This window comes from Papaver somniferum, unplaced genomic scaffold (genome assembly GCF_003573695.1).
Source record: "Papaver somniferum cultivar HN1 unplaced genomic scaffold, ASM357369v1 unplaced-scaffold_139, whole genome shotgun sequence".
NCBI classification, from domain to species: domain Eukaryota; kingdom Viridiplantae; phylum Streptophyta; class Magnoliopsida; order Ranunculales; family Papaveraceae; genus Papaver; species Papaver somniferum.
The window spans coordinates 1,234,592-1,306,680 of NW_020623156.1; the positions used below are offsets into that span (position 1 = coordinate 1,234,592).

At 38.4% G+C, this 72,089-nt stretch overlaps 1 protein-coding gene and 1 non-coding gene across 2 annotated transcripts; one reads left to right on the forward strand and one right to left on the reverse strand.

Annotated features, from left to right (window-relative positions):
- The first annotated feature begins 20,828 nt into the window (after nt 1-20,828).
- On the forward strand, nt 20,829-22,690 carry LOC113335150 (aldehyde oxidase GLOX1-like). Its single transcript, XM_026581280.1, has one exon. It carries the CDS (start codon nt 20,839-20,841, stop codon nt 22,513-22,515), a length of 1,677 nt encoding a protein of 558 aa, XP_026437065.1. The 5' UTR covers nt 20,829-20,838; the 3' UTR covers nt 22,516-22,690.
- Nucleotides 22,691-26,958: 4,268 nt separating this feature from the next.
- On the reverse strand, nt 26,959-27,122 carry LOC113335345. Its single transcript, XR_003353291.1, has one exon. It is a non-coding gene; the product is annotated as a U1 spliceosomal RNA (small nuclear RNA).
- Nucleotides 27,123-72,089: the final 44,967 nt, after the last annotated feature.

Consider the following 72,089-nt stretch of genomic DNA (forward strand, 5'->3'; position numbering starts at 1 on the left):
AGAAGAGGAAAGATGTAGGATCAGAATCTCGCAACAATAATATCTTAGCGAAATTATCAACAACACAACACAACAGCGTCGCGGAACAATTTTAGAAATGATATAATAAAAGACGTCAGCTAAAATCATGAGAAAGATGTGATGGTTCTGCGAAAATTAGAGAGTTTGCGAGATTAAGATTTGTAAGGTTGCGAGAATATCGCAAGTCATTTCCGAAAATAAAGGACAGATTAGCTGTCATCCCCTATGTAATTTCCTATAAATAGTCGTTCAATTGTAAAGGAAAGGGAGAGATCTTTTTGAGTAAGAAACAAGAAAATAGGAGAGAGAAAGTCTAGAGCAGAGGTCATTCTTGATTCCTTTATCTTTTCTTGTAAGAATATTCAAAGATTGATCAATAAAATTAAGAGTGTAAATCTAAAAATGAGTTGAATAATAATGAAATCATATGAGGGTTGTAGTATAGGATTTCCTGTAACTACAAAGCTCTTAGCCCCAATGCGTTATAAGTAATAATTACCATTCACATACAAGATTAGCACGATTTCTCCTTCATAATTTCCTTATATTACATATTGTTTTCTACCAAATCTGTCTTCGAAATTATAAGTAACATGTACAGGAAGAAAATCTAAATAATATATCACGAGTACACTGATTACAAATGTTAACATTCATTTGATTTTGGTTTTATATATTTTCGTAGAATTATGTTTTTTTATTAAAAAAATAATTATCATGATTATGAAAATAATAATATTAGCATTACAATCAAACCTCGATATACGAATACCTTTGGGACTGGAAAAAATATTCGTTTAGCGAGGTTATTCATTTATCGATAAATGAATATATTATTCATTTATCAGTAAATGAATATTTATTTACAGAGAGTATTTTTAGTGTAATACGATTTTTCCGAACAAAAAATTGGTCAATTAGAAGAAGATACTCAAGAGTTAACTGACTCCATTTCTAACTTATACTATAGATATGTGAGGATGTCGAATAATTTTTGAACTACCCTAATGAGAATGACACACATACAAGGGGTTAGTCAATCGAGATTTATAGGGAATTTTAGGGACATTCTGAATCTCTTGTTAGTCGATAGAAGGGATTCTTTGAAAATCTTTCAGAGTTTATGTTATTTGATAGTGACTTTCTGAAAATTATTTATAATTTTCTGTTATTGGATATGGATTTTCAAATCAATGATTTAGGATTATGGGGAATTTTTAGAGACTTCTAAGTGAAAATATACCATAAAATGCTCAAACAAAGTGTCTCCAAAATAGGTGATATTTCGAGAGTCTTTTGGATATTTAAAAAATAAAAGAAATAAACAATAATAAATAATAATAAACCAATAAGCTATAATAGAGTCCATTCATATAAAAAAATATATTATCTTCCAAAAACTCCGCATTATGCGAGATCCCAACCCTGCATTATATTAGTGTTCAATTTTCTTTAATTTTTAGGCACGCGTAAATGTCTAATTTTTTTTTGATTATATTCTTCATTTTTTTTTATTAAATCTATAAATTAATTATCAAATATTAATTTTATAAAATGATTTTGATTTTTTTTTCTTCTTCTTATTTGATACATGTAATGTAAAATTCGTATATATTTTTGTCTCAATGATTCACTGAGATTTCTTAAAAATCACTGAGACAGTCCCCTATAATCAATAAACTTACAGACAGTCTCCCCAAATCTCTTACAAAAAAATTCTCTCGATATCTCTACAAATCTCGATTGACTAACCCCCTGTTGGAATCACTTACGGACAAAGAAATTTCAAGCCAGTAATAAATTGTGAGAGTCATGCTTAACCAGATGATGTAGGAATATACAAAATGTGTCAAAAGAGGCATGAGGTATTTCAAGCAGTAATCACCAAAATAATGACTTGCTACAACAAGAGCACAATATTCAGTAAGTTGTTCATGCATTACAAAATATTATGGACGATACGCATATTGGTTTAGGTAGAGGGAATAAAAAATAACCTTTAGATACATATTTTGAGAAGAAATGACTTTTTATAAGGACATTGTTGCTTAGGATAAAGTATTTCGGTTTATTGATATATATTTTTTTATATGAAATTTAGTGATTATTCATTTATATTTTCATAGGGCTTTTAAGATTCAAAATTTTTTATTCGTTAATGCATTCAGAGAGGTTATTCATTTAGCCTCTTTGCCTAAGTCGGGATGGAAAAAAATTGTTCATTCACGGAGATTATTCGTTTATCGAGGTTAGACTGCAATAATGATAAATTTGGAAAAACTACTTCATCAATTTCAAAAAGATAGGCAAACCTATTATATACAGACATGTTAAACGAAAGTTAAATGTCCTAAGACTACCACCTTGGCCGATGAGGAGGCCACACCTGTTTTTTTTTTCTTTCTTAACAAATTTGGGAGACTGTTTATCTCTCCTATTTTTCTATTTAATATATTAAGGGGACCACTTTTTTTTGGAGGACAATTTAAGAAAAACATTTTTAAAAAATGATCAAACCAGAGGTTTTCTTCAATTTCATGCAAAAGTAAACAAGCGTATCTTTTTAAAGGAGAAGGATCTCATAACATGGTTAGAATGGCATTATCATGACATGACGACGTCATTTTATTCTAAAAAATCTATACGACGATGAATTTGAAGCTAATGTTTTCGTGACATTTCCTCATATGAAGATCTATATTCCTACAAAAAAATGAGAGTATGCTGATATACGAAACGTCACCATTACCAAATTTTAATTTCAACCGTTAGTCTCCAATGGTTGATAATCAAAATTATAATTGATGGTCCTATACATTTCGGAATACACTCATATTTGGATAGAGTATGGAGTTTTAAGAAGATCATGTTATCAAAATATTATCTTCAAATTTATTATCAGTTGGGTTAGAGAAAAGAAATGGTGCGGAAATGTCACGATAATGTCAATATAACCATATCATTGGATCCTGAAGCCTTTTAAAGACGGATGAAGCATACATTAATTAAGAATTAAATATACTTTAAATAACCTAAAACAAAATTTATTAATTTTTAATTCCACTTCATCATTTATATTATAGTTTACTAAACGCTCAACTACTTCGTCCCTATTATTTTCTTTTTTAATGACATTTTGATTTACCCGGTAACTAATTTCAACATCTAAGATGGGGAAGTATAATATCATTAGTTGTTGTACTATACTTTTCTTGCTTTCAGCTCTCCATGTTGGGTAGTTGTTTTTCGTAACATGAATGCTAACTAAGCACATCTTTTTTGGGTGAGTTTTATCTTTTGTACAAGCAGATGCATATCCTAATTTATTCAAGCTTACTTCAGATTTGGTCTACATGCCACTTGGGATAGAAACTGGAAACCGGTTTTGAGAGAATATTAAACGGTGTTGAAGTTAATTTTCTTGCTAATTTTTTACTTCAGATTTGGTCTACAACACCTACCTTTGGTACCCTCACATACACTAGAAGATACTCCGTTCAGGTACTTTTTCAGTTTAAACTTTATATGCAAAACTGATGATGAAGATGGCGTTGCTGATTTTCCTTGCACCTTCATATTGAAACCTGTTACTTCTCATAAACAAAATAGTTACTAGAATATTCACAGAAATCATGGTAAGTTTAATTCTATTAATTTACATTTATTGCGGTATAAAGAAATAAATAATCTTAAGACTCATTCTTTGAAAAGTTGTACATAAAGTTTGGCCAAATTTGATACTTACTAGCTAGGCTTGGGTGGTTCCTCAATCGATATATGTATATGCTAGAAAAATCTTGGTTACCCTCAACTCCCAAGTAGTAATATGGGAATTGACTTTTCGGCTATTATTTAGACGCTCCGAGGAAAAAGAAATTGTCGAATTTTAAAAAGAAAATATAACTTCAAAATTGATTTTGAGTTAATTGTTAAGGCTAAGCCCTGCGCAGCTGCGAGTGGGAATCGTGTACATGAGAACTTTCATGCTTAGAGCATCCACAGTGGGCGAGTATAACCAAATTTATGGGATGAGATCCTAACACAGTGGGACGGAGTAAAGATCAAATTTGGACCAAAGATCAAATTCCAGATCAAATATGGTCGCGACCAAATCCCAAATTCTAATATTGTCGGGCGTAAATTTAAAGTACGCTTGATGCTGGGCGTAAATTTAAAGTACGCTTGTTAACGGGTGGAGATTTAAATTACGCCCGATGAAATTTTAATTAAATAAAAAAAAAAAAAGGAATGAGGCGGACTTTTAAAGTCCGCCTGTTAAAATTTACAAAGGATGGGGCGGACTTTTAAAGTCCGCCTGACGAAATTTTAATCATGTACCGTTGCGTCACACCACGGACTAAACCCAAATTTTGGTCTTTTTTTTGATCTTTGATCTTTGGTTTTGATCGCACCACTGCGGTTGCTCTTAGTACATAAATGATAACTTGTATTTTTTATTAATATTATTCTTTCTTAACTTAAAAGTTTAAAATTTTATATTAAATTGATAAAATAAAATAAAAAGAAATAAAAGGCAGAGGGTGAAATTCTGAGGCGATAAGAAATACATAGCTATAAGTACCTAACACAAACCTTGCAAGAGCAAGCAGCAACACCATAAAAACAAGAACAAAAACATAAAGCGGGCATACAAAAACCTACAAGGTGCCTCTTTTTTGTTTGGGATCTGTGGCCTCTTCCCAAGCTTTCTTGACAAGACCTTCCATATTTTCGCATTTCAACCTAACAAGTTCTCGTTGAGCCATTTTAAAAGTTGAACGAGAACTTGTATTTAAAAGGTTATTGTGGAAGAGTGTTCGAAAGATGAAGACTGTCCTGTGGGAAATTTTAAGACATTTCACACTTCTCTTAAAGAGGAACTTGTATTTTAGTGATATTCCTTCTTTCTTTTCTTTTATTCTCTGCCTATGGTACACTTTTTTGTGCATTCATTTGGTCTTAAAGCTTACCCAAAGAAAACACTTATTTTGGTCATATGTAGATTGCAGTTGGCATGAAATCAGATGTCCAATGATGGCGCTGCGCTGGCTCATCATAAATCTCCATTGTGTAACGGTTATGAACTGTTTTCTCTTGAACTTTAAATATTTTATTTTTATTATTTCGTTTACTCTCTTCTACCACGTTTATTTATTTTTGGTCTATTTCTCATTATTGTCATCATTATATGCAAATTCCTTCTCCCTAAACAAGTGGTTTCAATAGTGAGTTTTAACGTTTTTCCTGGAGAGATAATGCTTGAAATCATGTCTCGTTTACCAACTGATATGGAGAAATCTTGTTAAACATCCATGTTTTTCACAATTTAATTTGAATATTCATCCTAGTGATTTTGGTTCTGCTGATGATTTTGGTAAGTTGAGCTTCATATTTTTCGCATCTAGGCTTAAAGATACTGAATATGATAGTCACACTGTTTTTATAGCGAGTATGATAAGAAATTAAATTGTTTTAGTAAAACTACAATAATTAATTTAAGACTTCACTAAGTATTTTACATCCTTGATTCATGTGATGATTTTATTTGTTTCAATACATGTGATGATAATAACTGTATACGCTCCAAACAAGCTTATATTTGTAATCCCATGACCAAAGAATATGTTGTCCTTCCAACTACAGTCCTTTAACTGATGAATTGCTAGCATATGTAACTCAAAGGAGATTGGAAGACCCAAATGATGGAATTGTTCATGTATACACTAATAATATATCTGTTAGAATATGTGGTGAGTTTGCGGATGGATCTATTCATCGGGTAGGCCAAGAAAGAGGCATTGCTGCTTTCGATTTGGCTAATGAAGAGTTTTACAAACTTCCATCGTCACCAATAGTTTGCCACAATCCGGTAAAAAGTGTTGCATTTCAGTTTTAGGTGATTTTTTTTATGTGCATGTTATTATCACTATGACAGATCATGTTGTGACATCTGCGTTTTAAGCCCTGTTTCGGATTTTTTTTTCTTTCGCCAAAAGCAGTTTTTAACATCTTTTTAAAGAAAAATGTGTTCGACAACAAAGTGTTTTTTTTCAAAACCACTTCCATTTTAGGACAACTTGTAAAAGCTACAAAGAAATAGTTTTAAAAAGCAGTAAAAACAAAAGATGTCAACTCACTTCATTTGAGTTAATATATTTTTCCTATGTTATCCTTTTTTTATTATATTAAAACAAACGATATTTACCAATGAATACTTTTTTTTATGTATTTCTGTTTTCATTATTTGAAAGCTTTTTATTTTTTTGTATAAAGTTTAATAATAATAATAACAACAACAACTAAAAATTAGAATTAAAAAAAATTAAAAAAAAATGAGAAAAAGATGGCTCCGGCGACTGTAAACCAGCGTCGTCCGGTAGGGTTTTTCTTCGATTCATCATGATTTTCCATCATTTCACCTCGATTTTTCGTCTTTTCGTTTGCTTCTTCGCCCTTCTTTCGATTTCCTTTACCACGTCTCGTCAGTTTTGCAGCTTTCTTTCCACTTTTGCGTGTTGTTTTGTTGGTTTCGGGTTTATATTTTCCTCTATCGTTTTAGGGTTCGTTTGCATTTTTCATGGATTGTTCGACCAGGGCTTTTACCCGTAATCGGTGTTCTTCTACACCCTCTTCTCTGGTGCAGATATCACCATCTTCATCACCTCCCTTCACAGAAGAAACGTCTGATGGCGAGTTCTGTCATTGTCCAATGAAGAGCTTTGATAAGTTTCGCGATGGGGTCAACAACAGGGGTTATGCCAAAGGCTCGATCTTGCGGCATTTATACGACAGACACCTTTCTTCTGATGTGAAGAAAGCTTCTTGCAGACAGCTGATCGCCAATAATCATCATATTCGTAATGCTTGGGATAAGGTCCTTAACAGTCTACGGATGTAGCTTTGCTGTAGGTGTATGCATCTGCATGCATGGAAGATGCCGCGCAAAGGCAAGGAGGGGGTGATTCATGGTGATGTTGTTGCAGGGCCGCTCAACGAAGAAGGAGCAGATTTTCTTTTTCATGGTTTAGTGCAGCCTGTCGAGGTAAGTGCTGCCTGTTTGGGAACTTCTAGTGTTGTTGTTTGTGGTGTTTTGGAAGGGGTTGATGGAGTTGCTGGTGTAGAATTGCCTGGTACTCTCTCTACAGACCTGCTCAATTCTGTTTTTCAGAAGCAGTTCACAACTGTTACCTGTATTCCCCATCAGTGTCGTTTATCTTTTTCACGATCTTTGAAAGCCTGCCTCGACAAGGTCATCATTAATCCAACTAATCATACTTCTTGGCTACAACTAATTTTGCTCCCCATTTGCACTTTAGCTCTTTACAGGACAAGGAGTTCAGCGGAGGCGAAATCAGGCAAACGAAAGCGTCTACAAGTCGCTGATATTAACCAAGCCTTATCAGTTTGGAAAGAGCCTAATGGTTGCTTTGTTCTGGTTGACAAGATGCTGCAGCTCCCTGTTCGTACTGGGTCTAAGCAACATTATAAGAAGAAGCAGGGGTTAACTAACATGTCATCTTGCCGAAAGAAGATGGGATGTGTTCAATACGCTGCTGCAATTCGAGTGCTCTCTTCAAGTGGGATTGCGCCATGTAATGAAGAAACCTATTCTGAATTGTTAGTCAAACGCCCAGCGGCTCCTCCTCCGGATGTACCTTGTGATGATATTTTAGGAGACCCAATTACAGTGGATAGTCGAGCAGTTTTGGGAGTTATTAAGAGCTTCCCTAAGGGTACTTCATGTGGTCGAGATGGATTTCGGGCTCAGCATTTGGTTGATGCGATGAGTGGGGATGCAGATGCTGTTGCAGATAATTTGCTCGCTTCTATTAGGGTGTTGTCAACCTTTGGTTGGCTGGTAAATGCCCCGAAGTTTTAGGCGAGTTCATTGCTAGTGCACCCTTAACACCGCTACTTAAGCCTGGTGGTGGCCTTAGGCCCATTGCAGTTGGCACAATTTGGCGTAGATTGGTCTCCAAAATAGCGACTTTCTCTGTCGGCAAGGATGTGACTTCCTATTTAGGTGATTATCAATTTGGTGTTGGTGTGCCTGCTGGGGGAGAGAGTATTTTACATGCTGTTAATGGCTTATCGGAGTTGAAAGTCCACTCGGACTCGATGTCAATGTTACTCATTGACTTTTCGAACGCGTTCAACATGGTGAGCAGATCTCAGCTCATTAAAGAGGTTCGTCTTCATTGTCCAGGTATTTCTCGCTGGGTAGAATTTTGCTACTTGCGACCTGCTAAACTCTACTATGACCAATATATTTTCTCTTCTGCTCTTGGAGTCCAACAAGGTGACCCTTTCGGTCTCTTGTTGTTTGCCTTTACACTTCACCCTCTAGTTAAGACTATTTCCTCCAGCTGCAAGCTCGATCTACATTCTTGGTACCTTGATGATGGTATGATTATTGGTGATACACTTGTGGTTGCCAAGGCCTTACGCTTGATTGAAACTGAAGGACCGGGAAGAGGATTACATCTCAATATAAAGAAAACAGAAGTCTTTTGGCCTTCGATTGATCCCCGAAGTACTATTTATGGTGTTTTCCCTCCTGATATTGGTAGACTTTCTAATGGTGTTAAACTTTTGGGTGGTCATGTGAGTCTGGACTTGAACTTTATTAGTGATATGATGTTGAGCAGGGTGAACAAGACTGTTCAAATAATATCTTCCATTAAGAAACTCAAGGATCCTTAGAGTGAGATGTTATTACTTTGCAATTGTGCCGGTGTTTCCAGGTTATATTTTTCTATGCGTACTACCAATCCTGCAGCCCTTCATCAAGCCGTTGAGCTTTTCGATGATCATTTGCTCAAGTACCTGAGACTCCTTATCACTGGTGATGGTCCTGGTTTTGGTCTTTTACAGCAGAGATTGGATACCATGCCCATCAAAGATGGTGGATTGGGCATTTATACCATGGCAGACACCCCTACTTATTGTTATCTAGCTTCTCAGAGCCAGACTACTTCGGTGCAAAAGGTGATTCTTGGTAACTTTTTCTCAACAAACAAATTCTCTGCTTATCAGTTGGCTCTTCAGAAATTTATCCAGGTATGTGGATTACCTTCTTCTTATTGCGTCGATGATACTGCCCCCCCTTCCATGCATTCCTTGGCAGTCACTTATTTTGATGCAGTTAAGAAGAAAATCCCAGACCAATTTTCCATGTCTGTAAGAGATTCCATTTTGTGGAAGTGTAACCAAGTTAAGCATGCACAAGATTATTTATTAGCCGTACATATTAGTGGGCTTAACCAATGCCTCGGGCCTAGACAGTTCAGAGCTGTTCTTTGTTATCACCTTGGTATCCCGTTGTTTGTTGAGAATGGTTTATGCTCAAGTTGTAAGAAATCTATGGATATCTTTGGAGATCACACACTCCATTGTGCTAAGGATGTTGGGACTAAGTTTCGACATGACTTTGTTCGTGACATCGTTGCAGACATTTGTTACAAAGCTAGTGTGCCTGCCCGTAAGGAAGTTTCTCTTGGGTTTCTTTCTGATGACGACAAGAGCCTACGGCCTGCCGATCACTAGTGGATAATGGGTGTTTAGCAACCCACATCCGAGACCCTCACTAATAGTAGCTGGACCGCCGACCATAGATAACAGTCTCTGATATAATAAAAAACCGGACCACATCCGAGAGCTTAATAAGCAGTCTCAGAATAACAAAATTTATTTACCCTTTTATCCTTTTTGGAACTCCGATTCAGAGACACGTAGGCGTATGCTGTAGTTACTCTTTCAGATGTATGATGAACGGCTGGAGATGCTTAAGATTTGAGCCATTGATTGAGATGAGATGAATGGTTGGATCGTGAAGAAGAGACCTCGTTATTATCGAGGATAAAAATACCTTCGTTCTCCTTCTAGCTGCGCCTCATCTTTCTCCTCTTCACACTCACTACTCTTATCCATTTCTTCTCCAACTTCTTCATCTCCAAGTTCTTCATCAGAGATGAACTTGCTGCAACTTTTACTTTAGGTATCTCCATCTTCTAAACTACTTCTATTTCAACATCCCTTTATCTTCATCAACAACTACCAAAATCCTATCTTCGTTTTTTATCATCATAATCAGAAATCCCTAACTTTCTCTCTCGAAAATCAACAGGTATAAACCTTAATTTTTCTTATCTCACCTGTCTTTACTATCATTTTCTGATTATTTTTTCTGTAATATCTGTTTTTGGAGATCTGCACCTCACTGATTAATTTGTGGGTTTTCTTTGCAGATTGTTTAAGAGGTTAAACAAGATGTATCTTACAAGGTGAGAACAAAAAAACCCTTTATTTTTCAAATCTAGGATTTTAATAAATTCTGGTTATTTTCTACGATTTAATTTTTCTGAGGATTTCTTTCTCTGCTTGGTATTGAAATTTTTGATTTCAATTTTTGATCTTTGCAATTTTTGATTTCTTCATGAAAGTGAGTTTTGTATAACATTTTTTGGTTATTAACCCTAATTCATATTCTACTTTCCTGATATTTTTTCACAGCAGTTCAAAACTTGAGGGCTTTTGAGTACAGACCTATTTTACTCAAGTGCCAAGGAAAGGAGTCTAAATCGGGTACTATTTATTTGTACTTACATTTTTTTAATTTCTTAAGAAATTCAATACTTGTAGAGTGTTTTTACAGGGTTTAGGGAAAATGGGTATGTTGGGGGTATAATTCTGTGTTTATTTGTTGATTTTTGTTAGATAACAAGAAGAAGATGATATGGCATTTTGAGAGGGGTTAGGGGGGAAGTAGGAGGTCAGTGAAGTGGAAGTAAGGTTAAGGGAGCTGGACTATCCAGATGCTCCAGCAACGTCTAGCGGTCTGTGAAAGTTGGAGCGGAAATGAAAAGCTTGGGAACAGACGTCCATGTAGAAGAGGGAGAGATTAGAGAACTAGAAACCCTAATTTTTATTCCTCCTCCTGTACCTCCTCGGAAGGTATACATTTCATTTTTGATTTTTAATTTCAATTATTTTACTCAGTTTTTTTTGTTCAATATCATTTTGTAAGGATTCATTTTTGATTCATGTGTTTTACACTCTCTCAGTTGCAAATTTCTACAGGTTTTTTGATTATCTACTTTTTTTGTTGTTGAATCTTTTAACTTGATTGTTTGTTTGTAAAATGAAACCTTAAATTGGGGATTGGCAATCTATGTTTTACAAAATTAAGATCTTATTATTTTGATGAGTGATTGGATTTTGACAACTTTTCCAAATGATCAAGTTCTTGTTCATGTTTGACTGAACAACTCATCTTATTTCAGAATTTTGTTGTTTTGGTTGATGACTGAGTTTATAGTTCGATACCTTGATTTATCTTGATAAGGAGTTGTGATTTTTTCTAATATTGATGACTACTATTTTATTCATTTAGGCACTGCCTGCAATATATTGTGGGCAAGAGTTTATGCACGAACACGTTCGTTGGAACCATTTCCTGAAGAGATCAGTCAATCAGAACCACACTTGGTGTCTTTCCGTGATAGTGCTATTATTTTATCACCTTATCATGTTAAGGAACATCAATAAGGTTGAGTCTTTTACGAGAGTTGAATATCAATGTAGGACATTGATTAGTGGTATATCTTCATTTATGCAGCTAATTGCAAGACTTCCCCCTCGAGGTCACTCAGTCTACTATCGCGATGGGATTGGGAACATCTCAACATCACACTTGCTCACTAGTAATTCAAATTTTTTTTAAACAGCTTACATGTACTGCACAAATTTCTTACTAAGAAATTGTCTCATTGGATTCTTTAATAAATTACTCTTAACTGGAATTTTCTGCTACAGTCTGAGCTTGAAATTGAGCCACGTTATCCATTGTTTGGTGGATGGAAAGCCACTTTTGTTATTGGGTATGGACTACAATGGGAGGACTTCCTTTTCTTGTCAGCTGATGGCAAGGGTTACCTTAATTTCACTTTCGGATGTCCCCTTGTTAATACCGTGGTTGAAAATTTTACCATGAAGGTACAAAATAATATCATAGTTGTGTTAGACTCTTAATTTTATTATTATTGGTTCCTTTTGTCCATTATCTATTAAGTGATATGGAAATGAAAGATGTACAATTACATGTTTTATATACCAGTTGATTGTATTATACATTATGCATCAGGTGGTGCTTCCCAAGGGATCAAAAGATCTATCAGCTATGGTTCCTTTTCCTGTTGAGCAACATCTCGAGGTATTTCTTCTCTTGCATAGTATTACTGACTTATTGTTTAGAGCAGCTGGAACATTTGTGTATTTTTTTTGACAACACGAGAAATGTACTCACTCGATTACCCATATCTGAAACATTATATCTTTGTGGAATTCTAGCAGACAAGTAACTCGTACCTTGATGTTGTTGGAAAGACAGTGGTGGTTCTTGAGAAGAAAAATTTAGATCCTGGACAGGGTATTCCTTTTCAGGTAATTATCCAACTTATTAAATGGACCAAGGGTCAAAACCTTCAGCTTGTAAAGGTGATGTAGATGTGGTGCCAGTAAAAGTACAGCTTTCTTTTAATTGGTTGTTTGGTACTTTTCTGCGTCAGTTTCCCTAATATTATCCTAGCAAGGATATGTTGATGTTCATAGATTAGATGGTTATATCAATGGGATTCAGGTTGACATCAAGACTCACAATTCCAGATGATGGAACCCTTTGAAATGTGGAGTTCTACTTGTAACTCCGCATGAACCTCTCTCCCGAGGTTGCGTTTTGTACATTCTGGTTACCTTTTGTGGTGCTAGTTTGTGGTCACTTTCAACAATTTAGCGTTTTGCTAATATAATTGTGCCCCCCTGTTATGCAGTAATTATGTTGATCACCATGTCAGTACAAGAGAGCAGATTACTCTTCAAAACACAATGGAAGGTGTCGTCTACTCCACATCACAATTTGGACTGGATGTTTAATATCTAATTCTAATTGCAAGGCATGCCAGATTACATTCTTTAAGTTCCTGCTGTATGTAGACTAAATGCATGTGATTTTCTTTGTATAGAGATATTCGGAGATGGAGATACTTCTCAAATTTGCTCAAACTGAAAGTACTTCACTTTTTCTAACCCATTTGATGATTTTTCTTATCATTTCGTTGTAGTACATGCTTAGTGGAGTTTCTTCCTTCTTACACTTTTATGTTTTCAATTTGTAAGCGAAAGATTACCACCCTTTTCAATCTCAAAACATGGAGCTTGCGACGAATAGGTATGTTCGAGATACATATTTCATACTCTTTGGCCGTTTATCTACTAAATTAGTAAATTACCTAGTTGGTTGGTGCTAAATGCAGTATGAAGTCTACAATATCGAAAATGCAATCTCATCTGCTATAGGTACAGTGAGTGGTAAAGAGGATGATAATATGTCAAGACCTAAGAATCCCCTGTAAATGCTCTAAGTTCGGGTCTCTTTTATGGAATATGTTGTTATAGGTATTTAGATGAAGTATGAAGTTTGCAATGTTAATAAATCTCATTAGCTATTGTTACAATTAATGAATGATGGATGAAAATATGACGAGAACTAGGACTCCCTTGTCAATGCTCTAGTTCTGGTCACCGCTTAGAAGTCTTGTGAAATATGTTGCTGCTGAAATATGATGTATGCACGGAGTCTTCAACATGATGTCATATTTTTGTTTGAACCACTTACAATCTTTAATATGTATGCTAGTATTTGTATTCGTTTCATGGATGTTTGACTTCTCTCAGTTACATCAATTCAGGCTATATAAACTGATTGTATCTATTTGGAAATTGACTAGTCGATATTATGATTCAGATCAGGGATGAGTTCGACGTCGTCGTCGTTTTCCACAAGAAAAAATGTCCTGACAGTGTTTAGGTTCCCTTTCTTCTAAAACTGAAGGATCTTATGTCAAAATGCATGTGTTAAACTACTGAATTAGTCTCCCAGTCTCTTAAAAAAGACAATCTATGTGATTTTAGGTCTGCTAAATCGTGCTTGATCAGTCGAACAAGGATTTATTTTGACCCCCTAATGCTTTAAGGCTTTCACTAATGCATTTCCATCATTCCATTTTAATGCACTCAACTACCAAATTTATATCTAGGCACGCAGATGTCATGGAAGGAGTCCTTGCTGTCTCGGGAGAAAGGTATGGGTAGAATGTTCATTCACCTGTTTTAAGTAATGTCGTAGACTTCTTATTATTACTCTGGCATGCATGTCCATGATCGGAAGGCTGAAAATTAGTGTTTCTTTTTCGTGTGCAGGTCTTAAATATCTCTGGATAGGTTTCACCCACCTCGTTGTAAGTTTTCTAAACCTCAAATGCATATTTTATGTGAACTACTCAGTATGCATACAAGTCCATTTATATTCCTGATGGAAAAAATAGGCAGTACACACGAGTGGCTTGTATCAAGCACCTTGTATCTATATTACTATGTAGTTATAGTAAACATATGTTCTTAGTGCCTTGTGAGTAAAAATGTATTGTGTTGTTGTTGATTTGCACGTTCTTTGTCGTATGTGAACCAGGGACACAACACATGGATGCTCTACTTGATATCATTTATGAAGTATTGGTTAAGTTCATCGTCATCGGAGGAGCTTATCATTTTGTTGTTTAACATGTTGTTTTTAGCTTATTGTCTATTAGTTTAGCATCTTGTTGTTAGAACTTATTAGCTACCTAGCTTGGACATGTTTTGTATTGAGCCAAAATTTCATCTTTTTTGTGTAATTTTAAACCCAATGGATAAAGTGAATGAATGTGGAATTCTCAAGTTTGAGTTTAAATTTGGATTTCATTTGAGTTCCATTTGAATTGACTTTGACTTGACTTTTTTTGAGTTTCATTTGACTTAACTTTGAGTTCCAGTCAGATTATTTCAGATTTAGCCATTCAGGCATTTCAGCAAGTCTGAAGCTATATTTTTTTTATATTATAATTTAAATCTGAGACTCACTGCTAAGGGTCTGTACCTCGTAACCCTTAAAATCCGTCGTTATTTTGAGACCCACGGCTAATGGTCGTACAAAACAGCGGCGCTTTATCAGAGACCCCAACAGAGACGGTTGGAAATGGTCGTATAACTCGTATATATGACTTGTCCTGACGGTCGCGGAACTTCTGTTTTCCACTAGTGGATATCCTCGTTCTTAACTTGGAAAACGGTCAAGATGTGTGTATGGATGTTACAGGCGTCTCCCCCTTCACAGGTGAAGGTACTCGTTTTTCGTTCCAGTCAAAGCTATCTCTAGTGTTGTTTCACGAAAACGCACTAAATACTTGGACAAATGTGTCACACATGGTTATGGCATGGGTGTTCTTGCTTTTTCCACTCTAGGGGAACTTGGAGAGGATACTATATGTTTTTTCAAGCGTTTGAAAAATTGTTTAGTTAGCAACGATGCTAATAGTGGTTTTGGTAGTTTTATTTTTCATAGGCTAGGTATTGCTATTCAAAAAGGGATTGGTGCTCAGCTTGTTGCTATGATGTCAAACTAAGTTTTGCATTTTTATTTTGGATTTACTTAACAAATTCATGCAACTTTGAAGGAATATGGGTTTATTTGAGAAAAATAACAAGAAAAACTCTTCGGTGTAAAATACTCTTTTCTGTAAAAGACAAATCCTTAAAAAGAGACACCTAGAAAGGAAAAAAATTAAAAAAAAATGACTCTTTTCTGCAAGAGATTCTATTTTGTGGCAGTGTAATCGTATCAAGCATGCACAAGACTATTTATTGACTGTACCCATTAGTGGGCCTAATCAGTGCCTTGGACCTAGACAGTTCAGAGCCGTGCTTTGCTGTCGCCTTGGTATCCCACTGTTTGTTGAGAATGGCTTATGCCCTAGTTGCAACAAATCCATGGACATCTTCGGGATCACGCGCTTCATTGTGCTAAGGATGTAGGTCCTAAGTTTCGACATGATATTGCTCGTGATGTTATCGCTGACATTTGTTACAAAGCTGGTGTGCCTGCGGCAAGGAAGTTCCTCTTGGTTTCCTGTCAGATGACGACAAAGATTTGAAGCCTGCCGATATTCTCGTGCTCAACTGGGAGAATGGACAAGATGTTTTCATGGATGTCACATGTGTATCACCCTTCACCGGCGAAGGTATTAGATCTTTTGTTCCGGGAAAAACTATATTAATTTTTATTATTTATCATATTCTGCATTTACTATTTTTACCCTTCATTTGTTACATATTTATTTAAATATATTTGCACCCCTCTTAATCTCCTTTCCTTTCCCATTTTCTGTTCGATCTAAAACCAGAAAGTCAGAATCACTACCCGACCACCAATTAACCCTTTTGAAAGACATGTGCCAAAGACAATCCGCAAGATATCTTCTCTTAGAGAAATAACAAGTGCCTTTCTTTTGTTTTTTGTTATAGGGAAAGCCAAAAATACTATGGGGAAAGCTGACTTCAGGCTATGTAAATTAACTTGCAGTCAATAAGGGTGGAAATAAAGAAAATAACATTTAATCCCAGCCACCGTATCATTGTTGTTCTCTTCCACCACCACCTTCAACAAGATTAGCCTTCGTTACTCCAAGATCTCTCTGCAAAATAAAATTCAGCCTCAAAAAATTCATCATACCCCCTCCGTAATTGATTGAAACACTTATCTTCATTTATGATTCGAAATGAAAATAAACCAACAAGAAATCTCAATTCTACCGGGCAAAAGAAAAAGAAAAACAATCCCAAATCTACCGACCGGAATAAGATAGAAAAAAATGATACTCACAGACTTTTACCTCGAGACCAAAAGTCAGCTTTCCCCATTAAAATTCAGCTTTCCTATCATAAAAATCTTTCTTTTTGTTTTTGTTTTCTTTTCGTTTTCTATGGTATCCTTGGATCATTGGTAGTCACAGGGAATTAGCCAAGGTTGCTAATAGGGGAGATCGGTTTATTTGGGGTGTACCAAAATACAAATAAAATAAAACAACATTTTCCTTAGGATTGGTACACCCCCAAGAAAATTGGTACCCATTAGCATCCTTGGAATTAGCGACCTTGGGGGCGCTTGACTTAACTATGATGTTTAGGAGTGTATCCCACGACCTGCCTTTAGGGCGCTTGACTTAACTACGACGTTTAGGAGTGTATTCCAGGACCTGCCTCGAAGTTAATATGCCTCCGGAGGTACCGAATAGACCGACATTAGTTCGAAAGTACCGCACTTGATTTTTCAACGCTGGGGTAGTGCTGTTTCGAGTTTCACCCATTAGTCTACGCTAGCTTCATAAGTAAAGTGGAATTAGCAGTTTAATTGCAATAAAGCTAAGAATTGAAGCTGGCTCTTCAACTATCGATCAATACCGTATTTTCTTTTCAGTGTACTGATAAAAAGCTTAGCTAATTGGGGGCCATCGGAATTAATTGGGGGCCATGCATTAGAGGATAAAAAAGATCACCAGAACCTAATTTGGGTCATTCCTTATAAAAATATTTTTAAATGGCTAAAATGCCCATAAATGATTAGAGTTAAAATTTAATTAATTAGTGATAATCTTACTTAATTAGAGTTTAATTATTTTTTTTCAGATTTTTTGTCTGCAATTTTTAGTCTAACTTTTTTTTGCCCGGATAGTATGAAAAATCTTCAAGGTATTAAAAAATTTCATTGACGACCCTCAACAGTCGTTAATGTTTAGACTGTTTAAGTGACGACTCTAAACTGTCGAAGATTCATTAATGGCGGAAATGTATGACAGTTTTGGGTGGTCATAAAAATGATCAATTCCCTGAAGACCCTCTGGAAGGGTTGTTACTGTTTTGGTTACGCATTTGACGACTTAAACAGTCTTTAATGTTTTAGAAATGTCGTTATAGACTGTCGTTAATCTGTAAAAAGAGTCGTTAGTGTATGACAGTTTAGAATCGTTATTGTTTTGATCATGATGTATATGACGACCCTAAATTGTCGTTAATATCGGTGAAGGGTCGTTAATGAGGGTCGTTACTTGGAAAAAAACTATTAATCAAGGATAAAATAATATATTCATCTTCCAATTTTTACACCCCTGAAAAATTTGGGGGACAAATAAAATTCCATGGCCCCCAATTAGAAACCATGGCCCCCAATTAAGCTAGGATAAAAAGCCCTCTTTTTTCTACTGATCGCCGTGGGCCATATATAACAAACTGTTTGGGATACCCCAAAACGATGAATATTATTGCCCATGCATAATTAGCAGAGGGATAATCAAATTAAGCTTATGTTGGTTCAGTATTATGAAATGTTATTGTTAAAGTCTGCGGACATCCAACTCAAAACCAATTGACAATTTATGGAGCGTCCCTATCATATATTATATTTAAGTTGATTATGGGTATATTAACAATGCAGAACTATTTTATTTTTATTTTTGATCAGAAGAGAAGATTTTATTAAGGACGAGAGAATATATAGTAGTCTACAAAAGATAGACCAGAACAAAACAAAATAAAATCGAAAAAACATCAGGAGAGTCTCCCATTGTGAAACAGAGTTTGAGAAGTTCAGGTGAACTCTCTTACCACACGTTGTTGCCCAAGAAAGCACAAGGGACTTTACATCAGTTGCTAAGTCTTGATCTGTCTTAAACTGATAACGTTCTTCAAAGGTTATGGAATTTCTTTCTCTCCACGACACCCAAATAACGGCTGCCGGAATGAGATCCCACACCACCCTACCAGAGTTTGATAGCTTACTATGATGCCATGTATGCGCAAAAGATGACAGCTTCTCCGGAAACACCCACGCCCAATGATTGTTTGGAGTCATAGCATTCCAAATATAATTTGCAACCTTGCAGTGTAGCAATAAATACAGGAGTTAAAAATGTCCATACCTTTATGATTTAGCATCTCTATAGAATTCAATTTTTCGTGTACAACACACCAAAGTAGGAAACTGACATTAGGTGGAATACCATCTCCCCAAACAAATAGATGTGGGAAGTTTTCGATACCAGCAGCAACAGTGAAAGTCTTGTAAAGAGACTTGACTGTAAAGCAACCTGAGTGATGCAAAACCCATCTTCTCGTATCTGGCAGGTTGTCTGTTGTAGGAGGGTTGCTGCCTATGATGTTAAGCATGTCTGCAAACCGAGAAATCTCTACACTATTCATAGCCCTTTTGAAGTTAAATTTCCAAGACCCATCTTGAGAGATATGATCAGCCAAATTTCCAAACCTCAAATTATCCAACTTATAAAAAAGATTAAATTTTTTTGCAAGAGCAGTATTACCAACCCATTTGTCGTGCCAGAATGATATTAACTCCTCAGAATGAATGCACGGGGAAGAATTATTATTGACCAGCTCACTTGCCTCGGCAATTGCCCTCCAGCAACGCGGGGCTATTGTCCTTCCACAGTTACCATCAAAAGTTAATTTAGAGATATAGAATGATTTAACTAATAAAGCAGAGGGATACTCTAATTCGATCATGCATAATGAACTACTTATTAATAGATGATGAACCTAACAAAGAATCATCTAAGCTCATTCTCTAATAGAATTCGTATCCTAATGGCAGCAATACATTCATTCTCTAACAGTGAGTGTATGTCGCTGATAATCATAGCAATACTACTTGTTGGTAATATTGTATGCATAATATATGTCGCTTGTTTAAAGTTAATTCAATTCTTGGAAGTGAAAAACGATTTGTATAACGGGCATACACCTTAATATGGATCATACATTTAGGTGCCCGCAATGAATCCAATCTTAGCTCCCTAAAGAAATCTGAGTCAGAAAAATATTTTAAAGGTCCTTTTTTTACCCAACCGAATCAATATCTTGTAGGTTGTCTTCCACGTATTTGGACGGCAATAAAATCTTGTTTTATTTTTTGCTATCGTTGTTATGAAATGTTCAGAGATGAATAAAGAAATCACCTTATAAAAATGCCTTGTGATCAACATCTCCACAAGGACTAAGGATCAGCTTTGAATCTGATTAAGTTGACCACATAATTTAAGAGATACAAATTATTTATTTATACATTTAGTGATATATCATGCAAAACGAGCTTCTAGTTCTGACTAAGTGATCCCTACTAAACAAAAAATCCACAACGATTCTCTAATAGAATTCTTATTCGAATATTCGAAGGGTTAATACATTCCTTCTCTAACAGCCGGTAATACCTTCTTAATTAATGTTTTTGGATGATGATTCATTCGATCAACTCCAAATATGAATAAACAGTATATATATACATACGGAAGTCAATGGTATACGATCATCGATTTGATTAAAATAGCTAGCCATTCTACTTGAAAGATGCTCCTCAAGGAAAGTATGACGAATTATATTTATATGCTATTTGCCGTGTTTGACTTGACAAAACACTAGGTAAAAAAAGGGTTGAAAGACAACCAGCTAGCTCAGCAAGACGTGAAGTCCTGTCTTGTTTCTTAACCCTGGGCCAATCAGGCATGCATGATGGTATCGGTGTTGCATACCGCAAAGTACTTGCATATATATGATAACCAGATTCACTACAATTTTAGTCGAGAAAATATGCGCCAAATGCGACCAACAAAACGTTAGATGTTAATGCATGTCTTCATTATCTTAACTTGGAGAAGCCATGGAAATGAAAAAGAATAGGGACAATCAAAGTTAGTTGAGAAACATAAATCAGAAAATAGTTGAAAAACATAAACCAGAAAATAATTAAAAAAAAATCATATTATAAGTGATAGCTGGTGGAAGTATCTCTGATCGTGACAACCTTGACATTCATAAGCTCATAACATTCTCTGACATATATACGAAGAGACTCAAAACAACCAAATATACAAAAAGAGAATGTTGAGTTCTTCAAAATTAATAACCATGGAAGCAAAATATGTTATAGTTTTCTCGGCTTTAATCTTTTCTCTCTTCATCGGAGGTGAAACGGTTACTACAGGTAATTGGGAACTTTTGAAGGAAAGCATTGGAATTTCAGCAATGCATACTCAACTGTTGCCAAATGATCGAGTTATTATGTACGATAGAGTAGATTTTGGTCAATCAAGAATTTTATTACCAGCAGAAAAATGTAGCAATGCTACTAATCTTAAAGTCGACTGTACTGCTCACTCGGTCGAGTTAAACCTTTTGGATCGAAGTGTCCGTCCACTTACTGTTCTTACCGATACTTGGTGCTCTTCCGGTTCACTAGCATCTGATGGCATGCTAATTCAAAGCGGTGGATCCAACAATGGTGAGCATGCTGTTAGAACTTTTCGGCCGTGCGCTGACTGTGATTGGGTAGAGGATCAAAAATGGCTAGATGTTCCTCGATGGTATGCGTCTAATCAAATTTTGCCAAATGGGGAAGTCATTGTCGTTGGTGGTAGAGGTCAGTTTAATTATGAGTTCATCCCTAAGAGCTCCTTGCAGTCAGATTCTAAAGTCTTTGAACTTCCATTTCTTAAAGAAACCAGTGATGCCGTAGAGAACAATTTATACCCATTTACTCATCTCTCACCTGATGGAAACCTCTTCATCTTTGCAAATACTAAATCAATCTTGTTTGATTATATAAACAATCGAGTTGTTAGGGATGATTATCCAGTCATGCCAGGTGGAGTTTCACGCAATTATCCAAGCACAGGTTCATCTGTACTTCTTCCGCTGAAACTTGGCCTCATCAATAGTATTACCGGTACACCGGATGCTGAGGTCTTCATCTGTGGAGGGACACCACCAACTTCATACATCACTGCGATCAAAGGAACATTTTTACCAGCTGCCAAATCATGCGGACGTTTAGTGATCACAGCAAAACAACCGAACTGGGTTATGGAAGAAATGCCAATGGAAAGAGTCATGGGTGATATGATCCTATTACCAACAGGTGATGTCTTACTTATAAATGGTGCGAAAAAAGGCGCAGCTGGCTGGTATTTAGGTAGGGAACCGGTTCTAAACCCCGTACTTTACCAACCGGAATCGAGTAAATATGAGATTATGGAAGCATCAACGACTCCTCGAATGTATCATTCAACTGCTATTTTGATTACTGATGGTAGAGTATTAGTCGGTGGGAGTAACCCGAATAAGAATTACAACTTCACCGAGATGTTCCCTACTGAATTGAGTGTTGAGGTTTTTTCGCCACCTTACTTAAGTAGCGGTTCTCGACCGCAAATCAGTTGGGTGAAACAAGGAACTGAACTATCTTATAAGCAAGCAATTTCCATTGGTTTTACTTCGGAAAATAATGGGGACGTCCCTCTTTTGGATAAGCTTTTTAATGGAGAGTTAGAGAACGTTTCTGTAACCCTGGTTGCGCCATCATTCAACACACATTCTTTCTCCATGAATCAAAGGATGATGGTGCTGCAAATCAATAAAGTACGTGAACCCTCCAGCGGAAGTTACGTCATTGACTGTTTTGCTCCGGCGACACCTAATGTTGCACCACCCGGCTATTATCTTCTTTTTGTGGTACACAATGGGATTCCTAGTAAGGGAACGTGGATTCACATCAGTTAATACTTTTAAGCGTGAAATCTTGCTAGCTTGCTTTTTATTTTCCGTATATTCTTGATTAAAGTGAGGAATTGATGATTTGGTCGGTTCATCTAGCTGTGTGATCAACTGTTATGTTTATGTAAAAATTAGATCTGCTGTTTATAATGCTTCTTTATCATTTATTCATTTTCATGAACCCGTGTTGTTCGAAGAAAATTACTTGAATAACTTCTAGAATGAATACACGACAGTGCCAAATAAAGTTACACGATAAAGGTAGCCATCCCCTTTATGTACGTCTGCATTGTGGATGACAAATAACATTAAGTTCTGTTTCACTTTCAAAGGTTGTTTGATGAGCTCAGTAAAAATTCAAATTAACCTACTTCATGCGTGTTAAGTGAGCTCCACGACCGGTATTGGCTCACCTTGGTAGGCCATGAACGGAGCTCCAAAATCGATTGTGTAGCTGTACTATAGTAACACTGAAATCCCTCAATCTTGCAGAAAAACTTCCTGTCCCAGCACTGAAATCCAATCCAATCCTGATCTCCCCTGGCTTAATATTTAGCACTTTGGGTATGAGAAAATCCGCTGTTGTGTTCAATCTGGGGTCTAGATTACAAGGTTGAATCTATCTAGGCTTTCCATAGTGGGTGAGGTTGAAACAATCTTCGCATTTGAAAAATCTTTCTCTAGAAGTATTGCTGGCTAAGCAAGAAATTATAAGCATCAATAGTAACCTTATTAAAAGGATGCAGTATAGAATCAGTATGTGATATTTCCTCTCTTCAAAACATTGAAAAGACAGTGAAAGAGGAATCCCGACGCACTTGACATCGAAAGATGGCAACATAGTGAGTTATCTGTTCTTTCAAAACATTTGACAAACAATTATATTCACCCAATAAGACACAGACAGATAAACATAAGAACCTCTAAAGACAAGTCCTATGGACTTGGAAAATTTGTCAGTTTGAGTCCTCCATGGAGCAGGGCGGTAGAGTCCTTGCTGAAAGGCTAGCCAAATCTGCAGCTGCTAATCGGTAAATCATAATAGTGGATGCAGGAGAAAATATTTGATGGGGGTGTTTTTTGAAGGGGGCATGGGGACAAATGATATGTTGACACCTGCATTTGATATTAATGAATTATGTTTCCAAAAATATAAAAGAAGTGTAATTTTGGAAAGAAAATTTGTTTTCTTAATTGGTGCTGGTATTTTTGAAAACAAATTCATTAAAATCAAATGCACGTATCAACATATCATTTGTCCCCCAATGCTCCCTTCGAAAAACAAACACCCCAATCAAAAAATTTCTGGCGGATATAGCGTCTCTTTGCAGAGGCCCCACAAAAAGTGGGTAAAGTGAGCAAAGTTCACTCCAAAAAGTCGCCGCATTGTCCTAATTTTAGACAAAGAAACAGCTGACACTGGATCATTTCTCGGTTCCAAATCTATACTTCAAAAGGGAAACTTGGGGATACGTCCCAAAATCGACTGTCATCTTGGGATATGCCTCAAGATTCCAATTTTCGGTAATATGCCCCAAAATAACGGTTTTCTTCAGGGAACCGTTAAATAGTCAATTTATCGTAATGTGTATGAACTTTCTCTCTAATTTTTTTGATATTTTTTCTGTTTGAATATGTTCCTGAACCTTGTAAAGGTGTTAGTATATAGTATATCCGTTTTTTAGTTCGCATATATAATTCTAAATGTGTGCGATTATTGACTACTTAACAGTTTTGGATGGAATTTTCGATGGCTGGGATATATTACCGAAAACTGGAATCCCGAGGTATATCCCCAAGATGACAGTCATTTTTGGGACATATCCCCAATTATCCCAAAGGAAAACCCGGTCATTAAATGATAATCTCAGTGTATGACTTTATCTTCTTGCCACAGATAATCATCATGTGCCTTGGTGACAGATTTTATGGTATCTGCGGTCGGTTAGACAGTTTCTTCTTTCAGGAAAGCTCAACGATACAGAAAAAACGGTGCCACCGAGCACCCAGCACATAATAAAAACAGCAGAAATAGAAAAGACTGGACAAAACATAAAAAAGAATGGAATAAGGATACAAGGAACTATCTCATAACGAGTCCAATTAATAACAAGGGTTGTTCTATGCATCTGTAGCCCTTGATATTCACTACTGATCAATCCTAGTAAGTACCGAAAATTACTAGTCAGTATATCAACAGGCCACTGAACCAATGAAAAGTTAGAGCTAATGAACCTAAAGGATTTGCTCTTCTCACGTGAAAATGTGAAATTGACACATCGTGTAACACTACACAAGTGGGATATTAACCATTTAACAGTATTTTCCTCCAAAATAAATTTGTTAATTTTTTCCCATCCCCAATAAAGTTAATAAAGTTAGTGAAAATTGGACATCTTCCCAATTTTCCCTTTATTAACATTGTAATTCTACCTTTTTCCTTTATTCATTGAGTTGAGTTGATGTTTTCAATTGTTTTCCATTCTTTTAAATGTAAGTTACATGATAAAAATCGAAAATGATTAAGCTACCGCGGGTCCACTACCGCGATTTATCCCGTGTGAGGGGGGGAGTGGCCCCCATTTCCCAACCTTAGCCCGCTCCCACTATCGCGATTTATCCCGTGTGAGGAGGGGAGTGGCCCCCATTTCCCAACCTTAGCCCGCTACCAACCTAGTGTTAGAATCGTTTCCCTCTCCACCGTTGGATTTGATCCGCGGGATCAACCCTCGGTACGTGTATCATTTCCAGATAAAAATTGGCGAGATGAAGGTGTTGCTCAAAGAAAATTACCTCACATCCATGACACTACCAAATAGAATCATGTCTCCCTATTTTAGGTTGTGGAATGATGTTGATGACGATTATAGGCTCCAAATATAAGCATCCATAGGATGTTTTGATTTTATCACTGTTCAAACAAATGGTGCAAAAGCTTCTTTGTTCATGAATGCTAACCAGATCACCAGTTTGTTAGAGAGGTATCATATCTCATATAAGACAAACTAGAAAGACATATTTTATACGGACTTTAATATCCTCATCGGTAATCTAGCATCCCTCGTTAATAATGTTGTTCTTTGTTGCCAGCTTTGGAATCCATTTGTTTACATGGGAAGGAATATATAGATCTTGTGGGTTTTAATCATGATGTCAGCATGGAACTGAGTAAAACCAAGACTGCACAAAGTAGTTTAATAAATATATATTGATTTATCAACACTTTAATTGAGCAACAAAGTAGTTTAAGTAAGATTAGATATTGGAGTTGTATCTCTTTTTAAAAGAGAAGTTAACAGTGTGGCAGGTAAGTTGGCCAAGAGAGCTAGAGTTCTCAGAGCTAATTTTGATTTCTTAAATGACCTCCCTCAGGAAATTCAATCATGGGTAGATCATGATTATCATGTAAACACTACCTTGAATCAATATAATCCGATCTTTTTGAATCAAAAAAAAAAGACACGGGTAATTGGGGTATATCCAAAATAATTTGAGGATATGCTAATAATACAAAATTGGAATTTAATTAGTAATTCTCACAACACCAATCCATATAATTTATGTTATTCCTAATTTACCTCCATTAATCATACTTAATAGTTAATTTTGTTTAGTTAAGTTAATAGATTAGATAATAACTCACAGTTATAACTTTTTGTGGATCAAACACCCGTAAATCATGATATTTATGAGCATGAAGATTTGTGTGAAGAACCAACTCATGAAAGTAAACACGCTCACCATACAAGTACTCCAAATATTTAGGTATAGGTATTAATGTCATGAAATTTGATTATTTTTTTCATTGAATTCTCCATTGTTACGTCTGAAAAAACTTAGTGTCTGTATAGTGAGAGTATGAATACATGCTGGTATGTATCTAATCAGCATCGCATCCATACTCTTACCATACCAACAAACAATAACCCCCAAATTTAAATGTTTGGCTTGCGTTGTGTATAGAGAAATAACCAAGCCGGCAGTTCGGAAAATGTATAGAAAATTGGTATTTACAAATTATACTATAAACATTGAAATTTCTTTTTATCGAGCATGCAAGCATATGTTTCAAGTTGGCTAGGAACTTAATTTTTTCAGCTTGAATATCAGTATTGTTGTATCCATCTCGAGCATGTCGGCAAGTTTGTTTCGGCATAATTCTAAAAGAGCATAAACAATACCAACACAAAGTACTGGCATGGTCTTCAAACATGTTTCCATGCCGGCATATGTGCATATACGAAATTATAGAAACTACAGTCATGAACATCGGCATGGCGTTCATACTATTAGCAGTGCCTCTAGGAGATGCTGGAAGTGTATTCATCATGAATACAGTGTCGGTAGTAATTGGAATTAAAAAAATTCAGTTGCAATTTGTTTTTCTTATTTTAAAGCATTACCTTCTTGAATGACCAAAGAATGCAAGGTTAAGTTTTAGTGAAAATATTAAGGGTCGCGCGGACAGGTACCCTCAAGAACAAATTATGACGTAGAAACCTTCTATGGGAAGATCTTAAGTGAGCACCCCTCCTTAATTAATGTGCAATGGAGGTCGCTAAATTAGGCAATGGACCTTTTAAATTATCTATAGATCCCATCCAGGTAAGTAGCAAAAAAAAAAAAGAACACTTTAAATAAAGTTGCATGTCACTACCTTCTCAACGAAACCATGGGTTTTAATTAATTTAATGGGTAGTTTAGTATTTTCATTCCAAAAGCACCCATTACGAAGATTTTAAGGATGGGAATACTGATCCATATCCCCTAATAAATCTAAATATACCACAAGTGTGCGTCCCAAATAAAGTGGCTCAATTAATTTTGTTGTGGAATTCCTTGCCGACTCTTTAACTCTACGGACCAATAGGATCAAATTTTGGGGTGAAAACATGACCCGGGCATCAAATTTCATACTCTCTCTGTTCCATTTTAGGTGACGTTTTGAGAGTCTTCACACAGATTAAGAAATGGAGAAATATGAAAATTTTCCATCTATGTCCTCGAAAAAAGTATTCTAACATTAATTGATATTAGTGCATTTAAAAAAATAATTTATAATTCTAAGACAAAATATTAGGGTATTGTTGATAATTCTGGGTGAAAACATGAAAACTATCAAGAGTAACGTGGAACAAATGATAACCCAAATACTCATCGTAAATGTTATGGAGGGGGTATTAATTAAAAATTAGATTTTCTTTTCCTTTGTTTGACCACTCCTTTCACCCTTACTATTTTGCTTTGTGTGAGACTCAGAAACATAAAGAGGATGCTAAGTGTCCCTATGAATACAATTAAAAAGCAACCCCTTAACAAGTCTGGACGAACTATTTTGCTTCTCTCTTCTCTGTCGAGACGTGGGAACACACTATTTTTGTGTGGGACTCGGAAACATCAAGAGGATGCTAAGTGTCCCTACGAATACATTTAAAAAGCAACCCCTTAACAAGTCTGAACGAAAATCTGCTATGAACTTTCTTCGACCCATGCATGGAGGCTATCAGATTTGGGCAGTCCAGGAAAGCAGAAAAGTAAATCCAGAAAAGGTTCATAAAAGCCATTCACCCCAAAATCTACTACCCCTCGTTTTCAATTTAATTGATGTTTTAAAAAAAAATTGTGTTCCAAAATAGATGAGAGTTTAAGTATTTTTTCCAAATTCTTACGAATTTATCCTGCTTTGGAATCACAACATCATATTAATTCTCATTGTAATCATCAAATAAGGTAATTAATTCAATTTTTATATATATTCCATGGAGGATATGGGTGGTCGAGATCCCATGTCCCCTTCTTCCATGTGCCCTCGTGTCTCTCCTATAATGTATCGACACGTGTATCTTATTTACTTCCCATATTTTCTACAGTTTGAAGATTTTGTTATTTTAAGAAACAATAGCGGAAAAATAAAATACTTTCCTTTGTTGGCGCTAAGAGAATCAAATTCCTTCTCAATATTATTTTTTTTAACAAGTTCATCTTTTCTTAATTGTATGATATGGATCAGTGAGTTGCAGTACGTTAACAAAATAAACCCAAGCATAAAATAAAATTTGATTTGATTTTTGTATTTTGTCGAAGGTATTAGTAGTAGTCCATCATTCATGTAGAATAAAATTTTGATGATGTTGTTTTAGAAAATGATACGATTACCCCATCTACCTCAGCTTACTGGGCATGGAGTATTAAAACATGATCGTAACGAACATGGGATATTAAGAGATAATCCTTCAAACTCATGCTTGCGATCATCAACTAGCCTTCAAACCAAGTGGGATTGATATTCACTCCTTCCCTTATCCAAACATTACTGGAATTTGTGCTTTGCTTATTCTCGAGCGAATTGATTTATCACTGCATTTGACTCTTAATTAGAATTAGCATCTAAAGAAATTCTGAAATCTATGTTCTTACCAAAATCCAGCTTGCGTTGTGCTTGACGATCATTTGGCACATGAATAGTTTTTATTTTTAATCGTTCATGATTTATGAACTGTGTTGATTTTTCCTTTCAACAGAAAACATTGCTGATTAACAAGTAGATATTAGGTTCAGATTTGGTTTAACGCCAATAAAGGAAAGTGATTATCTTTCGGCTTTCATTTCTCAAAATAATGAGATTTTCTAACAGTAAGAATTATGGGAAGTAAAGAAGAGACGCGTGTCGATACATTATAGGAAGGTACATGAGGGCACAAGGAAGAAGGGGACATGGGATCTGGACCTGGAGGATATATACTCCATCTTTGTTAATTCTTTACTAAAAATTAGGTGTTTTAAACTTTTAAGAAGGTAATTAATATGGGTGAATTTGGAAAAAAAATTACTCTCTTTGATATTTCTTAATTTACTTGAAAAACTCTACAACATCAACTAAAACGGAGCGGAGAGAGTATTTAAAATCTACTTTTACAATTCATAAAGAGCATGATTGTGTGGGGATACTATTTAAAAATCTTTTAGAAATCCTGAAGAAGCTGATTGGGCAAAGAGCATGGATGTTACTGAAGTTTGCATCAATAGTGATTCCAAGAATGTTGTTAGATATTTGAAGAATAACCAATACCAGATTAGCTAGTTTTGTAATACAATCTTGGATGATTGTTTTTTTGTTTCACTTACAGTTCTATTAGGTATGTAGTAAGAGCAAGTCATATGGTGGAAGAGTTCCATCTTCTATCTTCCACGCCACCTCAGCATTTGGAATTGTAGATGGAAGTACAAGTGTAGTGGTGGAACAACAAAAACGCTAATCAAAATAACGTTTTATGCTAATAAGAATAGTGCTAGAAAAACGCAATTCAGAATAGCGCTTATTGCTATTAAGATTATTGTTTTTTTTTCTCGGCCATTAGATTTTCAAGGGCGCGTTTTAAATCTACGGATTAAAAATAAAGCGTTATTCTGAATAACGTTTTACGCTATTCAAATCAACATTGGACGCTAACAACTTTCACATGCGTAAGCCCACACATGTATAGTGAATTAACGTTATTCGGAATGACGTAGTTGTTGTTATGGGATAGATCCCCAAACCAATTAGTGAAAATGGGATAGATTTCCAATTTTTCCTTTCCTTGGGGAAATTGGGAATCTATCCCATTTTTACTAATTGGTTTGGGGATCAATCCCATAACGTAAAAAATTAAGGAATCTATCCTAGAGAGAGAAAAAAACTGTTAAGCGGTTAATATCCCACATGTGTGGGCTTACACATGCGACATATGAACGTTTTTGCCCTCACTGGTTCGATGATCGACACTTCACCTAGAATTACACGTGTTTGGGATCCGACGATTTTGAGTTAATGCTTTATGAAATGGGTTGTCTTCTCTGTAGAGAAAACAGATCGAGACAAACATTAGTAGGGGTTTAGTCCACTAGTGAGTTTGGGGGAGTTTAATGTATTTTGAATCTTGAGGATTTTGAGGGAGTGTAAGAGAGTGTGTGGAGTTTGAGAGAGTTTGGTGTTTTGAGTGTGGGGAGTTTGAGAGACTCTCCAGAAATCTCTACTTTTTTGAGAGATTTGGAGTGAGGAAAAAATACACTATAAACTCCCTAGAACTCCCCCAAAAACACCAACTCCCTAGCATTCTAATTTTAACAACTAACAGGGAGTTTGAGAGTTTCTTTAAAACTCCCCTACGACTAACAGGGTTTTCTAGGGAGTTTGGGAGACTCTTCTAAACTCTCCCACAACTAACAAAGATTTCGAGAGACTCCTTTGAACTCCCCCACGACTAATAGGAAAAAACCAAACTACACCCAACTCCCCCAACTCCCTTGAGGACTAACACCCCGTAGGTTTCAAATGAGAAAAAACTTTGCAGAGAGTAATCGAGAACCAGGAGAAAGAAAAAAGTAAATAGAGTGAAATAGTGATAGATCTAGTACAAGGATGTGTTTTTAGAGATGATTATGTGGTTTTAAAGGAAGAACAACTCTAATATACATACGTTGCCTTTGTTTTACTTCAAAGTTGCGAAGGCTTCTCAAATCCAGATTATAGTGCTTCAAAACATGTAAGTTCTTCAAACCCAGTTGTGGTTGTTGTTGTATCTCACATCTAGTAGGTTAATTTTTCTTTAATTGCAATTTTGAATTTAGGGTTTATGTAAAAATGGGTTTATCATAGTTCGATCCTTCAATTCTTAATTTGATGGACAGAACGTATATTAGATATCACTGGACATGTGTTGTCTTTTCTATTGGACCCAACTAGCTTTGTTGATGATCAATCAAGTAATTAGGAAAGATGTGATTCTTTTTATACGGAGATGGACACCACTGTCACTGTTCACTAATGTATCGAAATTAAGGTTTATTTAAAATACATTTTAGTTTATGATATTTGGGGATTTTTTTGTTGAAATAATCATTGAATTACTATTAATTTTTGTTTCAGGAAAGTGATTGAAAGGAATTTTAGGCTAACTGTTCTAAATCAGATTTCCGGGATTGAAGCTGGTAAAGCATTGTATGTGTTGAATGTATTTGCAAATGATATTAGCTTTGATGGGTTTATTGAACACGTAAGGAGTAGGTTGAATTTTTCTACGGACTACAAAATTGAAATACTCTGGCACTGTAACTTACTACTTGATACATGCGATTTCTTTGAAATGCTTAAATGTGCTGAGCAAGATGAGGATGGATTTGTTATGTTAGATTTGTGTATAAATGGTGGTGAAGATGCTGATATGGATGGTGGTGGTGGGGTTCATATGGAAACAAGTTGTGTAACTGATCCTAGATTTAGAAAGAAGATGACACCAAAGAAGAAATGTGTCTCTAAGCCAAATATGACACCTAGAAGAAGTCCAAGACTGCAAAAGAAGTCGAAGAAGCAAGAGAAGTTAAAGAAAAAGCTACCTACAAGACTGGATTTTGAAGATGGAACTATGAATGAAGTTGAAGTTCAAGTCTGTAAGCTAAATATGATACCTAGAAGGAGTCCAAGACTGCAAGAGAAGTTAACGAAAAAGAGACCTACAAGACTGCATTTTGAAGATGAAGCTCTGAATGAAGTTGAAGTTCAAGTTACGCAGGCTAGTATGGCTGATAACCAAGGAGTAGTAGATGTGAATGAAAGTGAAGCATCCACACATGCAGATAAATTGGAAGTCACACGTGATGACGAAGAAGATCAACCAGTAAAACTCCCAAATATAGCTGTAGATGAGTGTAACCCGGATGATAATTTTGAATTTGAGTATGAATCAAGTGATGATGAAATTAAAGGGAGGGAGAAAAATGTTGAAGGGTATGAGACTGATGATGATGGGAATTTTCCTTATGATTATGCAGATGCAGATGTAGAAGTTGAAGAAGATGATGAGGGAAATAGAACTGATGATGGTGAGTCCAATGGTGATGTTCTTGGAAATGATGATGTGTCTGCAAGTAATGATGTTCCTGCAAACGGTGATGTACCTTCAAATGGTAATATGCCTGCAAATGTTGATATACCTGCAAATGGTGATATTCCTGCAAATGGTTATGTGCCTACAGATGGAGATACCCCTGAAGTGCCTTGGACTGAAGATATGGAAGCTGAGTGGCAATTTTATTTTGGTGGTACAAATGCTGAGGACCGGTAGATTTGTCTATGCTTGAAGAAGCAATTCCTGAACCTACTCCTGGTGTGTTGATGAAGGGGATGATTTTTCCAGATAGAGATGCTTTCACATATCATCTTAGGTACTATGAAGTGAAGACGAAGAACAGTTTTAAGTACAAGAAGCTTGACTTTGAAAGAGTTGTCGCTGAATGTATGAATAAAGACAATCAAGGTTGTAAGTGGGAAGTTACTACAAGGAAAATACCAGAAGAGGCCACCTTCAGCATCAGAAAAGTTGGTGAAGTGATGAGTGCCAAATAATGTATATATTTATCCCTTTTTGTTGGCATTTAACTCATCTTTTGTGCAGTAATTCTACATTTTATCCCATATTCTGTATTTTCATTGTTTTCAAGAATAAATATTTTTCTTACTTAATTTTGCATTTTTAGGTAATAAATAAAGTCTGGATGACTTGCGGAGAGGAATAGAGCAGAAAAGTGGTGGAAGCCAAAAGGAATCACACAAGGATGCCGCGAAGAATGTTGCGCACAAGACCAAAAGGCTAGAAATGGGCTCAAGAAGGAAGAATTTGTTCTTAAAGAAGACATGGGCTCAGAATTATCCCAAGCCCAATCTCCAACCCAAGCCTGTTTCCACTCTTAGCCGTCAGATCAACCCACAGATGCATCCAATGGTCGCTTCAACGCCGGTACATCAAGCTGGAAGGTCCTACTTCACACCACAACACCTAGTTCTAATCTGAGACATTGGTTTAGATGTATTATGCATCTAACGGTCTCTCAATACATGCCCCCATACCACCGTTGGATCCACCTACCATCTTCACATCCAACGCATCTCCTCGCTAGACATCAAAGTTCGATGAACCCGCCTCACACCGAAATAACCCTAGGATATATAAGCCAAAAACAAGAGAAACCCTAACATTTTCTTTCCTTCTTCTCTTTCATTCCCACCAACTCCACCGTACCACCTTCTCCTTCACCTGCAACCGCCGTACTTCCACCATCTCCACCATGTCCGCCACCACCTACTCTGCCACCACCAAACCACCAACTCCACCGAACATCACCATCACTTACCCCTTCCTTCTAGCTACTTATTCCATCAATCCCTCACGTTTCTTTCTTGAAACCCTAGGCGTGAGAAATTGGTGAATTAGGTAAGCCTAGAGAGAAATTGAAGGCATGGGAAGGAGCACAGAGATAAAAAGAAGGATGGGTCGACATCAATTTGAAGATTAGGTGAGTAATTTTAGGATTTTCAAAACCCTAATTTCAAAATTAGGGTTCATAAAAATTGGGTATTTTCTGCTATAAATAGAGAGTGAGGTGTGTGTATGGAGGGGTGTTCTTGGACTAGCCAAGTAACCACCCAATTTGGGTTAGGTTCACTTCTAATTTCTAATTTCAAATTCCAAGTCCAATTTCTATTTCAGTTACAATTAAGTTTGTTTTAATGTCAATTTCAATTCCAACAGTTCAATTTAGGTTTTAATTTTGTGTTTAGAAAGTTTAATTTTGATTTAATTTTCAACTGTTAGTGCAATTAGGTTTATGTTAGTTTAATTTTAATGTTTGGTAATTTCTAGTTCCATGCTTGGTTATGTTTAATTCCAGTTCATGTTTCATTTCAGTCCATGTGATTTTGTTTTAAATGTCTAGTCCATGTTCTATTGTCTTGTGTAATTCATGTTAAGTATGTTCACTGTTAGTGGTGGAAGTTTAGGTTATAATTCTTGTAAATCGAGCTAATTGAGAAATGGAGGAATTTAGTGCTCATTAGCAAGCTTCTTCTCCTTCTATTCCATTTATGTATGCCCTGGAACAAGGCAGGCTAGAACCTCCACCTAGCTCCATTAGGGACAAGGATTTAACCAAAAACAGCCACTGCCTAACATTTTTTCCTGCTCTTCTTTGTTATCTATCTGTTTTTGTGGCTTCTTATCACTGTTTTTATAGCTGTTTTGTGTGAATGTTAGGCTAAAGCCTTTGAAGCATTGTGTTGATTGAGCAGTGGGGAGAAACTAGTGCTCACTAGTGACTGTGAGCAAACTGGTTCTCTTCCCACTCTAGTAGTATGCCTAGGCTCACCTTCACCATTTCACCTTCACCATCTCCACCGCCCTTGGCTAAAACAGCCTTGGTTTGTTCCATTTCCTCCATTGTTTCCTTGTTACTTTTGTTTTCCTCCACTGTCATTGATGTTCTTTGTTTTGTTTTCTTTGCTATTTTGTTAGTCTTCTTTACTTCATTGTCTTTGCTTCTTTACATTTTATTTATTGCATTGTCTTTGCTCCTGCTACTTCAACTACTCCTTGTTCTGCTGCTGCTACTACTTGCATTGTTGTGTTGCTGCTGTGCATTGCTTGTGCTGCTGCTGTGCACTGCTTTCTTTCCCCTGCTGTGCAGTACTGCTGCTGCTGCTGCTTTCTTTTCCCTGCTGCTGCTGCTGCTTTGTTTCAACTTCTCCTGCTGCTGCTCCAGCTTGCTTCTCTTGTCCTGTGCTACAGCCACTGCTGCTGCTGCAACTGAGTTTGGCTCACAGCACAAGCCAGTTCAGCCCACAGTTAACTCAAAAGGTTTAGTTATTCTTAGAACCAAAGGCTAAAAGCCCAGGTTCAAAGCCTAGCTCAAGCTAAAGGCTCAAGGCCCAGCTCATCATTAGGTTACCAAGCCCAGTTCTCAGTCATTACAAAGGCCCAGGTCACTTTTAAAGTAAGAGCCTGATTCAATCAAAGCCTGAACTCAATTAAAGGCCCAGTCCAATTCAGGTTTAAGGCAAAAGCCTAATTCAGAGACCAAAGCCCAAGTTCACAGTTCATCATTCAAAGGCCCAAGTCCTAAAGCACTTCATCATTACAAACAAACCCACTAAGCCCAAAGCACAATTAGAAGCCCAATAGAAATTTAGAGCCCAAATAGCTAGAAACTCCAAACACTCCCAATCTCTGTGGATCGACCCGTACTTGCACGAGCTACAACCGACGACCGTGCACTTGCGGTATTACTGTAGGCCCGTTTTCATTACGCTCATATTTTCACACTCCTTCGGGCCCACCAAGTTTTTGGCGCCGTTGCCGGGGACCATTTTGCATTTAAATATAATATCTTTGGACCTACCAAGTTTTTGGCGCCGTTGCCGGGGATTGGTGCTGTGTTTTTCTTGTAGTTTTATTAGCTATTTTTGCATTTCACTGCATAGCATTTGCATCTGCATCTGCTTCACTTCATTTGCTGTTGGACCTGCTGTTCTGAACCTGTTTTTCCTCTGCTGGGACGCCACCAAGGAAAAGAACCAAAGCCCAACTGGGTTTTTGCAACAATATCAGAGCAGCTGGGCTGTGCTTAAAAGGTAACCCATTTAAGAGAACCCGAATTGTGGGCTTCCATTTTTAATTGTGGGCTTGTAATAATTAACCCAATTTTTGGGCTTTTTATTTTCTGTTGGGTTTGTAATTAATTTTTGTGGGCTTGTTTGTTTAATTTGTGGGCTTGTATTTAATTTTTGTGAGCTTGTTTAAATTGGACTTGTATCTTGTATTCTGGGTTTAAACCCAGCTGAGCTTGTAACCGATCACGCTAGTTGAACTCGTTAGTGGGCCGAGTACCCAAATTCTAGGCCGAGATTTTGGACTCAGTTCCACTAAAAGTTTTCAACCTAGCTGGGCCAAAGCAAACACAAAACCAACAGTGGGCGTGCTCCCATTTCAAAAACCAAATTTTATTTTCTTCATTTTATTATTCTTAAAAAAAAAAAACCAAAAAAAAAACCAAAAAAAAAAATTTTGCTCCCAATTTTAAAACCAAATTTCTACTTTGCTCCCATTTTAAACCAAATTTTCTTTTTCAAATGTCTCCCGACAAAACCAAATTTTTCCCAAAAAGTCCAATCCCATTAAAAACCAAATTTTCTTGTAGATAATGTGTTAGTTAAATTTCCTTTTGTATATATTTTGTGCTCATCCATTGTGACTCCGAATATGTTGGAGTTTTGCCTTGGATAACGGAGTTTTAATTCTGCTTTCGCCGAAATCGGGTATTCTCTCTCTCCTTTTACTCTACTCAGCATGTCCCTTTCCATATGTTGCATTTTAATTCTTTCCATATTTTGAAACATTGAGGACAATGTTTAGTTTAGGTTTGGGGGTATAGAGTAGATACCACGATAATATGCCATAATTGAAAACAAAACTCCATCTTTTTGAAAAAATTGAAAAATTCCAAAAAAATTAGAAAAATGATAAAAACATAAAAATGGAGCTCATTTACCTTGAAATGTTGACTCTTGTGCAAATATGTAATTATTAGGAGTCTTAGTCTAGATATTTAGGCACCCTGATTCTAGCACAATTCACATAGTGATAAGAAATTTGCACGCGCACGATCTACCAATACATGTATAGCCTCGATCTTCAAGGTGTTTGATAGGAAGTTAGATTGCCAATCACTTTAGAATACTGAATGAGACTTGACTAGCTTGTTCTTTGGTTAGCTGGGATAGAAGTTGGAGGATACGTTAAGAAAAGCAACCATAGAATTTGACCGGATGCATTCGATAAGGGCCACCTCTTGCTAAGAGTCATGTAATTATGTTTTTCTTTTTGTTCATGTATCAAAAGTGTCACTATGTTGTAAAGTTCAAAGTTATTTCTTACAAAAAAAAAAAAAAAAGTATTTATTTATTCCATGTTTTGTCATGTTAAAGACAATAGTTCTCTCTTGTTCCAAAAATAAAAGAGAGTAATCAATGTAAATAAGACTCATGTAAAGAGTCATCTTTTTGTTGTAAATAGTCTTGTAATAAGCAAGGAGGGTGCAGCCATCGATGTATAACGCGGGTAAACTGAAATATCACCAACTCATTGGGTGAACATTCACAATTCTCGTAAAGCCGGACAGCTAGCTTGGCTTAGAATTCGGTTCTTAGCCTAAAAACTATCTCTTGGTGATTAGTAGTCATAACTTCAGGTCATTCTAGACACATGTGTAGATACACTTTACACTCTTATCACATGTCTTTTTTTGTTATCAGTGCTAGGATTGTGCCTTTGATAGCTAGATTGACATCTCCATTTTGCTGTGAGCTTAAACTGACTTGCACATGTCACATTTGATGGAATCTGAGCTTATATTTTGACCTAGAACTTTGTAGGTACGTTCTAAGCAAACCTTCACGAGACTTAAATCGTCCACTAGGGACACTTAGTGGTTTAAAAGGCTTAGTGCATACGCTAAATGCATTCGAGAGACCAGCGACAGTGGTATAGTTAGGATTTCCTTAGTTTTGTTTTACTTGAGGACAAGTAAAATTCAGGTTTGGGGGTATTTGATGAGTGCCAAATATTGTATATTTTTATCCCTTTTTGTTGGCAATTAACTCATCTTTTGTGCAGTAATTCTACATTTTATCCCATATTCTGTATTTTCATTGTTTTCAAGAATAAATATTTTTCTTACTTAATTTTGCATTTTTAGGTAATAAATAAAGTCTGGATGACTTGCGGAGAGGAATAGAGCAGAAAAGTGGTGGAAGCCAAAAGGAATCACACAAGGATGCCGCGAAGAATGTTGCGCACAAGACCAAAGGGCTAGAAATGGGCTCAAGAAGGAAGAATTTGTTCTTAAAGAAGACATGGGCTCAGAATTATCCCAAGCCCAATCTCCAACCCAAGCCTGTTTCCACTCTTAGCCGTCAGATCAACCCACAGATGCATCCAATGGTCGCTTCAACGCCGGTACATCAAGCTGGAAGGTCCTACTTCACACCACAACACCTAATTCAAATCTGAGACATTGGTTTAGATGTATTATGCATCTAACGGTCTCTCAATACATGCCCCCATACCACCGTTGGATCCACCTACCATCTTCACATCCAACGCATCTCCTCGCTAGACATCAAAGTTCGATGAACCCGCCTCACACCGAAATAACCCTAGGATATATAAGCCAAAAACAAGAGAAACCCTAACATTTTCTTTCCTTCTTCTCTTTCATTCCCACCAACTCCACCGTACCACCTTCTCCTTCACCTGCAACCGCCGTACTTCCACCATCTCCACCATGTCCGCCACCACCTACTCTGCCACCACCAAACCACCAACTCCACCGAACATCACCATCACTTACCCCTTCCTTCTAGCTACTTATTCCATCAATCCCTCACGTTTCTTTCTTGAAACCCTAGGCGTGAGAAATTGGTGAATTAGGTAAGCCTAGAGAGAAATTGAAGGCATGGGAAGGAGCACAGAGATAAAAAGAAGGATGGGTCGACGTCAATTTGAAGATTAGGTGAGTAATTTTAGGATTTTCAAAACCCTAATTTCAAAATTAGGGTTCATAAAAATTGGGTATTTTCTGCTATAAATAGAGAGTGAGGTGTGTGTATGGAGGGGTGTTCTTGGACTAGCCAAGTAACCACCCAATTTGGGTTAGGTTCACTTCTAATTTCTAATTTCAAATTCCAAGTCCAATTTCTATTTCAGTTACAATTAAGTTTGTTTTAATGTCAATTTCAATTCCAACAGTTCAATTTAGGTTTTAATTTTGTGTTTAGCAAGTTTAATTTTGATTTAATTTTCAACTGTTAGTGCAATTAGGTTTATGTTAGTTTAATTTTAATGTTTGGTAATTTCTAGTTCCATGCTTGGTTATGTTTAATTCCAGTTCATGTTTCATTTCAGTCCCTGTGATTTTGTTTTAAATGTCTAGTCCATGTTCTATTGTCTTGTGTAATTCATGTTAAGTATGTTCACTGTTAGTGGTGGAAGTTTAGGTTATAATTCTTGTAAATCGAGCTAATTGAGAAATGGAGGAATTTAGTGCTCATTAGCAAGCTTCTTCTCCTTCTATTCCATTTATGTATGCCCTGGAACATAGGCAGGCTAGAACCTCCACCTAGCTCCATTAGGGACAAGGATTTAACCAAAAACAGCCACTGCCTAACATTTTTTCCTGCTCTTCTTTGTTATCTATCTGTTTTTGTGGCTTCTTATCACTGTTTTTATAGCTGTTTTTATAACTGTTTTGTGTGAATGTTAGGCTAAAGCCTTTGAAGCATTGTGTTGATTGAGCAGTGGGGAAAAACTAGTGCTCACTAGTGACTGTGAGCAAACTGGTTCTCTTCCCACTCTAGTAGTATGCCTAGGCTCACCTTCACCATTTCACCTTCACCATCTCCACCGCCCTTGGCTAAAACAGCCTTGGTTTGTTCCATTTCCTCCATTGTTTCCTTGTTACTTTTGTTTTCCTCCACTGTCATTGATGTTCTTTGTTTTGTTTTCTTTGCTATTTTGTTAGTCTTCTTTACTTCATTGTCTTTGCTTCTTTACATTTTATTTATTGCATTGTCTTTGCTCCTGCTACTTCAACTACTCCTTGTTCTGCTGCTGCTACTACTTGCATTGTTGTGTTGCTGCTGTGCATTGCTTGTGCTGCTGTTGTGCACTGCTTTCTTTCCCCTGCTGTGCAGTACTGCTGCTGCTGCTGCTTTCTTTTCCCTGCTGCTACTGCTGCTTTGCTTCAACTTCTCCTGCTGCTGCTCCAGCTTGCTTCTCTTGTCCTTTGCTACAGCCACTGCTGCTGCTGCAACTGAGTTTGGCTCACAGCACAAGCCAGTTCAGCCCACAGTTAACTCAAAAGGTTTAGTTATTCTTAGAACCAAAGGCTAAAAGCCCAGGTTCAAAGCCTAGCTCAAGCTAAAGGCTCAAGGCCCAGCTCATCATTAGGTTACCAAGCCCAGTTCTCAGTCATTACAAAGGCCCAGGTCACTTTTAAAGTAAGAGCCTGATTCAATCAAAGCATGAACTCAATTAAAGGCCCAGTCCAATTCAGGTTTAAGGCAAAAGCCTAATTCAGAGACCAAAGCCCAAGTTCACAGTTCATCATTCAAAGGCCCAAGGCCTAAAGCACTTCATCATTACAAACAAACCCACTAAGCCCAAAGCACAATTAGAAGCCCAATAGAAATTTAGAGCCCAAATAGCTAGAAACTCCAAACACTCCCAATCTCTGTGGATCGACCCGTACTTGCACGAGCTACAACCGACGACCGTGCACTTGCGGTATTACTGTAGGCCCGTTTTCATTACGCTCATATTTTCACACTCCTTCGGGCCCACCATGAAGAACATAGTTGTGTTGGTCCTGGAGATCATACTAATCCTGCTTGCAATGCAAGGTTTGTAAGTGAGTATTTGAAGAAGAAACTAACAGCTACGTCAACAATTCTAAAGGCTTAGGAGATAGTTGATGACTGGATATGGCCATCTTTTGATACATATGTTCCATATTGGGTTGCAAATGATGCAAGGGTAAGATTTTCCGCATTTTTTTTAAAGTTCTGTTCAAGTTTGTAGTTAAATATGTCTTAAGTTTTTTTTGGAAAGTTCTATGCAAGTTTATAGTTAAATGCGTCTTACATGGTAGTTTTTTTGCTCATTTGTGCAGAATATGGTTTTACAACACATCAATGGTAATTATGAGGAATCTTTTGCAAAGATTCCAAATTTGTGTTCAGCAGTTACAACTCTCAATAATGATAGCATCGCCACATTTACATATGATGAGGCAGATGAGACATTTGAGACTGTAACTATCTGCTTTAATGCACAAATCCAAGGGTTCAACAATGGTTGTAGATCATCAATTGGATTGGATGCAGCTCATTTGAAGGGAAAGCATGGTGGTATGATGTGTGCCACTGCTTTGGATGCACAAAATTGTTTGTTCCCTATGGCCATTATTATTTGCAGGACTGAAGACTATCCAAACTGGTACAAATTTTTGAAAGATTTGAAGCCAAAAATTGCACCGGAGGGGCTTGACCTTTATGTCTGATAGACAAAGGGGTCTCAGAGAATCTGTTGAAGAGTTGTTCCTAGAGGCCAATCATAGATTCTGTATTAGGTATGTCTCTTTACACCTACTTCATTTTAGAAATTCTGTTTTTAGTATAGATTTATTTGACAACAACCTAACATATGAATTTTTTTCCAATGCTTGACATCAGACATCTGTATAAGAACTTTAAACTTAAGCATAAGGGTCCTAAGTTGCTGGACCTAGTTTGGAATGCAGCTAAAGCTTATAAGAAATCTCATTGGAAGGTCCATATATAAACTACTAAATCATTGTAAACTATTAAATGTCTTTTTATCTACTGACTATAGTACTAACATGTGTTGTCACCACTGACAGCAACACATGGATGCACTGAAGAAGATTGATAAAGATGCATGGGAGGACTTAATGAAGGAAGATCCATCATGTTGGGCTAGATCTCACTTCCCACATGATTGTGCTTTGAACACATCAATAACAACTTTTCTGAATCATTTAATGCGATGTGTAGCAAGATCAGGGACAAGCCAGTTTGCAAGTTTCTCACCATGTACACCCAGATGGTTATGTTGTTGTTTGCCAAGAGAAGTGCGGTAGCTGCCAAATGGAGAAGTGGTCAACTAGTCCCTGCTGCACTTGATCTAATTAAGAAGATGACAGATAACATAAGCCAGTTTAAGACTGGTCCTTTACAGATATTAAAACTGTATGAAGTTACTAATAGGGCCACATGAAAAGTGTTTACAGTTGACATTATTGAAAAAACTTGTTCTTGTATCCAATGGCAGCTCAGGGACTTCCCCTATCAGCATGCTGTGTGTGTGTTGATCACCATGAGACCAGATTGTCCTAAGTAAGATGTTTGGTTGAAAGATTTTATTTCATTGTTTGTATTTGATTGAAAGATTTGTTTCATTTTTTGTACTTGTCTGTTTGGTTGAAACTCTAAATTTTGTGCTTGTGTATTGATGTGGTATTGCTGGTATTGTAGTAAATACTACACAATAGATTTTTATAGGACCACATACTCTTGGGAAATTACACCACTAGGAAACATGGGATACTGGACCGAGGTTTGTTTATTGGGACACCTTTTACTTTAAGAATCTTTTTCATTTAATATTCTATCTTATTTTCATTGTTTTGTACTTTAGTAACTGTTTTGGTCTACTTTGGATTCCTTTTTTATAGATCTGTGAATGAGGCAAAAATCTATTTTCTAGTTTTCTTCTACACTTTCAAACTGCATCTCTTTGTCTTGCACACAGTGCGAAGGAGTAAAGATCAAACCTCCACATTTGCTTAGAGAATCAAGCAGGCCTTGTGTCAATAGGAAGAGGTCCTGGACAGAGATGAATCCCGAGAAGAAAGCGAGGCATTTCTGAGCACATAAATCACGAAGTCATCTACGTGTTCACAAACAATATTCGCACACGTTCTAATACTAAAATTGTGCGTCGTAAGCGTAAAGGGGATGCTTATATCGATTCATCAACTCAAAGCCTTCGAGCTTGTCATTGTCTAGTCGAGTATTATCATAAATAATGTTCGTATGAAGGAATAAACAGAGAATCAAGTATAAATGTAAAGCACATGAAGTTCAACGCTGAATGAAAAGTGCTGAAATGTAAATAAGACAAAGATTTACGTGGTTCGGCACCAAGACCTACATCCACGAGACTGGTGTTTCACTATGTATTGAATGATTACAAAGATAGTCGAATGATTTTAGAGTATCCATAAGTCTGCGGGAGTAGGGGGATTACTTACTCTTCTTATTCCTCTCTCCTATATTCTCCTATAATTGCTCTCGATTGGTCGACCCCTTCTCTCTTAGTGGAGAGGGGTATTTATAGGGTTGGAACGTGGGTCCTACTTCTGAGGTGCCGATGTAATCTTATCTTCTTGTGCTTTGTACCCATTACGCAGAGGTCTTCGACATATGCTGCGGCTTGAGCTTGAATACGAAGGGTTATCCTCGCCTCTTCCACGAGCTAATTGAAACGTGTAGAAGAAGAAAGGTCGTCCTACACGTTTTATCTCTCCTGAAATAACTTCCCCTATAGATACGGGCACATTTCCCACTTTGCATTAACTTTCCCCATAACTGCTCCTTGGTACGAGGGACAATTATTGTCTTCTCTAGCTTCATAAATAGGAAAGAGAATGTGAAAAAAACTTTTATCCTCTTCTTGTCAGTGTTCATCCTCTTCTTGTTTTTTATTCTTGTTCTTTAGTCATTTATTATCGTCATTCTTGTGAGGAAGATAACAGCATTCAATTTTTTGTTTCTTTCGCTCTCGATTGTTGTTGCCCCTGTATCGCAGACAACTAGCTTTTGATATCTCCGATCCCCCTTTCTTCGACTGTGGTGGGTGCTTGTCGTCCTCTTCTATATAGGTATGGGGTTTTTCATTAGCTGCTCATCATTGATTTATCTATGTATCTACCCGTTTGTTTCCTGCTGCTGTGTTATTGTCTTTGTGATGAAGAACGCACATGTCGAAGCATATATGCTTGCCCCTTGTTCTTTGTTACAAAGTCTGTGGGTCTGTATCTAAGTATTATCCCTGGAGTTTGATGGATTATTTCTGGTTATTTTTAGTTCTTAGAGTTTTTAATGTTTATCCGGATGAACCATCAATTATGGGTTTTTTGATCTTTAGTGATCTCCTCGAATTCTTCTCTAAACTGTTTTTTGTTTCCTTGTAGATATGTCTGATCTTCCGCAGGCTCCTTACCAAACCCCGCCGTCTAGTCCGCCAAGATGCCCTCCGCGTCGAGATTCTGACAGATCTTCACTTGGGGAAGGTCCTTACAAGTCTTCGAAATCGGATCCTCGGGGTCATAGGGTTTCATCTTCCTCTGGTGCGAAGGTTGTTCCTACTAAGAAAGGGGATGTGTCGAAGGGTCCTTCTGGGTCTAGGTGTGTTGTTAACCGTGCCCTTTCTCGTCCTCGTGAAGATTTGAGGAGTGCGCAGGCTCCCCCTCGTGATGACTCTAGGAGTACGCGGGTCCCCCCTCCTCTTAATGAAGCATTGGATGTTCCGCCTCTTCGTTCTATGGCTCCTCCTTCAGTGCCTCCGCAGAAATATTTGCCGCCTCCTCCCACGGTTTCTTTCAAAGGGAAGTACTCCAAGGGTACTATGTCGAGAGATGATCCGTCTAAAAATCTTCCTTCTAAAAGGAAAGCTTCGGAATTGAGTCCTACTTCTGATTCCGCAGACGAAGAAGAAAATGTCCCCGTGATACGCAGCATTTCAGTTGGTAAGAAGAAGGTCACTTTCAAGCATATTGATCTTGAGATTTTCAAGGAAAAACATGAGCTTCAAGCTTTTGAGGTTCGCTTCTATGCCCCTGACGATGATATCATTTACGAGCTCCTTGCTAAGTATCAGTTTGACGAGTTTCATTTATTGACTACGGTTGGAGCCTTCGAGGCGGGTCTCATGTTGCCCCTATATAAGTCGGGTGACTCCTTTTATTATGACGTGTTGCCTAGTCGCGAAGGCTCTTCCACAAACACTCATAATCGTTCCGTGTCACAACTATCTTGGAATTATCTTCGTTCACTGAAGGAATGTTACCTGTGAAGAAAGGGAGAAACTATGATGACCTGCTATGTTCCAAATCCTGCTAAGAGAGAGTGGTACAATCCTCAGAATTTTAACAGTTCCTTTGGGGATTATGTCAACAGAAGAAACCGTAAGCCATGGAGTGTTAGTCTTCGTAATATTGCTGCTCCCCGTGGTGAAATTCGTCTTTTGAGTGAGGTGAGTGATGCCAAGCTGAAGTATGTTCCTGGTACTGAGGGATCTGCTAAACGGAAACTCTTTCCTGCTCGTGAAAGGATTAAGCGTGACCATGATTATGAATGGCATGCTACTGTTATTGAGGTAGTTGGTCCTTGGGCTTATGGTTGGATTCCTGGTCCGCGCGGTTGGCGTCCTTCTGAAAACAGCAAGCCTCGTGAAACTCCTCCTGCTCGTTATGGAGATTTCTGTCCTTGGCGTCCGAATTTCGCGGGCATGAATTTTCCTTATGCTCTTGATGTCGTTGATGGAGATGAGGAGGAGGGCTCTGGTGCTACCCATCCACCGAAGAATGCTGTTGCTGCCAAGGTATAGTTTCTTCTTATATTCTCTATTCTATTTGCCCATTTTTCCTTGCTTGAAATAATTTTTCATTTTTGAAGTGAGGGAAAAAATGAGCCTTTGTAGGGATGTGTATTGGTTTGTAGGTGTCGAAGAAGAAGAAACTTGGGCCCAAACAATCTTCTACTGTGGTTACCGGTGAGGCTGAGGTTTATGAGGAGGTTACGAGCCCTGTAAACGAAAGGTATGCTGAGGATGAAGAAATGTCCGATGGAGAAGAGCGTTACGACACTTCTCACCCTGATGACGAAGGTGGTAATGGTTAGATTTTTGGTTAGATTCTATGGTTAAAAGAAACCAACATAGCTTATGATGTGTATAACTCAATTCATTTTTGGTTAGATTGGACTCCTAGATCTTTTAGTGAAACCAAACTGTTCATGTGCCGAATTGTTTGAAAAGATCTAAACTTCGTATCTTCACTCGCAATAGTCTGCTCGCTTTCAGTTTTGGGATCGAAACAACGCAAATCAAATATACCTACCCCGGATAACGAAAATAACACTTGGTTTCTGCTTGTCAGTGAAAATGGTTGATATTGAATAGCGGACTCTGGGCCATCCCACGGTATACTAAACTCTTTACTCCAACTAGCACTCTTCTTTTCAAATGACCAAAAGTCTACACTTTTACAACCCCTTAGATGAACAACATAGAGATCTCCTCCAAATACCTTGACTTCGCAGCAATTGTCGCAGTCCATAGGACCTAAACAGTCCCTAGAACCTAAACAAGGTGGTTGCAATAGTGGGAGGACTCGGAACTTTTCATCTGCTAAATCGAATGTCACGAGTTTCCGTTCCAAGTCATCCATGAAGTGAATGACTCCATCTCCGGCGACTCCATGGTAGCACAGCGCATAAGTAGTCTCCCCGATGTTTCTCCATCCCAAGTGTATAAACCTGGACCAATCCGCAGGTGATATTTTTTCCAGACCAATCCATGAACTCACCTGGATAGTGGACCCGAACAACCTTATACTCGTTTGTTTTGGAAAGATAACCGAATCCACTCCCTATCTTACCGATTTTGGCTGATAACTTTGGAAGATTAACGTATTCTCCAGTCAAAGGATTGCATATGTAAACAGGATCACTAAGATGATCAGAACAATCATCATCAGGAGGGTGTGGTATAGAAAAACAGACCAAACCGTTGCAGGAACCAAGCATGACAGGCGGGTCTTTCCACATCTTAATAGGAGGCAGATTGATCTTGGGAAGTGTCGTGTATGAGAATTGATCACCTTGATTACTTTGTGCAATATCATTGTAATATCCATAATAGTTGCAAAGAGTTTTCTTGGTCACTCGTTTCCTGCGAAATTGCAAAAAGAAGACCTGCCTTGACATTGACGTGAGAAAGGAGTCTTCGCCATGTCTTGGAAACTAATTTACAACTCAAGACGGACTCTGGAGGTACGTGATCGGAAAGAATTTTATACATGATATCAAAGGGAAGACTCTCCATCATTGAATAACAAGAATATAGAGTACTGATGTTGTTTTTACGGCTAGTGCCATGTATCCTATATATTTATAGGCATACAAATAAGCCTTGACCTTCTATAAAAAGGGAACGTATGTATATAGAATATTGAAGGTACATTCCTTATGGGGTACGACTTCTATTTTACGCTAGCTTCCAGGATGGATTGAAATGCCCATTGCCAGTGAACCTCAAGGCTCAAGTTTGCAAGTGTTGATTGATATTTTTAAGTGTGTACAAATTAAATCATATAAGAAACGTGATTGTCACTGCCAGAATAATCTTCTATTGTCAATCGGGTGCCCGTTTTATTCCATTAAAGATTCACAACTTTGTTGAATTTTGCTAGTTTAAAAGACGGAAAAGGGGAGATAATTGTAACATAGGCCCCCATCAGAAGTTTCTAGATATTTTTGGGAGTCAATTTTTTGATATCACATTTTGAATGATTAATTAGTACTGCTAAGCAGTGGGGGTGTGCAACGGACGGACGGATGCGGATTAGGAGTCACCCGCGTCCAAACCGTCAAAGTTGTGGATTTGAAAAATCCAACCGTGTCCGGCCCAATCACCCGTGGATTTGACATCCACGTATCAACGGGTGATACGAAACGGATGCGGATTAATCGTGGATTTAGTCCAAAAAAAAATTACACTTTGTATAATGCCTTCAAAAGCTTTCAGCTATACAAGCAACCTCAGGATAGTGATCGTATACTGTATACACCATCAAGTGGTCTTAAATGTATGAAATGAAAACCGTATTTAAAGTTGGATAATCAAGTTGAAGTTGATATTGTAAATTGATTATCTTGAATCCAACAACCATCTGAAGGTATAAAAATCAATATTTCCCACTATTTGTTGAACCTTCGGGTGATCGTAGTTAGCTAGAAATATGATAGTCAATTAGAATAGCATAACTTTACTTACTACTCATTGTACGTGTGCCTACCAACGGTAGGTAAATGGAATTCCCACCGTGCTCATTCATTCATGTCCGAAGTGAAATGGAAACCTGAATTATTCAACCAACTTACCATTTTCACGGACATATTCTATTAATTTTCCTTACTATCCTACGGTGCGGGTGAATCCGCGGATTTCAAAATCGAACCGCAACCAAACCGCTAAAAGTGCGGATTTGAGAATCTCACCCGTGTCCGGTCCATAGATCTTGCGGATTGGGTTTCACCCACAATTTTGCGGACGGATACGGATGAAATCCGCGATTATGGATTTTTTTCTCACCCCTACTAAGCAGGTACTCTCGGAGTATCAGGTCGACATTGGGCAACATTATTTGGTGCACGTTTTAGCTTTTTGAATCATTGCTTGGTAGTCTAATGTTTGTATCAAGATGTTGTGAATATGCGGCGTGTTTTCCCTTTATTTAACCTAGTTAAATTGGGGTTTATGCCACTTAATTGGGGCCTATAACTACATGATAAAATATGATCATTAAGAAGTAATTTGTAGAAACTCATTATCCACTATTTATATTAATGCCTAATATGCCCTTATTAAATTTGTAATGATTAATTAAGTTAATATTTGTTAAATTAATAAGTGTTTGAGTGGATTATAATTTTAGATTAGAGTAAAGATTCATTTTCTTTTTTAAGGTTTGGAGGGAAAAAAGGAAAAATTAGGGTTTGTGATTTTCTTAGCAAAAATTAAAGAATATAATGATGATGAAGACTCTAGTAGTGATGAAGAGGTGGGTGCATCGGATTATCATGATTTCGATCCTACCGAATTGGAAAATTTATTGAATGAAGAAGAGAAAGACAACCAAAGAATGCTTGAGGATATTATTCAAGCCCAAAAACAATTTCATCGAGAAGAAGAAGATGATAATGCACTTAATAAACAGGTATGGGTTGTAACGACCTACAAACATGTATTTGCATGTCCAAATCCCCAAAAAGGGAAAATTTTTCAAAACTTTAACTCGGAATCGGTTAATTCGATAACACTACATAAACCGATTGTGGGTAAAATCCCCGAATTGGGTAAAAAAATGGGTCTTTGTTCATCACCATATGAACCGAGTGTAGTAAATTTTTGGTGCGTCGTACGTGACTGGAATCGGTTTTTGTTGGTGATGTTCATAACCCGATTTCTTCATTTGAATAATCACGTAAGTGGACAATCAGTTTATTTTCGTGAATACGTAATCCTATTTTAAAGTTCCAGGAGAAATGTGAACAACAACCGGATTATATAACACGAGGCATGACCCGATTGTGGACTTTGAAATTGTTTAGACAAATCTTTAATCGGTCTTTATAGTTGCACATATAAACCGATTGTTGAAAATCGGTTTAATCGACTGTAACATATAAACCGAATTTGAATCATCAGCTTGTTGATATTTATTGTAGATTTTTTTGGCGTTTAAAGAAAATCAACCCAAAGTTGTATCACTGTTGGGTCCTGATACCTCTTCCCACTATTTCACCGATTTGGAATGGGAAGATAGAAACGATGCAAAGCCATGGTTTATAGACAAAGGAATAGAGATCAAATGCGCCTTAGTTTTAGGCCTTCATTCAAGTGAAGATCGTTTGGAAATTGTTTGTGAGAGAGGTGGAAAGCAAGAAAATCACCGGGCAAAGGAAAGACTGTACGTGAAGAAGACGATAAGAGAATACATTACTAAATCAAAGAAGTATGGTTACCCGTTTAAGAATATAGTTAATAGTCCAAGAGACTCGATGGTAGTATGGTATACAAGTTTCCTAAAGTGATGAATGGTTGTCACAATCATGATGATTCGGAATCTCTTATTAAACACGCGGCCGTTTGTGGGTTGAAATCACATCAATTGGAAGGGATACTACTTAACTGTTCTTACTCATTACTAAAATTTCTCGTATATTTTGCTAGAGAATCTGCTACATGGTTAATATCTATGTGTACTAAGTGTAAATCCAAGACTCTGAAAGAAACTAATTAATTAGACTATTAAACTTAATCAATATAAGAATTTAAGCTCATATTCATAATATCAGGGGTAACACCAAACTGTGTGCAATTGCACACCCTTAAATTTCCAGTATCCATACTAAGTATTAGTTTTGCAAGGCCAAATCAAGGGTCAATTGGTTTTTGCTTGCACCCCCTGAAATCCCAACCCAATCACAGTTAATATCTTCCCGAATGTAATAACTCCTGCTTCTTTCAAATTCATTTATTTGATCAAATGAAGCATACATCTGCATCCAAGACCTGTTCTTGGGTTGAGGTTAATGGGCAACAAAACTTTTAATACGCAGGAGAAATTTTATTTTGATAATCTTTGTATTTTATCGTATATTTATTTTTTTCTTGTAATCCTTCTCTTGAAATCCTGGCTCCGCTCCTGCAGGAAGGAAGTAAGATTATTAGATCGGATTCCTAGATCTTTTAGTGAAATCAAGCTGTTCATGTGCTGAATTGTTTGGAAAGATCTAAACTTCATTTCTTCAATCGCAATTGTCCCTACACTGTTAGTTTCGGGATCATAACAGCACAAACGAAAATCTCAGGACCCACGTAACGAAAATAACACTTGGTTGCTCCTTGTCACTGAAAATGGGTGAAAGCCTAAAGCGGAATCTTGGCCATTCCACGGTATACTATACTCTTTACTCCATTCCATACCCCTTTGGTTATCATCAATAATATTCTTTCTTATAAATGACCACAAGTGTACATGTTGACAGTTGATACATGAAAATAATTATCCTTAGAAAAGGAGTTCCCTTAACCTTTTAGAGATTCCTTTTAGGATAGACTGACTTGGGGACTAGACCTACCCCACAAGGTTCGGATAGTTCTAGTCCATAAAAGAGCATGTTAGTCTAGTTGGGCTTTGGTCCAAGGAAGAAACAAAACCTTTTAGGAATTATTAATAACTTAAAGGAAAGAAAATGGTAGTTTCGTAATATATTGAACTTATAGGTGTTTATCCATAAAGGAGGAGGAAGGATTATTATAAAAAGGAGAAAGGATATATTTAGGAATTCATTCATAACTCATCCATTCTCTCTCTTCACCTCTAAAGGGGTGAGCTTGCTGTGACTTGGATTTGCTTCTCCTGAACGATTTTTTAGGGACCATGGTTTTTTTTGAGGGGACCATGATTTTATTAGGCCACCTTCCCTATAGTTATAAGGGGTGTCCTAAAGCATTGAAATGACTAAGCTACCCTTAACCTAATTTAATTTAAAACCAACCCAATAACCACCTATATATATATATATATATATATATATATATATATATATACCACCACCTCCTCCCACCACCACCTCCCCCCATCGCCGATTACCACCACCACCACCTACCGATTACCACCACCACCGCCGCCCACCACCGCCGATTACCACCACCTCTGATTATCACCACCACCAACCACCGATTACCATCACCGCCTCTGATTACCACCACCACCAACCACCACCACCACTATATATATAGCTTAATTTAAAATATTAACAAAAATATTCTCACAAACCCATTACTTGTCATTCATTTTTGGTTGAATAAATGAGAAGTAATCATTAAAATGAGTTGAAAATTGAAGTTGCAGAGAGGTTTAATGGAGGTTTTTTTTTAGAAAAAGTTCGGTTATCGCGAATTAATTTTTTCTTAACCGAACTCAGAGTTCGGTTGATTCGCAAAAAAAAAACTTTTAACCGAACTCCTTGTATTAGAACAACACAAGTCCATAGGTTCGGTTCCTTCGCAAAATAAGGATATCACCGAACTTTAGTTTACGAAAATAATGAGAAGTCCACAAGTTCGGTTCGTTCGCAAAAATGTTAAGTTTTCTTTGTAACCGAACTCTACCTTTGAAACTTCGTAACCGAACTCTACCTAATTCGCCAAGAAATAAATTTCGTAGTAACCGAACATTTGTCTAATTGCATATATGCATATATAAACCCATTTCGGTTGATTCGCAAAATATGTTGAAGTTTGCGAACCAACCAAAAAAATCGTTCCTTCTCTTTCACACTCTTCACCTATCAACATTGCCACCACAATGGAAAAAATTTAGTTTCTCGCACAGCAAGACCCGTCCGCCCAAATTCGTGCAACATTTCTCATTTCTTACCGCATCCGGCTTTTGTTGTCCGCCTCTCAACTCATTATCCGCCGAAACAACTTACCTACGCGTCTCATTTTCCGAGCAGTTTAGTTCTGTCCGCTTGCTTACGCCGGATCACACTAGCAATCGCTTCATCATCCTCCAATTACATCCAACTCAATCAACATCGCCTGTCTCTTCTTCATGTTCCAACCAGATCCAAATAGGAAATTCCGATCGATAAAGCAAAGCTCCGCGCCAACCACCGCCGCTTCACCACATCACCGCTGCTGAGCTACATCAGCGTCGTCGTCGCTAAACAAGGCGACTTCTTCTTCCTTCCTCTCGGATCAACCATCACTCCTTCTTTGCCCTTTCTGAGGAACAATACCAACAACCGGATCAGAGATTCATCAAAAAAATCAATCGAACAGATAAGTTCAATTTACTTGTTGTCATTCACCGTATTAATTGATTTTTTTTTTATTTTTTTGGTATTTTAGGGTTTTCATAGACTCAAATTCGAGATTTCTTTCTAGTTTACGGTCTGATTTAAAACCTAAGACCCAATTTGCGATCATCATCCTAAAAAAAAAAAATTGGAACTGCTCGTCGTTGAGAGTTAGTATATCTCTCAAGCTTTCATCGTAATTCAAAATTAGAATTCAGTTTCGAAAACAGTGTATCTTAACTTGAAAACCCATTAATTTGTTTTGAATTTAATTCATTTTCGATTTTATGTAATCCGCACTTATGCTTCTATTTGAGATAAATTGCTTCAGTTCTTGTATGTAGATAAGTAATAAGGCAATTAACTGTTGAATTTCAGTGACTAATTAAAAATTATGGTTCCCTGTTCTCAGAATCATTATAAAGGCCTCTTAAATCGGATTTCGATTGATGAAGATGGGACTTGTGAGATCAAGGAAGAGCAGTAGCTGGAAATTTATGAATGCATGATCACTTGAAGCTGTAGCTGCTTTGATTTTCCATGTGTGGTTTGGTTGATGCTGTTATTACAGTGCTGAAGAACATTGAACTGAAGTACAGCGAGAATGGAAATGAGAGGTGATTGGAGCTGGCAATTGTGTTGACTGATACCAATTGCAGTTGAAGGCACTGGAGGTGTATGCAGTGAGTTGAGGTGTTGTTGGCATTTGAACTCAGGAGAAGTCAGGTAGAGAATGAAGCCGCAATAAAGAAGAATGGGTTTTGAGATGCAATGTTGTGTGCAGAAGGTTAGAAGTGGCGCTGTTGCCTTCAGTGGGGAAGAGAAGAACATGGTGAAACTGGAGATGCAGCTCAGATGGAGTATGGTTGTGCGCAGACTAAGATTGGTGCTGTGATGGCAGTGATGAGCATATGGATCTGAGCTGATTGGAGTGGTAATGATTCAGAGGGAGCTGAATGCTGGTGCAGAGAAGACTCAGAAATTGGGATTAGGGATTAATATTGAGCTGCAGGATTGGACTGCAATGGATTATTGTCATCTGTTGAATGTCTGGAGTTCAATCTGTTTATCTTTGAATACAACTTAACAATGATATGCTACAGCGAGCCTTGTCCAAATAGAGAGTCTCCGTAAATTTGTCACACAAGGAAGAGAAAATTGTCACTTTAAGAAAAGCGCTCAGCACCAACAGCTGTGCATCGATGGCTGCCACTATCCCCAGCAAAACTAAAAGGGAGCAGCAGCTAACGCAAGCCGCATTAGCGCCACTTGAGTGCATCAGAACCACTTTTCCTTCATTACCCTCCAATTCACTCTTTTAATCTGATTTACTTTCGATCTTTCACTTGAGTTGTCCTCCTGTCTGTGTTTGAACGACTTATATTCAGCTTCAGTTGGAAGTCTCTTTAGTTCTTAGATGAAACGAGATAATATGGTACTCAATCTTTGAGTTGCAACAACTAACTAACGAAATCTGGTTTGAGCAGCCTCTCAGGGTTTGCGGTTCAGTAAAGGATGCTACTAATATTCATGTATCGGATGGACTAAGCGATTGCAGTTAATGAGATGGGTGATAATACAGCTGAGACGATGAAGGGGAATCACTAGGTTTGTATCTGATCAGATTAGAAGCTGTTGAGTGGCGCAGACTAAAGAAAATCTCAATTTCCTTGATACGCGGCAATGGGTCCAAGGAGCGATTGCAGGAATAATAAAGCCTAACCAGACGACGGGAAATATCCGAAATGAAGCAATGATAGGAGCAGGGGAGCAGCAGCTTCACCAGCAGAACCTCGATGTACGTTTCTTCCGCCACTAGCTCTACCATGGATTACAATGCCCGCGTCTCGCATCTCTGCCAGCTCAACTGACGACGACACCATCAGAACTTCTCATACCTACAGTACCACCAGTCCGGCTCCAAGAGGAGAAGACCAACATCAAAGTATAAGCACCTGCTCCGAAAAAAAAGGGGAGGAGGGGGAGAATCCTGCTCGATTCGGATGAGTATTCATTGTCTTTGCTCAAACACCTGCATACTCCCACAAGGCTAAGTCCTCATTTATGGTTATTACACTTTCCTTTCATATTATATCGCAAAGTTGCAGTTGAGCCTGAAACAATTTCATCCGAGCTTATTTAACAATTGCACATATCTAGAAACCTTTCTATGATATACTCCCTGTGAATCAATATCTTTCCAAGCTACCAAGGGTTGCCAGAACTGAGTGTCACTCGAGGAAGAGCACCTTGAACTCAGACAGTCGCGTATCTACGGAGGAAAAATGTGACAAGAGTCGAGGATCCATGATGAAGATCAGTGAAGAAATCAAGACTTACCTCTGTCATCCGCGGATACACCATACTACATCAATACAAGCCTGGTTTTGCATCCGCGTTTCTTACCAGCCGTCAAGGGTCGAAGGCTAGATGAGCGCATCGCATTGACTCAGGACCTAATCCCATCAGCACTACTTGACTGCACCAGCGCTCTCAGACCCTCCATGTAACAGACCTCCAGCAGGAGGCGCCAGGACAAAGCCCTCAAGATGCCCGCCTCATCTCATAAAAGGCTAAGTGTTATCTTGTTTAACTCAATTGCATTTCTCAAATGATAATTTGCACATGGTTATCTCTTGGAACTACTAGTTACAATATTATTCAGTAGTGAGGATGCTTAGATGTATCCGCGTTCTATGTTCCATTTCCTTGAGCAACTTTGTTAGGGCTCTAGTTAATTATACCCTATCCCTGTGAATGAGCATCTTTTCAAAATGTATACCTTATTATATTCTGTGGTCTTGAAGCCATGAATGCCTTTACGTATTTAGGCGGTTATGGAGAGCAGTCGAGTTGTTGTAGGATTTATTTAATGCATACTACGTACTCTGTCGCTTATGCTCATTGACACCACTAGCTTGTTCTATTGCTTGTTGCTACTGATGATTTCAATCAGGGAAAGAGTCACACAAGAGGAGGTCAGCACTCAGGATGTGTTAGCTGGATGTCTATGGATACCGTCGTCACCATCGGGATTAGTGTTAGCAAGCACCACAGTAACACAGCGCGTGATCTCTCCAGCGTCGCTTCTCTTCTCAGACCTTTAACGCATGATCCTGCCGCCACCAGCTCCGCTACAGACAACAGCATCGGTACCTTCCATCCATAGCTGTGACCAACTCAACTCGTGAGAGCACCACCAGCGCTTGTCCTCTCTATGAAACTACCAATCCGCCTCTGAGAGCTGCAGGCAGTACTGCTTGTCCTCTGAGAGCTGCAGGCAGTACTGCTTCGCTGCATCAGCGCCTCCATCTTTTCCGCTTGTATGCTACTACAAGCACCATCACCTAACAATCACGAGAGCCAGCATCCGCCTCATCAGTGCCACTTACCTATGCTAAATCTCGCCAGCACCACTTATCTTTCACAGGCGTCTTTGTATGACTGCACCACTCGATTGCTTCAATACCACTTGGAAATTTCATAAAAGAACAAAGCCGTCATCAAGATCCTTCATGAACTGGCGTCACAAAGGGTTCGACGCGTGACTGCTACCCTTGCTCTGAGAACATGAAAAGCTTCAAACCGCTTCGGAAAGATAAGTACCTACTGTCTTTGCTTATTCTCACTTAGCATTTATCTTATGATCCTTGGTTGTTTTAGAATACAAACCTGTGCATTTTGAGATTGCTTAGACACGTAACTGTTAGAACTGTCACTTGAACCCATAATTCTGGTATAGTTCTAAGTTAGCATTGCATCAATGCATATGTTGCTTTACACCGTCGCGTGTACGTACCTTTAGCATTTTAGTCAGTAGCATAATTTCCTTGTACATCCGCTAAACTTGTTAACTGTTGCCTGGAGTAATTTAAGATGATTCATCATTGTTAGCTTCTACCAGTCACTCGTAAAATAGGTTGACATTAAAGAGTTGATGATTCTAAGATGATTCTAAAATGTCATACCGCTTTGCTTGTGATAAGCGGATAACTGCTTAACATCCGTGTGAATGTATGCCCTGCCTCGAACCCTTAAGCATGTACACATAAAATTCACTTTTAAAGTTATGTATATGTATGAGCGCTTGAATCATTTGTACCACAATGACTTTGGCCAACTTGTCCGGATGCGTGTTTGTTTAGCATGAAAAGTATTTACGGGAGACCTTGTCCCATCTCATATATTTAGTGTATTGATATTTGAGATAGCGCGTATTTGTGTATTGATATGTGAGTTCTCATATGTTATCCAATCGCATCTGTGAACTACATGCATAGAATATCCACGTCATATTGTATTGAACTTTAGAAATTTTAATTATGGTCACAGTATGAATTGAGAGCAGCCATCAGCATGTCCGAGAAATGAGAAAAGGTGGCCTCGAATGCACCATGAGAAATGAGAAAAGAGAAAAGGTGGCCTCGAATGCACCGTGAGAAATGAAAAAAGGCTACGAGTACAGCCCATGAAATGAAATATAGTCCAAGAAATGACTGGGCTCCGTGCGTGGCTCAATGAGGCGCATCAATAGTCCAAGAAAGGGCTAGGCTCCGTGCATGGCTTTAGATGAAGTGCACAAATAGTCCAAGGCTATGCTCCGTGCATGGCTTTAGATGAAGTGCACCAATAGTCCAAAAAAAGGCCAGGCTCCGTGCATGGCTTTGGATGAAGTGCACCAATAGTCCAAGAAAGGCTAGGCTCCGTGCATGGCTTTAAATGAAGTGCACCGATAGTCCAAGAAAGGGCTAGGCTCCGTGCATGGCTTTAGATGAAGTGCACCAATAGTCCAAGAAAGGACTAGGCTCCGTGCGTGGCTTACTGAAGCGCACCAATAGACAAAGAAAGGGTTAGGCTCTGTGCATGCCTTACTGAAGCGCACCAATAGTCCAAGAAAGGCTAGGCTCTGTGCGTGGCTTATTGAAGCGCACCAATAGTCTAAGAAAGGACTAGGCTCCGGAAAAGGCTAAGGCTATGAGTACAGCCCATAAAATGAGAAACTTGTTTTGAGGCATACTCATTCATTATACCATCTAGGGTGGGTTTATAAGGGGTGTCTAAAGGTAGTGCAATTATCTATATATCCTTAAACAATTTAAATTACTAGACTGTCCTTATCCTCAAAAACCTAAAATCAAAAATCAAAAATCAAAATAAATTTTAAACTCAAACTTCTTGGACTCCAATTCAATCAAGAAATTGATCAAGCAAAGCAAACACGAAACGAAATGAGCGATGTTGGAGTGCGAAATCCAAATCTCAATTGTTCTTAGATGTATTTTAGGATGTATGTGTAACAAACCCATCTTGTTTTTGATTGATTTTATTTTGTTTGATCGATAAAATATGATTTCAATGATGAAATTAGGTTTTCAGAAGATCAGTTCAGCTGATCTTGGAGTATCAATTTTGAGCCGAACCTAGTGTATGATTTAGAGAAACACTATGTTCGGTTAGTGCGACTTTGCTAGATTTTGTTCGAATCAGCCGAACCAAAATTCGTAAGTTACAGAGTGAAGTTCGGCTAAATCGGCTGATAACTTTTTAGCCGAACCTCAGTTTTTTGAAAATATACCTAGGTTCGGCTGAAAAGTTATCAGCCGAACTGTTCATCTGGTCAGTAGATCTGGGTTTTAAAAATTCAATTTTTTGACAGATTCGACTTATAAAAAGAAATTAAACCTCGTATAGACACCTATGATTTGAATCACACATTTTGGTCACTTCTAATCACTAAAATCTCAAAATTCAAAACCCAAGTTCTTTTTTCACTTCTTCTTCTTCCTCTCAAAATCCCAACTCTCTCACATAAATTTGATTTATCTACTAATTCACCACTAATAATTTAATTTTTAATCAATCCTTAAAATTCTTAGCTAATCAAATCTAATCATAATCATTAACACCAATTATGTAAGGGTAGTTATGCCATTATCAAAAAGGGTGGATAAAGGGTGATGTTGTTTTTATTTTGTGACCCTATTTTGGCATTATTTAGTATGTCTCAAAAAAATTCAGTATGCCTCAAAATAGGTTTCTAAAATGAATAAAAGCCCCGAGTAACACCCGGCTAATACAAAACATCATGAGGAATGGTCCGGCGTATGACCGACACCCGGCAAATACAAAACATCATGAATCAAGGGGCACAGATAGCATTGGCAAAGACATAAGAGTGGTCCGGCCTGACGATCACAAAAATTAAATGCCCTAAGAATTCATATCCACCATTGAATTAGATAATCATACTTGAATGATACGAATGGTTAGCTACTCGTGCATTCATGAACGATACCGCCTAGCATATGAGAGAGCACGACAACAACTTTAACGCACCATTAAGCGATTCCCTAAACGCCTGATAACCAAATGAATAGTTACCATAACCACCGCCAACAGTATGCGCGTATGCCAAATACCAAATATTTACACAAGCGCATACGTCAAATCCCGCTTGGCTACACCTTGATAACGTTTGCACAGGCGCATACATCAAACGCCGCTTGGATACACCTTGATCGGTTTACAAGTTTCATGTTTCTGAAACACATTATCACTCCTGAATCCTTGCATGGGAAGCGAGCAAGTTAAATACCATACACTCGTCCGCCAACTTCACGAACTTAGGCGCGTATAGTAATCCCCATACTATCTAACCAAGCGACTATACAGATTCGTGCATACAGGTAGAACACCAAGCACTTGTCCGCCTACATATGCTCGAATGGTAAAAAAAGTAAGTAGCCGCTGCTCTCAATAATAAAAGCGCTGCTTAAGAAACAAAGGAAAAGGTAGTACTCCGCTCCTGTAAACTTCCATCATAAGCCGGTCGACGTCTATCAATTAGGAATATCAAAGCGAATTTTCATTATCAAAATGATCACATGTGAGACGGAGTAGGCTCATTAGATAATTGAGATGTTTCATCTTTAAGTAAGAAGAAGAGAGAGAAATAAACTCGGGTCAGCAGTTAGATTATACTTACACAATTTGCACAAATAGTCAAACCAGTCGAGTGCTCATGGTAAACACCGCTCACAAGATAGGCATGCATGACAAATTTCCAGAGGATAATACTTGTGTAACATGAGAACTCAACCAGTTAAGCGCTCATCTGGGCTGCATTCATCCGCCCTCCACTTGAACACTAGGAAACGCACAGGATGCACTCATCCGCCTTCTTCTTGAACATTTAAATAAAATTTCAGAATCATATGCTTAAGAGGCGCGCAAGTTGCACTCATCCGCCTTCCACTTGAACACTTAAATAAAATTTCAGAATCATATGCTTAAGAGGCGCGCAGGTTGCACTCATCCGCCTTCCACTTGAACACTTAAATAAAATTTCAGAATCATATGCTTAAGAGGCGAGCAGGTTGCACTCATCCGCCTTCTACTTGAACGCTTAAATAAAATTTCAAAATCATATGCTTAAGAGGCGCGTAGGTTGCACTCATCCGCCTTCCACTTGAACACTCATCCGCCTTAGCATATCTAATGAGTAGGAGTCGATACCTACACATATATAAGTCTATTGGTCATGAGAGTGATAAATACTCACAAACATGCCTATTAAACGAACAACTTACCATTTTCATGAGACAATGAAGCACTTACATTTATGCGCACCTATTCTCTGTAAGAATATATGTCCGCTTATCCTAGCCGATCGATATGTAACCACTTGGATGTCGTAACGAAAACCACTCTCTGTAAGCCGCCTTTTCATACATCGCGACACTCATATACTTGAGACTCACTTTAAATAGCTACATATCCAAGTGTGTAAAGCATTATCTACCTGCCATGACTCAGAATCTGTTCGTTTGGGCACACGGGGACTGCATTATAAAATGTCGATATCTTTTCTATCGACCGCGTCTTTATTACATATCTGTTCGTTTGCTAATAATATCTTGCACTTACTAGGATGCAAACGGGAAACCCATTTTTGACATATAATAATCTTATCAGATTATTACTGAAACGCGACAAACATTGATTTGAATGATAGTCCTGGGGACTCGGGAGCACGGATATAAACCGCTGTTTATGGGTGAAAATCGTTTCTGCTGATTTTGGTAATTTCGGTAGTTGAGTGAGAAATAGATCTAAACCCTAAACAAATGTACTGCACGGGAGTACTTTAAATTTGAGAGATCAATCTATACGAATCTGGACTAAACCAAGAAATGGTCGCTCCGTATTTGCTTCGGCCACAAAGAGGAGGAGAAGGGCTGGTTTAGGGAGGGAAGCAAAGAGAGTGTTGAGACCAGAGCAGTTCTGGAAGAGTAGTACTTGACTTGTATCACAAGGTGAAAGCTTTGAGAAAGCTAGCAAAGTTTCTTTTCTGAGTATTGTATTTCACCCTGACCAAAAACTTGTGTTTTGGTGGAAATAGGTAACACCTATTTATACAAGTCTAAGTGAAACGTACTATGGCCTCGTAAGAAAAGAAACGGATGAGTTAAATGGGAAGAGGTGGTAACGCCTGGTATGGATGGAATTTGATGGAATTGATATTCCATAATGAAAGAGTGTTTCACCATTACTTCCTGCATTTATTAACCGTTTTGTTCTTAATACACCATCTTGAAACGGGGATTTGTGTATGTCGCACGCTGTAAACCGCCAAACCAAAACCCTAAAGAGTATCCCCCAGTTTGTGACATGTATTGATGTCTCGAGTGTTTTTGTTGAAAACATGTAGTGTGTCGCTGGAATTTGATAGGCTGAGCCTGAGAGACGTGCCGACTCAGTGGCGACCTTCGGCGGTCGAGATTTTGCATCTTAAGAGGAATCACGGCCTTTGATGTAGGCGCGGAATGCCAAAGTGCAAGGGTTGCATGGCATGCCAATGGCATACGTGGCATGCCTTGGCCTTGGTTTGCACGGCTTGGCATGCCCTAAGTTGCAAGAGTTGCTTGGCATGTGCCAATGGCGCGTGTGGCGGCTTTGGCCTTGGTTTGCACGGCTTGGCATGCCCTAAGTTGCAAGAGTTGTTTGGCATGCGCCAATGGCACGTGTGGCGGCCTTGTCCTTAGGTTTGCACGGCTTGGCATGCCCTAAGTTGCAAGAGTTGCTTGGCATGTGTCAATGGCGCGTGTGGCGGCCTTGGCCTTAGCTTTGCACGGCTTGGCATGCCCTAAGTTGCAATAGTTGCTTGACATGTACCAATGGCGCGTGTGGCGGCTTTGGCCTTAGGTTTGCACGGCTTGCCATGCCCTAAGTTGCAAGAGTTGCTTGGCATGTGCCAATGGCGCGTGCGGCGATGATTGTGCGTTTGGGATCTTAACATGGTTTCTATATATAGCGTAATGATTGTGCATCTCGGTTTTGGCATGGTTGCCGTGAATCTCAATGATTGTGCAGCTCGGTTTTGGCATGGTTGCCATATATAGCGCAATGATTGCACGATGCGTGCAATTGCTATGTATTGCGTGATGGTTGCACGGAACGTGCATTCTGGCATGCTTGCCATGCTTTTGCGCAGTGATTGCGCGGTATGTGTGAGTGGCATGATTGCTATGCTTCTGCGCAATGATTGCACGATACGTGCAATTTCTATGTATTGCGTGATGATTGCACGGTACATGAATTTGGCATGTTTTCCATGCTTTTGCACAATGGTTGTGCGGTATGTGTAGACTTAGGTTTTGTGTGTCGAAACCCTAATTTAGTATTTGAAAAAGGGTACCCTGGTAATTTTTACATAAGCGCGTTAAATGCTCTAATAAATGTGCTAGTGTCACCGGTAACGCCATGCTATACGTGAGGTTTTACTGTTTTACCCCTTGTCTAAAAACAACCATCAACATTAAGTCCCCTGCTTAGCTTGGAACAAGGGCCTTGTTGCGAGGTAAGCATAAGATGGTGACAGACGAGGATATAATTGAGATAGTAAGTCGTGAAAGAGGGCTAAGGAGACTTTTCTGACCTTTTTCGAGATGTAAGGAGAATTCGCGATCCTTGCATTTGGTAGCTTTGCACAAATCCTAGCATGACCAAGTATCTTTGGGGCTAGGTTTTGGAACGCAAGCGGAGCTGCTAGCATAGACTTGGTGTAAAAGGGACTTTTCAGCATCAATGAGCTCAGAATGGGTGCAGGACGTCTGGCAGAGCATGGCGTTGGCAAGGAGGGTATGGCCAACGCGGATTGGCCCTAGAAAGAGGGCGCTGGTACGAAAAGGCATGATAGGGACGGTGTTGGTAAGGGAAAACGCGCGTGTTTTGGGAGCGGCAAGACTTGTTCATCTGGGCCCGATTTCCTTTCTTCATGCACGACTTTAATCAGGGCATTCTTTCCTCATTCAAAATCTGGAAGCGTTACACCCGTTACTTCTTCTTTTTATGGTTTGCATAATGTATATATACTGCTGGTGAAATTGTGTCGTCTTCCTCTTTCCAGTCGTTTGCAGGTACGGTAAACCCTGTTATTCTCTCTTTATCGTGATGGAGCCTCCTGACACTGCCAGGTTTTTGGAGAAATGTCGTGGGGTTGGTGGAGGTTGGTCCCCTTCCCATGAAGAGTTGTTGGACAGGATCGGATCTATGTTTTGCAAAATCAGAGCAATCATCCGGGATATTCCTTCCGTCTACCCATGTGAGGTACAGGCGAATGCCCAGACGTCTGTGGATTTTGATATGGGTGAGTCAGGAGGTCTTCTTCAAAAGGCTTCTGAGAAAGTTTCTGGGACGTACGTCGAAATTTTTGCTAGTGATGATGGGGAAATCATGGTGGCGCATATCGGATCAACTGCTGGAGCGGAATCCAGGAAGGGATGGGACATCATTGCTGCTGAGGCGGTGTCTAGGTGGGACGTGGAGGCTGTTGCTGTTGACACGCCTTACTTGTGGAACCTTTGCTGCCCGAAGGATTGCTGGGGAAAGTGTCTAAAAAAGACATGATAGGGGTGTCAGGGATTCGAATATCTGCCGGCGAATAACTTTCTTCCTTTTACTGCTTCTTCTCGTTGCCTAGTCGTTTTTGATGTCTTGCAAGTCCCTCCCTCCCCCCCCCCCCCTTTTTTTTTAACTTACGTTGAACTTGATATTTTCACTGGTCAATGTACCTCTTGTGGCTTCATATTGAATAAAACTCATAAAATGGAGACTTCTACTGGAAAGGGTCTTCTTGGTATGGTTCTGAATTCTGGTTAGGTTTGGAAGGGTAACGTGTTTTTTTTTCTTTTTGCTGAGATTCGGAGATTTTACTGGATGGGAAAGATAAGATTGCTCAATAATAAAAGAACTGATACCCTTCTGGAAAAATGCAAGTGGTGCATCTATCTCGGGGTAATACAATTATAGTGGTGAAAAGGGGAACTGCTGAAAGAAATATTAAAGAGTGGATGTCGGAGAATGAGGTAGTGTGGCATTTCGGGTACTGAAGGGTTCGAGCCACCGTGAGTGAATCACCATAACTTCCATTTTGTCCGTGTTGATGAGCTTGCAATAAGCGCCTAGAAGGATGTCGGCCACCAGATATGGTTCATCCTTCTTTCCTTCAGGAGGGCTCTTTCGAACCATCATATCTACTGTCATCTTTCCAACTTGAAACGAGGTAGCCCTGACCACCATATCTCCGATTTGGAATGGGTTTGGTTGTTGTGCAATCTCTCGGTTCCTGCTTTCGTCATCTTCGTGGGAAATTTTCATGTCCTTGGAGAAGCGCTTGAAGGGCCCATCATCCCATTCACACCTCTTGACGGTGTCGTGGTCGGTAATCGTGTTGAGTCCCCATGACGGGTTATGATGAAGAACGACTGACTGCATATAGGGTTGTTAAGTCAGACTTACTTGAGTTTGGAGTTCGTGAGCTTGCGCCGGCAGGCTTTCTCCAGGAAATTGAGTCTCGTCAGTAGGTTGTTGACACAGCAGTAGGTTGGATGGTTTGTTGGATACTCTTTCGGGCGTTGACATGGGTAGAGGGGATGTCCCTAGTTTTTCCTTGTTGTCGAGTATCCACGGGCGTCCCAGAACCATGTCGTAACTCAAATCTTTGACAATGTGAAACCTTCTATGCATTGCAGCATTTCCCACGCTGGCTTCGAGAGACGTAGCCGGGTGCGTTTAGGTTTCTTCCTTCAAGGTCTTTGATAATTGATGGGGAATGGACAGTCTCTTGCTTTGTTATTCCTGTTGCTTTCAGGGTCTTAAAATTTACAATGTTGAATCCTGAGGCCGCATCGATTAGTGTGTTGTTGAACTCGATGTTCTTCAAATGGACTGTAGTTAGAAGTCCCCAGTTGTGCTTCTCAGTAGCATCATTGGGGAAGACTTGCACCCTTGGTGCGGCTTTTGTAGAAGGAATAAGCCGCTTTCCAGATACTATGTGGTTGAGGGCCGCGAAAATGTCTTGGAATTGTGCCCTGGAGAAATAGAATATTTCGCATACGTGCTGCATCATGGACTGCACAGTTTCATGCACGGAGTCCCCAGAGATTCCGCAATTCCTTACAAGGAGCGGGTCCCTATGTACTCCCTCGTTCCCTAGCCGAAGCTCTCATGTTTCTACCTTTTCCTTGAAAATGTGCTTCAGCTTGTTGCAGTCGCTGGTTGGGTGATGGACGAACCTGTGGTAGTGGCAGTATTTGGGATTTGTGATTACGGCCTCAGTTGGTGGACGTCTGAGAGGCGGCAGTTTGATGACATCATCTTGAACCCACGCTTCTAAGAGTTCGATTACTTCCTCGATTGGAAACGGAAAATCCAGGTCATCCTCTCTTGTTTCATGATGAGATCCGGGAGCCTTGGTCGTAGCTTTCCGCTGCCGCGCTGCCCTTCGTGCCGGGGCCGCGTGTTTAGGGTGTTGATCCGTCATCGAGACCTTCCTCTTCCCTTTTTCGTCTACCATGCTTACAGAGGAGGGGCTGGTGTTGCATTGCTTGTTAAGGAGGCGCGTGCTTCTCCGGAATTCACGCACATCTTCGCCTCTGGATGGTCTGGTTCTTTCTAATAAAGTCGGTGCTGTCGTAGCTGATCGTTTGGCGGCTTCATGAAGTTCGGAGTGTCTGGAATCGTAGGTTCTCCAGTAAGGCGCGGTAGATGGGAGTCATGCCATTGATGCATGAACTCAACAATTGTTGTTCGGTCACATTCGGATCGTGGCAGTCCAGTGCTTGGATCCTGAATCTCTTGACGAAATCATTTGGATGTTCGTTACTTTGTTGGAACATCCTCCGTAGATCTAAGAGAGTGACTTATTCAGACACAAATAAGTACTTCCTGTAGAATGACGTAACCATTTCACCCCAATTGCGGATGCTGCCTGGTGTGATACTGTTGTACCACGTATATGCTTTTCTAGTAAGCGATTTCGAAAATTCCTTTAAGCGTAGAACGTGGTTGTACTCATGTTCGCCCAAGGCCTCCAAAAATCGCGAGATATGTTCTCGGGCATTACCGGTTCCATCATATAAAGCGAATTTAGGAGACAAGTATCCTCTTGGGAGGAGGATTCTCTGGATTTCGATTGGGTAAAGAGGTTGGTGCTGATGTTTATCCGTCTCGTCATTTTTGATTCGTCTTTGGAGAAGTCGCTCTAAATCTTCTCGTATGACAAAGTTGGACGGATGGTTTCTAGCTATTGAGGATCCAACACAAATTTCTTCGCCTGTGTCAGTGTGCTCTGTTGAGGTGCCGACCCTAGTGTCATTGGGAGTGTCTGTCCTTGACTCTGGTTGGCGTAGTACCCGCAGGGTTGAGGTGCTGGCCTCAGGGTTGTTCGGAGTGTTTGTCCTCGGTTCCGTCTGTCGTAACTCCGGTGGCAGTCATTCCGTTAAGGCTTTGAGAAAAACAAGAAACTCTTTCTGGGTTGAAACCATGTCTGTCTAGGATCTAGCAAGAACTTCTTGTCTTTCCATCATATCAGCGATGGTGATATAAGGTCCGCCTCCTCTGGTTTCTCTCCCTGGTGGTGGAGTAGACGTTGTTCGGGTGGTAGTTGGAGGTGCCTCGCTTGCTGAAGCGTTAGGGGTAGTAGCGGCGGCTCGAGCTATGGTGACTGGTGGTGTGACACTTGAAGGAGTACCTTCTGTATCATTTTGAATGATTAATTAGTACTGCTAAGCAGTGGGGGTGTGCAACGGACGGACGGATGCGGATTAGGAGTCACCCGCGTCCAAACCGTCAAAGTTGCGGATTTGAAAAATCCAACCGTGTCCGGCCCAATCACCCGTGGATTTGACATCCGCGTATCAACGGGTGATACGAAACGGATGCGGATTAATCGTGGATTTAGTCCAAAAAAAAATTACACTTTGTATAATGCCTTCAAAAGCTTTCAGCTATAGAAGCAACCTCAGGATAGTGATCGTATACTGTATACACCATCAAGTGGTCTTAAATGTATGAAATGAAAACTGTATTTAAAGTTGGATAATCAAGTTGAAGTTGATATTGTAAATTGATTATCTTGAATCCAACAACCATCTGAAGGTATAAAAATCAATATTTCCCACTATTTGTTGAACCTTCAGGTGATCGTAGTTAGCTAGAAATATGATAGTCAATTAGAATAGCATAACTTTACTTACTACTCATTGTACGTGTGCCTACCAACGGTAGGTAAATGGAATTCCCACTGTGCTCATTCATTCATGTCCGAAGTGAAATGGAAACCTGAATTATTCAACCAAGTTACCATTTTCACAGACATATTCTATTAATTTTCCTTACTATCCTACGGTGCAGGTGAATCCGCGGATTTCAAAATCGAACCGCAACCAAACCGCTAAAAGTGCGGATTTGAGAATCTCACCCGTGTCCGGTCCATAGATCTTGCGGATTGGGTTTCACCCACAATTTTGCGGACGGATACGGATGAAATCCGCGATTATGGATTTTTTTCTCACCCCTACTAAGCAGGTACTCTCGGAGTATCAGGTCGACATTGGGCAACATTATTTGGTGCACGTTTTAGCTTTTTGAATCATTGCTTGGTAGTCTAATGTTTGTATCAAGATGTTGTGAATATGCGGCGTGTTTTCCCTTTATTTAACCTAGTTAAATTGGGGTTTATGCCACTTAATTGGGGCCTATAACTACATGATAAAATAGGATCATTAAGAAGTAATTTGTAGAAACTCATTATCCACTATTTATATTAATGCCTAATATGCCCTTATTAAATTTGTAATGATTAATTAAGTTAATATTTGTTAAATTAATAAGTGTTTGAGTGGATTATAATTTTAGATTAGAGTAAAGATTCATTTTCTTTTTTAAGGTTTGGAGGGAAAAAAGGAAAAATTAGGGTTTGTGATTTTCTTAGCAAAAATTAAAGAATATAATGATGATGAAGACTCTAGTAGTGATGAAGAGGTGGGTGCATCGGATTATCATGATTTCGATCCTACCGAATTGGAAAATTTATTGAATGAAGAAGAGAAAGACAACCAAAGAATGCTTGAGGATATTATTCAAGCCCAAAAACAATTTCATCGAGAAGAAGAAGATGATAATGCACTTAATAAACAGGTATGGGTTGTAACGACCTACAAACATGTATTTGCATGTCCAAATCCCCAAAAAGGGAAAATTTTTCAAAACTTTAACTCGGAATCGGTTAATTCGATAACACTACATAAACCGATTGTGGGTAAAATCCCCGAATTGGGTAAAAAAAATGGGTCTTTGTTCATCACCATATGAACCGAGTGTAGTAAATTTTTGGTGCGTCGTACGTGACTGGAATCGGTTTTTGTTGGTGATGTTCATAACCCGATTTCTTCATTTGAATAATCACGTAAGTGGACAATCAGTTTATTTTCGTGAATATGTAATCCTATTTTAAAGTTCCAGGAGAAATGTGAACAACAACCGGATTATATAACACGAGGCGTGACCCGATTGTGGACTTTGAAATTGTTTAGACAAATCTTTAATCGGTCTTTATAGTTGCACATATAAACCGATTGTTGAAAATCGGTTTAATCGACTGTAACATATAAACCGAATTTGAATCATCAGCTTGTTGATATTTATTGTAGATTGTTTTGGCGTTTAAAGAAAATCAACCCAAAGTTGTATCACTGTTGGGTCCTGATACCTCTTCCCACTATTTCACCGATTTGGAATGGGAAGATAGAAACGATGCAAAGCCATGGTTTATAGACAAAGGAATAGAGATCAAATGCGCCTTAGTTTTAGGCCTTCATTCAAGTGAAGATCGTTTGGAAATTGTTTGTGAGAGAGGTGGAAAGCAAGAAAATCACCGGGCAAAGGAAAGACTGTACGTGAAGAAGACGATAAGAGAATACATTACTAAATCAAAGAAGTATGGTTACCCGTTTAAGAATATAGTTAATAGTCCAAGAGACTCGATGGTAGTATGGTATACAAGTTTCCTAAAGTGATGAATGGTTGTCACAATCATGATGATCCGGAATCTCTTATTAAACACGCGGCCGTTTGTGTTGAAATCACATCAATTGGAAGGGATACTACTTAACTGTTCTTACTCATTACTAAAATTTCTCGTATATTTTGCTAGAGAATCTGCTACATGGTTAATATCTATGTATACTAAGTGTAAATCCAAGACTCTGAAAGAAACTAATTAATTAGACTATTAAACTTAATCAATATAAGAATTTAAGCTCATATTCATAATATCAGGGGTAACACCAAACTGTGTGCAATTGCACACCCTTAAATTTCCAGTATCCATACTAAGTATTAGTTTTGCAAGGCCAAATCAAGGGCCAATTGGTTTTTGCTTGCACCCCCTGAAATCCCAACCCAATCACAGTTAATATCTTCCCGAATGTAATAACTCCTGCTTCTTTCAAATTCATTTATTTGATCAAATGAAGCATACATCTGCATCCAAGACCTGTTCTTGGGTTGAGGTTAATGGGCAACAAAACTTTTAATACGCAGGAGAAATTTTATTTTGATAATCTTTGTATTTTATCGTATATTTATTTTTTTCTTGTAATCCTTCTCTTGAAATCCTGGCTCCGCTCCTGCAGGAAGGAAGTAAGATTATTAGATCGGATTCCTAGATCTTTTAGTGAAATCAAGCTGTTCATGTGCTGAATTGTTTGGAAAGATCTAAACTTCATTTCTTCAATCGCAATTGTCCCTACACTGTTAGTTTCGGGATCATAACAGCACAAACGAAAATCTCAGGACCCACGTAACGAAAATAACACTTGGTTGCTCCTTGTCACTGAAAATGGGTGAAAGCCTAAAGCGGAATCTTGGCCATTCCACGGTATACTATACTCTTTACTCCATTCCATACCCCTTTGGTTATCATCAATAATATTCTTTCTTATAAATGACCACAAGTGTACATGTTGACAGTTGATACATGAAAATAATTATCCTTAGAAAAGGAGTTCCCTTAACCTTTTAGAGATTCCTTTTAGGATAGACTGACTTGGGGACTAGACCTACCCCACAAGGTTCGGATAGTTCTAGTTCATAAAAGAGCATGTTAGTCTAGTTGGGCTTTGGTCCAAGGAAGAAACAAAACCTTTTAGGAATTATTAATAACTTAAAGGAAAGAAAATGGTAGTTTCGTAATATATTGAACTTATAGGTGTTTATCCATAAAGGAGGAGGAAGGATTATTATAAAAGGGGAGAAAGGATATATTTAGGAATTCATTCATAACTCATCCATTCTCTCTCTTCACCTCTAAAGGGGTGAGCTTGCTGTGACTTGGATTTGCTTCTCCTGAACGATTTTTAGGGACCATGGTTTTTTTGAGGGGACCATGATTTTATTAGGCCACCTTCCCTATAGTTATAAGGGGTGTCCTAAAGCATTGAAATGACTAAGCTACCCTTAACCTAATTTAATTTAAAACCAACCCAATAACCACCTATATATATATATAACCACCACCTCCTCCCACCACCACCTCCCCCCATCGCCGATTACCACCACCACCACCTACGATTACCACCACCACCGCCGCCCACCACCGCCGATTACCACCACCTCTGATTATCACCACCACCAACCACCGATTACCATCACCGCCTCTGATTACCACCACCACCAACCACCACCACCACTATATATATATAGCTTAATTTAAAATATTAACAAAAATATTCTCACAAACCCATTACTTGTCATTCGTTTTTGGTTGAATAAATGAGAAGTAATCATTAAAATGAGTTGAAAATGGAAGTTGCAGAGAGGTTTAATGGAGGTTTTTTTTTAGAGAAAAGTTCGGTTATCGCGAATTAATTTTTTCTTAACCGAACTCAGAGTTCGGTTGATTCGCAAAAAAAAAATACTTTTAACCGAACTCCTTGTATTAGAACAACACAAGTCCATAGGTTCGGTTCCTTCGCAAAATAAGGATATCACCGAACTTTAGTTTACGAAAATAATGAGAAGTCCACAAGTTCGGTTCGTTCGCAAAAATGTTAAGTTTTCTTTGTAACCGAACTCTACCTTTGAAACTTCGTAACCGAACTCTACCTAATTCGCCAAGAAATAAATTTCGTAGTAACCGAACATTTGTCTAATTGCATATATGCATATATAAACCCAGTTCGGTTGATTCGCAAAATATGTTGAAGTTTGCGAACCAACCAAAAAATCGTTCCTTCTCTTTCACACTCTTCACCTATCAACATTGCCACCACAATGGAAAAAATTTAGTTTCTCGCACAGCAAGACCCGTCCGCCCAAATTCGTGCAACATTTCTCATTTCTTACCGCATCCGGCTTTTGTTGTCCGCCTCTCAACTCATTATCCGCCGAAACAACTTACCTACGCGTCTCATTTTCCGAGCAGTTTAGTTCTGTCCGCTTGCTTACGCCGGATCACACTAGCAATCGCTTCATCATCCTCCAATTACATCCAACTCAATCAACATCGCCTGTCTCTTCTTCATGTTCCAACCAGATCCAAATAGGAAATTCCGATCGATAAAGCAAAGCTCCGCGCCAACCACCGCCGCTTCACCACATCACCGCTGCTGAGCTACATCAGCGTCGTCCGCTAAACAAGGCGACTTCTTCTTCCTTCCTCTCGGATCAACCATCACTCCTTCTTTGCCCTTTCTGAGGAACAATACCAACAACCGGATCAGAGATTCATCAAAAAAATCAATCGAACAGATAAGTTCAATTTACTTGTTGTCATTCACCGTATTAATTGATTTTTTTTTTATTTTTTTGGGAAAAATATTTTAGGGTTTTCATAGACTCAAATTCGAGATTTCTTTCTAGTTTACGGTCTGATTTAAAACCTAAGACCCAATTTGCGATCATCATCCTAAAAATAAAAAAAATTGGAACTGCTCGTCGTTGAGAGTTAGTATATCTCTCAAGCTTTCATCGTAATTCAAAATTAGAATTCAGTTTCGAAAACAGTGTATCTTAACTTGAAAACCCATTAATTTGTTTTGAATTTAATTCATTTTCGATTTTATGTAATCCGCACTTATGCTTCTATTTGAGATAAATTGCTTCAGTTCTTGTATGTAGATAAGTAATAAGGCAA

Coding starts and splice junctions, on each gene's coding strand:
- LOC113335150 (XM_026581280.1), top strand. CDS start 20,839: ATGTTGAGTTCTTCAAAATTAATAACCATGGAAGCAAAATATGTTATA.